Source organism: Myotis yumanensis, unplaced genomic scaffold, assembly GCF_028538775.1.
Source record: "Myotis yumanensis isolate MYYU_CA2020_CCGP unplaced genomic scaffold, mMyoYum1.0.hap1 SCAF_8, whole genome shotgun sequence".
Lineage (NCBI taxonomy): Eukaryota > Metazoa > Chordata > Mammalia > Chiroptera > Vespertilionidae > Myotis > Myotis yumanensis.
Window position 1 is genome coordinate 35,468,120 of NW_027223759.1, and position 70,448 is coordinate 35,538,567.

Sequence of the window (70,448 nt, forward strand, 5' to 3'; positions counted from 1 at the left end):
CAGCCTCACAACCCTGTAAGCCAATTCCTTAGGAACCTAAAACTCTCTCCCATTGGTTCTGTTTCTCTGGGGAATTCCAGATTGATTAATTAGACAGGTACAGCCTGAGCTGCTGCAAGGCTCTGTACCGGGTTCCGGGGGCACAGCAGAGACGGTCCAAACCCTGCCCCAGTGCCACGGAGAGAGGAGAAAGAGAAGTGGGAGGGGATGTGGCTGGGGGTAGGGAATACTGCCGCCCCCTCCAAGGTGCCTGTGTAGAGGGAGGGATGGGTGGACAGGGTCCACCAGCTTGAGCAGCTCCACAAAGCGCAGGGCTCCTGGGTGTGCGCTACGCAGCACCTTGGGCATGCCACCCTGGGGGGCAGATGGGGGCAGGTGGGGACTGCAGGCCAGGGCGGATTCTGCATCAGGGGATCATCTCACGAGCTCTGCCAGGCTGTTCATAAGCCCAACTCCCAGGCTGGGCTGGGCCCTTTGGCAATATCTCGTCCCCCTGAGTGCGTGTTGCACCCACTTTGTGGACAGCCCCTCTGAGACCAGGGCTGGGGGACAATGTCAGCCCCACAGGTGTGGAGTGCCCACACAGATGTCACATTTGCAACAGAAACAGAGAGGAGGTGCAATTACCTGCCAAAGACCAGCAATTACGCCTTGCACCTTCAGTCTGGGTGCACTGGCAGGTGGGTCTAAGTGCCCTATGGGGGCCTGCTCCCTGAGCCTGGCTATTTGCTACCTCCCACAGTAATTCCGTGTTCCGTACGGATGGCTCCTCGCATAAGGACCAGACGCTTACGCAGGGACAAGGAGGTCAAGTTCCATGAAGCGCTGATCACCAGTGTCCAGCAGCTGCTTAGCTGGGCCTGGACCTGGTGGTCTCGCTGGGGCCTGAGCCCAGACACCACAGTCCTGCCCAGTCCACCCGCACAGGTCTGGATCCTGCTCCTCCTGTCAGTGGCAGGACGCAGAGGGTCACACAGGGTCTGGTCTGTCTTCCCCACACCTGGAGGCAGCAGCACTGTCACCCACAAGAGGTCCCAGGTGGCCTTGTACCCACGGCCATTAGTGTGACGGCACACCATGATTAGGGACCTCGGTCAGAGCTGTCTGAACCCCTCCCTTTCCATCTGCAATACAGCGGTACTGCTGATCAGGGCAGATGGGGCATAAAAGTTGAAACACCAGAGCGCAGGTAGTTCAGAAACCTTCACGAGGCCCTACCAGCCACAGAACTTCAAGGGGCAGCCAGCCAGCTCATGTTGCTCTCACAGGGCCATTTCTCTGGGATGCACAGCATGGGGAGCTGTACCCTCACCCATGAAACAGGGGCAGGAGGTCTTGGACCCCAGTGAAAGCACACAGGATTCAGGAAGAGGGAGCAGGTGTCATGTGAGGGTCTGGGTTGGTTCCATCTTACAGAACCCAACACTTAAAATTCAGTGAAAACCACACAACCAGAGCTTTCTGGACACCTGCTCTTTACCACACACCTTGTCCGCATGAGGCTGACAACAGCCAGCAGCAGGTGAGGCTGGGCAAGCCACTGGTTGCCCACCTAGGTGACCCTGCTTTGCTGACGTGGACATAACTAACTGTCCGTAATTCCCTCCAAGAAGCTGAATGTTCTTACACTTCTGGTTACAAAATCAGATGGAACAGAAAGACAATTTAGAAAAAATGAGTGCTTTCTCCTTAATACAAAATTCTCGTGACTGTGAACAAGTGGCTGGAAGACATAAAACTACATGTTACAACAAGCTCAGTTCCTGACCCTCAAAGCACTGAATATTCCAACATGGGATATTCAAAAAGGCAGGTTGCCCTGGCCAGTGTGGCTGTTGGTTGAGCGTCATCCCGTACACCGAAAGGTTGCCAGTTTGATTCCCCGTCAGGGCACATGCCCAGGTTGTGGATTCAGTCCTCGGTCGGAGTATGTGCCAGAGGCAGCCAATCGATGTTTCACTCTCTCCCCCTCTCCCTTCCTAAGAAAATAAAAACTAAAAACATTTTTTAAAATGAAGTTTTATTTCAACCCTGGGTTTCTTTTAAGGGTTGTAAGCATTCCCGGGAACTAAGTCATGTCCTGCTCTGAAGCAAAAAGGTGGGGCCGCCGCCTCAGCTCTCAGGGCTTCCGTTTGGAGACTTGGACACTATTTGCTTTCTCTGCCCAGTGCTCTCAGAAAACACCATGAGATGAAAGAGACGTACTCCCTCAGCACAAATGACAAACTGCCCCCGCCACCAGGGGCGGTGCACCAGGTACAGTTCGAAGATGGTACCTGGACCAGGGTCTGCACAGTGTCTGACAAGCTGACCCACAGCAGACCCCTCACACACTGTGAGGAGCTCTCGGTGCGCAGCAGAGCCTGCTCACCACACGGGACATGAGAGCAGCCCAGATAATTGGATGCTTTTCTCCTTCCTTCCTCCTCTCCCTAATGGCTCTGGGAGGCATTCAGACCAAGACACTCCCTTGGCTGGCCCGGAGCCTAGCTGCTCTCTCAATCACTGAAGCTGCTTGTTCTTAGTGAAATGCAGAACTTTGGCCACTTAGATCTGAACTCCAACTAACACTGCTGGGAAACTTTATTTTCAATTCTTAAAACCCACAGAGAGAGAAAGGGACGGGGGAAGCAGCATGCTCCACGGTGGGGATGCCCGAGGGAACCTTCCTCGTGACGTGCAACACGGAACCGAGGGCCACGTGGCTACCGAGCATCTGAACTGTGGCCAGTGTGAACTGAATCAGCTGCATTTAATTCTAACTCATTAAATGTGATGGTCACACGTGGCTAGGAGCCACATTTAACACAGTGGGACTCCACAGAAAAACTCACTGGATAGAATTCACAATGTACAGCTCAACCCCTGAACTAAGACGCCGAACTCTACAATGAGCTGCAAGGCACGTCACCTAGTTTCCTGTGTTAGAGGTGGGGGAGGAAACGGGATTTTCTCCCGCTCCTCTCTCCCACTGACAACGGGTTCTCAGAGAACGAAGAGCATGCTATTTTGCTTTTGTTTTATCCCACCGACACTGTGAGCTCGGATCTGCCTTCAGAGGAAGGACTCATGAGCCCAGGGGTGCTGCTCATCACACAAGACTCCCAAACATCTGCTCTATAGTCTATGCTAATTCCTTCCATTTTTTGGTATTCCCTCTTTATTTTTTTTACTTTTCTCTAATAGACTGTTAGAATAAACAGAGTAAATGGTTAAATCTTAGTATGTTTCTGAATTAAACCAAACCACATCACAGTAAGTGGTGAGCGGAATGGCAAATGAGCGTGGGCACATTCGCGACGTGCCCGTGGGCGAGCAGAGTCTAACGGAGACAAGTGCCACAGAAGCAGTTTATTTCTCGAGTCTGAAGAAGCCACGTACCAGCCTGCACAACAGGGACACAGGTGGGAGAAGAAACCCTTCTAGTGGAGCCTGGCCCCCCAGCAGACTTCCTTAGCCCTGTGATAATTACGAATCGCTGCCACATAAAGCTGCAGACTCCGATGCTCCTGTCCACCCTGACTACACCGCAGGGACGACTGCCATTGCTTCCACGGTGCGATGTTCAGATTGTTTACTTCCCCCAAATTTTAAAGCTACGAGGAGGCCATGAGAGTGCAGACTGGAAGCTTCTTCTTCACTGCCAATACAGCTCTAGCAGAGGGTGGTCCGTCACTTCAGCCAGATCCACTTGTCGCCCACGTCCGCATTATACCCGGGGCAGTACTTGCGGCCCGGCAGCTGTGGGAGGAAGCAGGCAAGGTCACCATGGGTTTACAAGCAGGTCGGTCCCCCAGCCCACTGCCCTGCGTTCTCCACGCCCTGCTGTGAGTGATGGGCTCCGCAGGCACCGGGCACAGCACAGCTCTGCCCGAAAGAGCTTCCGTCCTGGCAGGGGGCCTATAAATGCAAACTAACCAAGTGTCCCATCCTGTCAGGAGAGTGGCGAGGCCATGGAGGGGACACCTGGGTGAGAACTGGACTGGGAGTGACCCAGCAGACACCAGGGCGACAGCATGTTCCTTCTTAATGCTCTGCTCAGCACCATGTGAAAACCCACTGATGAAGTCCCAGCTGAGTGGTCACTGTCCAGCAGGAAGCACAGTAGGAGCACTGGGCTACAATTAACACGAGGCCTCAGTCAGTGCGGGTGGGTGAAGGAGCCAACAAAGGAGGAGCCACGGTGGGAGCCGTTAGCTGCCCAGGACCCAGAGGTGCCGCTGCAGGAGGGCGGGAGGGGCTATCACGGCAGCAATGATGTTGGAGGACAGATGGCTCAATGCCCGCTCCTCCTGGTGGCAGTTGGGGAGCAGGGGCCCTGTGACACAGTCCAGAGCCTGGCCTCCCAGGACACAAGCAGGTGGGCCTGGAACAGCAGCTACCAGGCATTCCCATGGGCAAAAGAGCCGGCATGAGAGCACAATGACCATGGCTGTGACGGTGGCCAGCTAGGCAGGACCCACTCCTTGTGCAGGGAAGGCTCGTAGCGGGTGCTGGGGCTACAGGACCAGAAGGGGCAGGAAGACATCAGGGAGCCACATTTCAGCTCTCTGCTTCCAACAAGTACTTTGGCTACCACAGGGTGGTCACTGGGCCAGAAGGGCTGCTCCCTGTGGGTCCATGTGACTGACACCTGCATCTGGTTTCCACGGGCTTCAAGGGCTCAGGAAGTCCTGGAGACACAGAGGGGCAGGACCAGTGTGGGAGGAAGGTCAGGTGGTTCCCCAGGGACATAAATAAATAGATGACGCAGCAGGGAGAAGAGAAAGCAGGTCCTCACAGCAGAACGCTAACTAACGACGCAGGACTCACAGAATCAGGAAAAGTGTAATTTGGCAACCATCCTATTCATAATTTAGCCAAGAAAATCAATAAATGGTAGAATGAACACTTGAGGAGGAAATGGACATTGACAGTTTCAGAGTGTGCCCCTCAAATATTTACTAATTACAAAGAGTGAAGACACAATCTTAGTCAAGGGACCAAAGTCAATACAACCCATAACAGGACAGACAGTAACCATGTGCCACCTGACAAGATGCAAGCAGTTCTGTGACAGGCCCACAAAAACAAAACGCAGCCTCAATCTGATCATGGGAAGCAGCGAGCGAACAGTCAGGTGGAGGGACACTAAAAAATACCTGTCCTGTGACCTTCAAAAGTGTGAAGGTCTTAAATGTCACGGAAAGCTTGAGGAACTATCAGATTCAAAGAGACTACAGAGACAAGACAATCAGATGCAATCCATTATCCAGGGTGGGCCCTTTTGTTCTAGAGAACATTACTGGGGTGACTGATCACCCTGGAACCAGGTCTGGGATTAGCAGCAGCAACATATGAACACCAATCCCCTAATTGCAGGAGAAGGTCCTTGACCTTAAGAGTCACACATCATGGCAGGGGACACCTGGCCCACCCAAGAGGACCTGACCCTGGGACCTGAGAGCCGGCTTTCCCAAGGAGTGCCCAGGAGATGCTGTGCAGGAGCCACACCTGAGACCTGGGTGCCCAGGAGGTGCTGTGCAGGAGCCACACCTGAGACCTGGGTGCCCAGGAGGTGCTGTGCAGGAGCCACACCTGAGACCTGGGTGCCCAGGAGGTGCTGTGCAGGAGCCACACCTGAGACCTGGGTGCCCAGGAGATGCTGTGCAGGAGCCACACCTGAGACCTGGGTGCCCAGGAGGTGCTGTGCAGGAGCCACACCTGAGACCTGGGTGCCCAGGAGGTGCTGTGCAGGAGCCACACCTGAGACCTGGGTGCCCAGGAAATGCTGTGCAGGAGCCAAACCTGAGAACCTCAGTTTTAAAGTATTTGAAGCTAATTGGCACCATTTGATCACAAAGGTTCAGACAAGTTATTTTCCTATTTTTGTTATTTTTTAAAATTTGAAACATTCTAAAATAAAACATTGATAGAATGAAGACATGAAGACCACTGAAAACATAGTGTGAGACTCAGCAGGGACCCTCTGGCAAAGGACCGATCCTAAGGGCAAGCCCGAGCCCAGGGAGGGAAGAGCACCAGCCGCATCAAACAGGGGCCACGTCTCCAGGCTTCAAACATACGGAGAATTCGATGTGACAAGAGCTGGGTAAATGGAGTACAAGTCTCCTGAGATCCCAGCACTGTTCTGGAATGAGAGAACTACTAACTAGTGTGAGACTTTGATAAATCAAGGATGACTATTTTAATCACTAGGTTAGCCACTAAAAACCATTTAAAAATAATGTTAACTAGTAAACAAATAGAAGGGGAAATAGGATTAAAAATTTTCATCCAAAAGAAGACAGGAAAAAAAAATACATAAAACATGTAAGAACAATATAAAATATACAGTAAGGTAAGCTACTTATTTATTTTTTTTAAATATTTTTTTATTGATTTTAGAGAGGAAGGGAGAGGGAGAGAGAGATAGAAACATCAATGATGAGAGAGAATCATTGATTGGCTGCCTCCTGCACATCCCCTACGGGGGATCGAGCCCACAACCCAGGCATGTGCCCTTGACCAGAATCGAACCTGGGACCCTGTCCGCAGGCTGACATTCTATCCACTGAGCCAAACCGGCCAGGGCTAAGGTAAGCTATTTAAACATAAATGTATCTGTAATTGCATTAAATGTGAACAGATAAATATTCCCAACTTTCAGACTGAACAGAACTAAAAACATAACTGTTTTCAGGTTACAAGGTGCCCACTGGAAATATGAAGATACAAAAAGGTTGAGATTAAAAGATGCAGAAAAACATCTCTACCATGCAAATACTAAGCAAAAGAAGACTATAGATGCTGCCTAAGCATTGAATGAAGTAAACTTTAAGGTAAGAACCAAAGATAGTGAGAAAAAGTTCAGAACCTATAAAACGGTAACTCCACTGAGAATTTATAGCAATTTAAATCTGTCTTCCTCTAATGACACAGCCTCTAAATCTACACAGAGCAGAACTGGACAGACGGAGAAGGGCACATCCACAAAGAGGCAGATCTCCACATCTCTGACCACAAGGTGACGGGAGAGAAAAGACCAGTGAGAATGAGGACAGTGTGGAGAATGTGGTGAACAGAATTCACCCCGATGAGACCAACTGAACTGCACACAGTGTGGGAAGGAGACCCTCTCCCTGAGGACCAGGGGACGTTACCAAAATTAACCAAATGCAGAGCCGAAGGTCAGCCTCAATCACACCGCAAGGACTGAAATTGTAACAAGTGTGCTCTGACTAGAGTGGAATTAAGCCAGAAAATCAGTAACAGAAAGATAATTAGAAAGATCCCCACTGCTTTTAAGTTATCCAGAATAATTCAAATTAGCATACTGGTCAAAAAGGAAATGAGGTTATAATGAGAAAATACTTTAAATTGAATGATTATGCAACGATGACATTATGAAATCTAGCTAAGCTAAGTTTGGAGGACAATGTGTCCAGCTTCAAATGCATATATCGAATAGTAAGACAAGCCAGAAATCAACGACCCACCTTTTGCCTTAAGAAGTTAGAAAAGTAGTAAATGAAAGAGGAAAAAGAGCAGTGATCAGTGAATTGGATGTACAGCAGATAACACCAAGCAAGAAGCTGGCTCCCTGGGCAACAGGCTCCCTCAAGGGGGAGGGAGAGCAGGGCAGTGGCTATTTGCAGTTGTGACCAAGTTAAAAACATAAAAAAAGACAAACAACTTCATGCCAAGAAATCAGAAAATTTAAACAAAATGGGGGCAAATGCCTTAAAAAATATAACTTGAACATTAAATATTCTGTGTCTATTAAAGAAAATAAATTAACAATTTAAAATATTCCAACAGAGCCCACTAGTGAATCTTTGCAAACATGGCAGGAAGAAGCAACGCCCATCTTACACAACTTTCCAGAGAATAAAAGTGACAGCTTAGTGTCTGACGCCGGCAGGATAATGATAGTAAATCTGACAAGGATACTGTGAGAAAGGAAAATTACCATCCAGCCTCTCAGGAACATAGATGCAAAACCCTACATTAAACGTGTGCATTAGATCCAGCTATACACGAAGACGGAGATGTGCCCACAGGTGGGACCTACCCAGGATTCAAGGTGTGGCCTCACATCGAAAATCAGTCACTATAACTGACCATATTTACAGAAAGAGGAGAAAGATCATCCAGGGCAGACAAGGGGTGGTAAACTCAGTACCAGATCTGAAGAAAGTCTTTGGAAAGTAGTAATAAGATGGAACTGCCTAACCTGAGAAAGAGTATCTAAAACTAACTTACAGCGAACATGACACTGATTGGTGGGCCATGAGATCAGAAACAAGACAGGACGGCACGGTGACAACCTCCACTCAGTATGAACTAGACATCTATTCAGGGTAGTCAGGCAAGGAAAGTGAAAGGGGGAATAAGATTAGAGAGATAAAACTGTTATTTGCTGGCTTGTATTTTTCTTTTGCTTTTTATATCATGGGACTTTTGAATGTCCATGTTCCATACAGAGTTAACATGTGAAACATCCTGTGTTTGCCACAGTTGTCATCTGATGGCCCGGCTGCTGGTTCGCTGGAACTTTCCTGACTATGAGCAGCGCCGTTACAACTATGAGCAGGGTCACCTAGAAATGTCACACATAAAGGGCATCATCTATATAATCGGCTCTTGTTCAGCTCTTCAGTCTGTTGCATCTCTTGGGAGCAGCCCCACACGATTACCACGCCTGACGGAGTCTCCCCTGCTCTGGATACCAGGCCTACTTTCCCAGGGGTAATCAGGCTCACTCTTTCTTGCTAAACAGAGAGAAATAAATACAATCTATACTTTATAAATAGGCACATATTAACAGAAGAAATGAAAACTCCTACAGGCATGAGCTGTTGCCGTTATAATCAATGAAATACACACACTGAAACATAAGCTCTGTGAAGACATGACTAATCTGGTTCGCTGGGTCTCCTCAACTTCTCGACCTTAGGCTTTCCACTCCCCCTGTGCTTACAGAGATCACCGGCACCATGACTTCAAATGTCAACCACATGCTGACGACTTCTAGTTTCATAGTTACAGCCCTCACTTACTGCCAGACTCCAAACCCATTAGACCCGTTACTCAACATCTCCTCATGGGGATACTAAGTGTCTTGAACATACCATGTCCAACAGTGAATTCTTGATTTTTCCCTGAAGCCTGTACCTGTGTTGTCCAGTATCAGCCAATTCCCACCCGAAGAGTTCCAGTTTCTGAGCCCTAATGCAGCAGTCAGCTCACTTCTCTCTCCCACTTTCCAACACCAAATCTCAACAGATCCTGGAGGTTCTACCCACAATTTGACGACTTTTCCAAAGTTGTACGATGACGCTGCCCTCTGACATGTACTCTGCAAACCGCCTCCTGGTGCTCCCCCTGCTTCGCCCACACCCTTGGCCAATCTGCTTCAAGTTAGAGGCAAAATATTCCCAAGACATAGTGTGTCACACACGCCCTCCTTCTTGCCATGTCCTACCCAGGTAAGCCATCTCTCCCTTACTACCTGCCCCCTCCCTCCCTCTGCTCCAGCACAGTCCTCCTTCCTGTGTCTTGATTGTGCAGGAAAAGCCTTCCCTCACATCTGGGGCTCCCCTCTCAGTGCCCCGGCCACTCCCGCCTCCTGCATCTCTGCCCACACTCCTTCTTGTGAGGCCTTCCTGGGCCACAACCAAGATCTTTAAGTTCAGCTCTCCTCGCAGGGGCTCTGTCCTAACCTCTGCTGGGAATTTAATTTTTGTCCACAGCACTGGTCACCACTGTTCAACCAATTGTTTTACTTTTTGTTTTGTTTCCTTCCACTGGGATGTAAGCTCTGTAAGGGCCAAGATCTTGCCCATCTTAGGCACTGCTGTCCCATGTCTAGGACAGTCTGACACTAGCATACACTCACTAAGCATGGAGTGGAACAAGTAACTGAGCTAATGAACAAATGGCACAAATGTGTGACAGAACAAGACGGAGAGCCTGGCCCCACAGAACCTGACATGAGGAGAGTGTGGCTGCTGACATCATCCAAGGTCACCTCCCCACTGGGGCCAAGGTTTCATACCCGTGTGCCACTGCCTTTTTACTTTATTTTAAAAGGATACTTCACATCAGTAATACAAGTAGAAAGCCAGTACCCTCATCATAAATAGAGCATGAAAAAAAATATAAAAATGAAGCCAAGTTACTAATTCCACACACATATCAATGACTACAAAATTCCTGAGCTTGCCTTGTTTCTTTGTATAAAAGTAAGACTATCAGAAGTGAGCCACATGCTAAAGATGTAATCAGAATAATTTTTTTTAATTTAAAGGGCAAAACTTTCTCACTAGTAATTTATGTATGTTTTTAAATCCTCTCTCCACCCAGCACATTAAGTCCCCAGGCCCCACTGGTCTGGACTAACAGACAGCACTGAGCGACCATGGATGCCCTCCGGGCTGTGATGACAGCAGACTCTGCAGGAGCCAGATGAGCACGTTACAGGATCTGAACTCAGTCTGAGTCCGGGAAGGGCTGTGTGGTCAGCTGCCTCTGCATATTATGAAGAGGGGCTATAGGGTCAGGCTTGGCACAGAGGACGCCAGGCAGGAAGCTGCAGGACAAACTGAAGTAAGATCATGGAGGCTGCACAGAGGCGTAGCTGTGACGCCAGAAGAAAATGAAGCCATTTGTAAGATGGACTCCACAGGACCTGGTGAGTCATTAAATGCAGAGTGAGTGGAACATCACCAAGCAGGTTTCCTGGCCTTTGCAAATGGCAGAGGTGGCACAGCTAAGCCTTGCCACAACCAAACTGTGGACCCGCACAGTTCCACTCAAACAGACGCAGACTGCAAGTACTCACACCCAGAGGCCAGCACGAAACATGCAAACATACCCACTGAGGTAACTCAGAGTTTCCTAAAATTTCTACACTGAATAAAATCACTTTCAAAACAACTAGAAGAACTTACTTAAAAGAAAATGCCACGGACCTCAAGTAAGAAAGGAAGCGGTGGGACATACTACAACATCCAATCACTTCAAGCAATTTGCAAGCCTCAAATCCGAGAATTACAGTTGTGCGAAACTATTTAACTTTCAATTTACCCAAATGTTGCCTGCATAGCTTGTCTAATTTAAATACAATCATTTCACACGTTTGCCATTAACAACCCCAACCACAGCTGATGGAGAAAGGGCTCATGTTCCGACTATTCCACTGGCACCAGCATTCCAGAGAAGACTCTCTCTCCATTCACCCATTGGGTTCCAAACCAGAACCGATGCATGTTCTCTAAGTTCATGGAATCTTGCCTGAAATGACTCCACAAACCACTGTGAAAATAATTCACTAAAAAGGTATGGAAATCAGATAAGACCAATAAAGCAGCGGACCCTCCTGACCTTTGCCCTCATTGCTGTCCAACCGGGCCACCCCTCCACTATTTATGGGCCATGAAGAGCAGAAGTTAAAGCTGATAATAATGACATGGAGATAAAGCTAAGGAACCCACAACATTTTTACACCAAGATAACATGCTGATGAGGAATGTCGCTTGCACACACGCTGCCCAGAACATCTTCCTCTTCATGGCCTGGCCGTCTGAGGGCCGTGTCAGCTTTACAGACCAGGATAAAGGGAGAAAAGGAGAATCATTTCAACGAAAAGAAAGCTCTTTCACTGAAAAGAAACAACAACCAGAACCATTTTTCAGAGAAGCGATGTTGTCCCCAGTTGTTTGAGACCCACAGCAGGTCGGCTCTCTGACTTCAAAGGTCTCACCTCTGAGAATTCACGGAAGACTCGGTCACTCTGGTGTGCTCCAATCGTGACTTCTGGGAGATAGATTGGAATGGTTGTGTAATTCAGCACCTTCAACTTATCCTGAACCCTAGGAAATAAGACAAACATGGGTCACGCTAAACCACCAACATAAATAATAAAATAAGCTGTAAGGTTGGTTTTTAAACACATCCATATTAAAAAATTAATACATTCAAATAAATGCCATTCATTCCCAAGCAGTCATCTTGACGCACAACTTTCACCCCAAAGACCATCTGCTCTTTGTGGCGCTGCTATTGGAATGACTTTCACAGCCTGAGTGGAGTCTTTCAAAAGCCTCAGTGGCCGGACGACTACCTTTGGGAATGGATACAAAATGGAAACATAAAAAAAGAGCCACAGTGTGCTTTATTTATTTTTTTAAAAATATTTTTATTTATTTCAGAGAGGAAGGGAGAGGGAGAGAGAGAGATAGAAACATCAATGATGAGAGAGAATCATTGATCGGCTGCCACCTGCACACCCCCTACTAGGGAGCAAGCCCACAACCCAGGCATGTGCCGTTGGCCAGAATCGAACCTGGGACCCTTCAGTCCACAGTGTGCTTTAAATATAGGCACAGCAGGAATAAAAAAGTAACAACAAACACCATATATTTCAATGTCATGTACATAGTGTCCTCATTAAAAACTTGCAAAATGAATGAGTCTTGAGGAAAGAGACTTGAGTCAGGTGGGTCCGCCAGGTTGACAGCACAGCATCGTGCCTGCCACTCTCCCAAAGGCCGACACCATCTGCAGGGTCTGCAGGATCAGGGCTCTGGGACTCAGGGCGTGGGGAGTGGGGGAGTTTCCACACAGGATGGGCTGTTGTGCCAGTGCTTATAACAGGTCTAGCTCTCTGCCTTTCTTGGCACCGATAAATACAAATCATAGGGTCCTCTCCTTGTTTCTCCATTTTGTTTTGCTGGATGCTAAAATATTTATACTTCTGTAATTTGCTTAAATTAAATTTAGTCTGAATATAAACACTATACTTGAAGATGAAAAGCATTTTTGGGGCTTTTAGAAAGAAACATTAAAATAAAGTCTCCTTTCTTAAGGGCTCAAAACAAAGAAAATAATTATTTTAAATGGCCACTTTCCCATTAAGGAGTTATAATGGCAGATGTTTCTACTTGTAATGGCCCAAATGGAAGTTTTTTAAATGTCTCTGGCTCTCAGCCACTTGGTGAGAGCAAGTCCAGACCTACCAGGCAAACCCAAGCCTGTCCCCACCCCATGGGCAGGCCCCACTGCATCGGAATAGCCCGATCCGAATCCAGGGCTCAGTGATCCTCTGTGCCTCTCCCACAGAGGGACACAGAGCACCAGAACTCACTGTCGGTGCGTGGACAGCAGGTAAAGGCACACCCAGGTGTCACAGTAAAAGTCACCTTACTGACTGAATAATCCCCCAACCAGACATCGCTCCAGAAATCCTGCCAGGATAACTGACTGCTGGCCTAGGATCCTGACGTGGACTTCACCTGCCAGGCACGTGGCTGTAGTTCACACAACTCAGACCAGAATTCTTCTCTTCTAACAGTAATTGGTTTTAGAATATATTTCATAAGCATGTATCAATAATGCATAAATACACATCTTTTTATTTTTAACACAAATAGAATTATTTCATTCTTATTATACAAGGACAATTTTTAAAGTGATCTCACAATAAACAGTTTCAAGTAAAAATGAAGTTTGTATGTTTAAATGTTAACAAATATCAAGGTACATAGATCTGGTTTTCTCTACAGCTTGAAAATCCTAAAAAAAATTGTGGAAAATTTGAAAGGACTTACTGGCTTGGCCTGGGAACTTGAGAGGAATACACAGAGCAACAGCGCCATCTATGTTTGACTTGGCAGAACTATATTTTCACATAACCTCCCCAAAAGGATGGATCTGGACAAACATGCTTCAAACTGTTTTTGAAGATTAAAAAATTATCTGTGACTGTTCAGACTTCTTTAAACTGGCTATACTGCTCCTCCAGTGCCTCACTATGAGCCTGAATTGTGACCTCAGAAGAGCCTGTGTACCTATCACCAGTAAAGCCACATCTTTATCTCTAATCATCTAGACAGATTGAAGATAAGGAATGAGGACAACAGGAAGCCATAATTTTATGACCCAGGAAGCAAAAGCAATGAAACAAAACATTCTGTTCACAGAGCACTCAATCTGATTAAGGAGAACTGGCTGAGAGTAATATAGCCTCTTAACATCATGACCCAAAGTACATTTAAATGAGATTAAATGTACTCAAGTTTAGTTTATAATATGAGGTGCTAGACCACATATTTTAAAACAAAATGTGAGGCAGGAAAAGACAAAACAACAACAATAGTAAATTATGTTTTATGACGCAACTGTTCCCCAATTAACAGAATGTCTATAGTTCCTCCTAAAACACGTCCAAAGCATCTTTTTAGTCTTTCCTGAAGTGTAAAGGTCTGTGTGGAGCACTACATTTCTGATCCCACACTCACAACTCAGTTCTACAGCACTGGACATGCACATCAGAAAGACGTCCTCCAGGAGCCACGGAACACAGGACTCAAAGAGGGAGGGCTCTGGGGGAGCAGCAGGAAGACAGAGGCCCGGCTGCTAACCAGTCAGCACAGGAGTGAAGCCGACAGCGCGGGCACCAGTCAGTTACGGATCACAGCTATGAGATCAGAGCGCTCTCAAGGTTGAAAACCAGTTACCACTCAGCATCAGCACACACAAACATAATTACACACTGACACACGTAACTGAGACGGTACAACATTGCTCTTAACCAGTAATTTGGTCAAGTTCTGGATAAAATGAGTATAACTAGTAAATGGCATGTTTACAGTAACTATCTCAGAAAATTGATCATAATTTTCACTTGAGTCCCCCAAATTAAGAAGTAGTACTGGAAAATAAACACCATTACGACTATACACTGTTATGAAATGTCTTTGGGGAAAGGGCAGAGGAGCACAAACTGGGAGAAGGATAGGACAGGAGCGTTTGCAATAAATGAACTGAAACAATTGAATGTTATAATTGTGAGCTTTGCGGGAATTATAGGATCTTTCTCTATGCTCTGATAACCACACAACTAAGTAACTACTAAAATTATGATTTTAAGACAGGAATTTTGGACACAGTCTAGAATGATTCCAGATTGTGTTCAGAAAATGACACTGTATTACCAATGGAAGGACTCAAAAAGTGATTGCACATGGCCCAGTCTCCATAGAATGTCAGGAGAGTCACCTTCTCCTATTTGATATTTCACATATTTTGCCCAACAGAAGCTGATATTAACAAGAATCACATATAAACCCACATACAATGATAGCCTAGAAAAGTTGAGGGGAGGTTTCCAGGAAAAACAAAGGTGACTATAGTCTTAGAAGATCACTCATATTTTCACATATTTTCTGGGCAGGTGGGGGAGAGAGACTTGTGGGGCATTCTGATGGGCAGACCAGAGGGTTAGGACTGTGAACTATCCTAGAAGTGAGTCTTGGCCCCCTGACTAAACACAGCTCTGCCACTGCAGGACCCGGGGTGAGGAGAAAAGTGTCCCTGTGATGAAAACTGACCCGATGGGTGAGTGCACAGGGAATGAGTGGGATGAAGGAGTAACTGACCAGTGGACTGCAGATGGTGAATGAGGGGATGAAACCCCAACAGCAGCAGAAGTAATGAAAGAGGAATGTCAGGGAAAGAAATCACTGGAGACAAACACACAACTTTAGGGTGGGATTTCAGGAAAGGAATGGGACCAGGAGATGAAAGCAGGGTTCAGGAAAGTGACAGCTGAACTAGGAGGCGACATTCAACAAGCCTGAGCTGATGAGAGCCTCGAGGGAGGATAAGATGATCATGCACAAGACCACAGGGAGGAGTCAAGAGCCAGACACCACACCCTCCAGACCAGTGTCACAGGACCATGCCCGTGGGAGCTCTGAGACCTGTTTCCCTACCTGTGAAATGAGGAGAGCCCCCACCTGGCAAGAGTGCTGTGGAAACAAAAGTTCCTGAAACACCTTTCAGATACAATGTTGACATGAAGGGTGATTATGATTAAGGCTGAGACCTCAAGACATCAGACCTAGAGCTGGAACACTATGCAGCAGTTAAAGAAAAGATGTAGATTTTTAAAGCAAGATTAAGAATAATACTGTATAAAATATCTTTTAGGGACATTTACAAAAACATCTAGACAAAACAGTATAATCATCTAGATCAGTGGTCAGCAAACTCATTAGTCAACAGAGCCAAATATCAACAGTACAACAATTGAAATTTCTTTTGAGAGCCAAATTTTTTAAACTTAAACTATATAGGTAGGTACATTGTTACTAACTTAATTAGGGTACTCCTAAACTGGCCTTTGCTAAAAACGTCCTCAATCTGATTGAGGTACGTTCGCTGAGGTCGACCCCTTCCAACTCTCCCATCCACACTCGTCTTGTATACTTGTTTCAGATAGACGAGTGTGGATGGGAGAGTTGGAAGGGGTCGACCTCAGCGAATGTACCTCAAAACAATGTACCTCCCCGGCACTGCATATCCTGCGGCCCGCCTGCGCTGTGTCTCCCATCACCCGACCAACCGACACCCCCACTTCTTCTAACGCCACTTCTTCAAAATAGACTCGCCCAGGCAGAAAACCGACTTCTGCGCATGGGCCACAAAGTTTCAATCGCACTGTACGTGCGCGCCCGCACGTGGTGTTTTGTGGAAGAGCCACACTCAAGGGGCCAAAGAGCCGCATGTGGCTCGCGAGCCGCGGTTTGCCGACCACTGATCTAGACAAAAGAGAAAGCTGACCACAGAGCTTTAGAAAACTAAGAGGATTTCCAGTTTCAGCTGAGAAGTAAAATGCCTGAAAGCCACCATTCTTGCCCTGCATGTCGTCCACAAGAAACCCACTTTAAATACAAAGACTCAGTTGGAAGTGAAGAGATGGAGGAGGACAGACCCTACCTACGCAAATCAGAGGCTGGAATAGTTGTATCAATTTCAGACAAAGCAGACTTCAGAACTAGAAAAATTACCCAGGATAAAGAGGGGCATTATGTAATGATAAGTGAGCTCATTCTCCAAGAAGAAATAACAACCCTAAACACCCATGCACCTAACAACATGGTATCAAAATGTATGAGGCAAAAATGAACAAAACTCAAAAGAGAAAAAGACAAGCCCGATATGCTAGCTGAAGATTTAAATGCTTCTCCCTGTGTCTGACAGACCCAGCAGACAGGAGCAGTGCGGAAACAGGGGACCTGAACACCCATCCATCAGTCCACCTCAAATTTACAAAACATTCCATTCAATAACAGCAGAATCCACCTTCTCATGTTCAACTGGAACATCAATCAAGATAAAAAAAACTCTCCTGATCACACAGAACATCTCACCCAATACAACAGAATAGAAATCATACAAAGCAAGTTCTCAGATCACAATGGAATTAAACTAGAGAAATTTATAGCACTAAAGGCATATATCAGAAAAAGACTTGAAATCAATCTTCTAAGCTTCTACCTTAGGAAACTAAAGCGAGAAGGGCAACTGAAGCCTAAAGGAAGCAGATTAAAGAAAAAGAAGTAATAAAAACTCTAGAGTAGGTATCAATGACATTGAAAACAGAAAAATAATCAAGAACATCAACAAAACAAAAAGCTGATTCTTTATAAAGATCAATAAATATGACAAAATTTATAAAGGACTAATAAATTGCCAATAAAAATATAAATTATTTGAAGTTCAGGGTTTGTAAAATGCAAAATAAAGCAAGTAATTTTCTCTGGTATCAAAATCACAAGATTTTGTTTGCTTTTTATTTTTACTACTAGAATCCCAGTGCATGAATTCACACACAGGTGGGGTCCAGCCAGCCCAGCCCTGACTGGGGTGGATTGGGGCTGGGCCTGTTGGGAGGAGGAGATGGCAGAAGGTTGGCAGGCCTGCCCCAATCGGGGCCCAATCAGGGCCAGGCCAGCTGGGGGGAGGGGCTGCGGGCAATTGGCCAGTGGGCCCCGCCTCTGATTGGGGTGGGGGTGGGGGCCAATCGGGCTGGGGTTGATGGGGGGCAGAGCTGGCTGGGGGGAGGGGCCGCCAGCCGACTGGAGTGGTGGGGGCTGATTGTGGGTGTGGCCGGCTGGGGGGAGGGGCCACAGGCAGTTGGCCAGTGGCCCCGCTCCCTAATGGGGTAAAGGGGGGCAATCGGGGGTGGGGTCGGCCAGGGGGAGGGGCTGTGGGCTGATCAGGGTGGTGGGGGCCCATCGGGACGGGGCTGGCCGGGGGTCGGGGCCATGGGAGGTTGGCTGGCGGGCCCCACCCTCATCTGCCAGTTTGCTGGCCGCAGTGGGCATCATAGCAACCAGTGGGAGTCATAGCGACTAGTAGTTCGTCATTACAGCATTCAGGTCCTGGCTTTTTATATATATATAGAAGATACTGTCTTCATAGGGACTTTCAGAAGACAGGTACAAGCTTGCAAACTGGTACACATTTTCTGGAGAATAATTTTAGAATATATCAGGAGTTGTAAAATGCATTCATACAATCTGGCCAGTAACTACACTTTTATACCTTAAGCGAGTAACTTGTACAATATGCTCATTACTGTACTATGGATATGAAGAAATTGAAATGACTGGAAAGATCAATATTTAAGAGGTGGTGTATCTCAGGGCTGACAAACTTTCTCAGTAAAGGGCCAGACAGTAAGTATTTTAGGCTTTGAGGCCTATATATGGTTGTTGTCATGTATACCTTTCTCCTTACAATCCTTTAAAAATGTGAGGACCACTCTGTGCAGCTGAGTGTTGGATTTGGCCCCCAAGCTGTGGTTTGCCACCCCTGATTTCTATCTCAACCAATAGATTCAACAGCAGACATGAAGGGCCATTAAAAATCAAAATTCTAAATATTTAATAAACTAGGGACATGCTCATGATACTAAAAATAGACTACAAAGATATATGCAAGATAATTTTTATTTAGAAATATATAAACACACACATTAAAAAAAAAAGACTGCAAGAACCAGCATTAAACTGTTAGCACTGGCTTCTGTGGTGGCAGAATCATAGGCGATTTCATTGTAATATGGGCTTTAGTTTCCCAGCTTTCCATTATGAGTGGATATGACTTTGACCTCTGATTCCTTGATCTGCCATCTTTTCAGTGTCCCTCACCCTCACCAGGTTAAACCACTCACTCCTTCACTCTCCTCTGCTCCAGCCACACTGGCTGGGCTGCTGGGCACACTCTCCCACCAAGCTCCTGCCCAGGCCCTGTCCGTGACCTGGCCTCCCTGTCCCATGCTCACCCCCAAATACCACAGGCCCACTCCCTGCGTCACTCGGGCCTCTTCAGAAAACAGGCCTTTCTCGCACCTTCCCCAACAGCGTTTTCAGTCACTTGCTGTCCCGTTACCCAGGGTTGCCTTCTTTCAGCCTTTAGCACCGACACAGTTCTATTGATGTGGGTACTCTATCTCCCCAACAAAACATACATTTGATGGGATGAGGTGTTTTACTTGATACTAAATCCTTTACATCTGAAACAGTGCCTGGCACGTGGTGAAGGTAAAGTGGCTGCTGAATTAATAACACAATCAATTCAATATAAGACCACCATTTGGAAAGAAAGAGGAAATCTGCCTCAGTACAGGTTGGCCTGTTAACACCTAACTTGAAACATAGTTTCTTCACAAATCCGTGTCTGCAGCAGGCAACATATCCAACTCAAACACCAGCCCTCCCTGTTCCGGCCGTTCTCAATGTCCCCATACTCACAGCATCCGCAGATGGTAGAAGGAACTGTCACTCTGGTCGAGCCACGGCCCCTTGTCAAACTTGAGGTATTCGATGTCCTCTACTACCTGGACAGCGGGAATTCCAATTTTAATGGAAAGTCTCATTTTAAATGACACGACATTTTAATACACCATAAACTACAAATATCTGGCAGGAAGAATCACACCATAAAAGTTAAAAAGGAAGGAAGTCCAAACAGATGGCCTTCAGTGAAGAGGCGAACTGAGTGATGACCCTTCAATGTGGGCGTCTTGCCCACCTGACACAGGAGACATTACCTGACAGTCTGGGAGAAAAGGGGCAGGTAAGAAAGAGTCAGACTAGGGAGGAGACCTGAGTTTGTGACAGACTACTCATTTCCTCCAAGCAACTTCATTCCAGGAACAACAGAATAATAATAAAGTAAATGCGTTCCTTTGGGAAGTTCCATGACCCATGTTCTCAGCCTAAAGCCTGCGGCCAGGACAGCCTGGCCTCCCAGAGGAGCACCTTTAGGATGCACTCTCTCCCGAAACACACCCAACTGGGAGAAGTCATCTAAGTTTCAAGAATTTGGATGTATTCAATAAGAACTCAAATAATGACAGTCTTAGAGCTAAAATGCATCACTCTTCTCAAACACATGCCATCTATTCTCTCAAAGATTTCACAATAACCTAAAACAAGTCAGCACTACAAACACAGAAGGCTGGGAAGGAATGAAATGTGGCTGAATCAGTGGAAGAGCAAAATAAATCAAACCTAAAAGGAACTCTGAAGCCGGCCCAGAGCCAGCTGAACGCAGGCCTCCCATAGGAGAGCCCTGCTCTCTCTCCTCCAAGCCAGGAGGCAGCTCAGGGTGTTTCATAGGGAAGCAGGCAGCTCTGTGATCCTTCTGCTATGTCACCACCTGCAGCTCAACCCCAGATCACAAAATGTTTTTTCTTCTAAAATTCTTATTTTTTAAAGTAATTTATGCCCTTTTTTTATGTTCTTATTAATTTTTTTAGAGAGAGAGGAAGGGAGAGGGTTAGAGACAGAAACATTAATGATGAGAGAGAAACATCATCAATCGGCTGCCTCCTGCACACCCCTACCGGGGATCAAGCCCACAACCCAGGCATGTGCCCTGACCAGAAATTGAACTGGTGACTTCTTGGTTCCTGAGCCACACTGGCTGGGCTGTGCTTAATATATAAGATGTGAGATAGTACTTTTCTTTTTTAGCAAATGAATGGTCAACTGCCTCAATACCTTTCAAGAAATAAGCTGTTTTCCTCTACTTTCTTATTAGCCTTTAAAATACTGTCTTTACCAAATCAAGTCTCACACATGTGCAGGTACACACACACACAAGCACACACACACATGTGAGCACGCACGTGCACCTGTTCCTGGACTCTGTGCTGTTCCATTCATCTATTCATTTATTCTAGTATTACCACCACAGTGCTATCATTGCCATAATTTTGTAATATGCTTTTGTATTTGGGAGGGCAAATGTTCTTATATTACTTTTTTTCAAAATTTTTTGGCTATTACTCATTAATTATACCGAGATTCACTTGAATTTTTACAAAATGCACCTACTAATTTGGGGGAAGCTGGTATCTTGACATACTAAATCTTTCTTGTTAACTAAGTCAAGTTTCAGTGTTACCTTCTATATCATAAATTCTGAAACAGGTAACTCGCAGTTCTTTGTATCCACCACTACATCATTTTAAGATCTCAGAAGCAGAATTATTTATAAGAAAATAATGTGCAGAGAGTGTGATGGGTGTGGAACTTTCCTTTGATTGTAAAACACAGCTGTTTCCCAGACCATTGGGAACTGAACTGATAATCTGATTTGCAAGAAGCTTATACATGAATTGGATTTAATAATCACAAACTTTTCAGTCATTTTCTTACCTTTTCTGCATCTTGAGCTTCCTTTACACTATACTGTAAAACTTCACATTTTTCACTGTAGATAAAGATGAAAGTCAGTGTAAATTTTCCAAGCTTACATTACTGTACAAACGAGCACTTAACCTTGAAGTTGCCACTACAAACAGGCACAGGTCACATTCTTGAACTGGGCGCTGGGCTGGGCCTGCACTGGCTACCACGGCCTGACTAGGTCAGGAGGACAAGTTACAAGTAGGAATGTGCCCATGACTGGACAGTGACAACAGCAGGTCTGCTCCTGCCTTCCCTGCTGCTTCCACCCCACAAGCGTGAGAAACCAGAGCCACCTGTGTCTACAGAAGGCAGGGCACATAAGTCACCTGCACTGCTATGCAGACTGTCTCCAGAGGCTGCACTCATTTAAAAAAAAAAGTACAAAGGAGGCCAGGGCCTCAGTGAGACATATGCACTGACAGCAGCCCAGTGGTCATGGCGGACACACACATAGATTACCTGAGCTGCTAGAATCTAGAATTTCAGAGGCAAATGAACCATCAAAATAAGCTCTTTCAATCAAACTATGCAACAGGACAGCAACTCCCTTCCTTTTGTCCTGAAAAACCATGGTTGGATCCCAGAGAAAAGGGGCCAACAGAGTACCATTTACTCTGCCACCTCCTCTCCACATGGCCGTTAGAGACCTGCTCACCCAGCAGGAGATGACTGAAAGCTGCAGGCTGGTAAGACTATACCTTACCAGTGAAGGAGGCTGCTTCCATCTCCAGACCAACTAGACGGAAACCCTAGGCCACACCTGGCCAGAGGCCAGCAAGGCCACCCATTAGAGCCCACTCCTGAAGGGGACAGCAGAATGCCGAAGATGAACTATGCTTCCCACAGATTGTCCACACAGCAGACACAGGGACATTTTCTCATTTAGGTATCCCTACACCAGCGCATCATCCTATTCATGGGATGTAACCTATAGAATAAATACCTTAAGAATTCACAAGCTGAAATCCACATGAGACCCACTACTATGGTGCCAAACATCACCACCTCTGCAGACCATGGTCAACAGGCTGCTGTTTCATTCACAGTTTTACTTCTGTGGTGTAAGAACTAGCTGTAGGCATGTGTATGTGTGTGTGTGTGTGTGTGTGTGTGTGATCTAACTTTTCCAGATGAACACCACACTATACCAGATTTTACAATGTCGCTCATGCTCCCTTCTGTCCACACTTGCCTCCTGCATGCATTTCTCACTCCTGACCCTGTGGTTTGAACAGACAGTCTGCACATGGATGAAGTTGATTCCACCCAGCAGCTCGTGGTATATGGATTTACAGGAGCCACTTAACCCAAACACTGATTGAGATTCCATTTAAAGTATCCACAGACACAGCCTATCTTCACACCCGTCTGTACTGGTTCCCTGAGCACCACCAAGCAACCCTTCTAGGTCAGTGTGAATGTGTAGTTGCCACCTAAAGTAAAAATATGTGAGTTTTCTCATGCTGAAACCCATGATGAAATAGAGCTTCAGTATACTTAAAGCATAAAAAAATTTTACAACTGTAAGACAAGAAATGTTTTGACAAAATAAGCAAACCAAAAAACCAACCAACCAACCAAAAACCCTGCCAAATCACACAGAAAAGTATGCTGTCATTCTTGCTTAACAGCAGATTAAACACTCAGACAACATCCCTGCACACACAGAGAGCTCCCCGGGCGGCGGGGCGTCAGGACCTGTGTGTGAAAGACTGTGCTCTCATAGATAGTCATGCCCTTGGCTCACCTCATTTCAGGAAGGAAGGTCTTCTTATAGGCGTTCTCGATGTCCTGAAGATAGGCAGAGGTGATCTTCATCTCATGTGGCTAAACAAACAGAAGTACAGGTGTGAAGGCTCAGCCTTCTCTGCCTTTACCTGTGCATGTATGAACTGTGGACACAATCAGTGGACAGTGTTTTCTTAGAACTCGTGCTGGGCGCTGTAGGGACTCTAGGTGATAGGAAGCGGCCTTGGGACAACTTAGGATTACTCTCATCTTCATCTCAGTGTCAAAAAGAAGGTCCTGCCCTGGCTAGTTTGGCTCAGTGGATAGAGCATCGGCCTGCAGACTGAAGGGTCCCGAGTTTGGTTCCAGTCAAGGGCATATGCCCGGGTTGTGGGCTCGATCCCCAGTAGGAGGTGTGCAGGAGGCAGCCAATCAATGATTCTCTCTCATCATTGATGTTTCTATCTCTCTCTCCCTCTCCCTTCCTCTCTGAAATCAATAAAAATACTTTTTTTTTTTTTCTAAATGTCCTTCTTCCCCAGGAAAATGTTCCCTGTGGGAGTGACATTTCCAAACAGGAAGCAGTCCCAGGGCGAGTGGTCCTTATCAGTTACCCTTGTCCCCTTCATGCTGCAGAGCCAGCGCCACTAACCCAGTCCCAACCAAGCCCACAGAGAGTAAACGGATATGTGTGAGATGACCGTTCTACTCTTCAGTAAGCAGGAAAAGAGTTAAACAGACAGTAGTGGGATTCAGAAATCAGTTTTGATTCATAGGAAAAAAGAGGCATGAAATCCCCATTAGAGAGCAAAAGGTACATGGCCAAGGGAAGTCCTATTAGCACACCTGTCTTACAGAATGGTTTAGAACAGTGGTTGCCAACCTTTCGGACCTCACGGACCACCAGTGGTCCACGGACCACCAGTTGGTGACAGCTGGTTTAGAAGACGCAGGCAAAGGGGACAACAGTGGGCTGGCACTAGGGACTGGAGGGCGCTGGTGGAGAGCAGCGACTGGTCAGGGGCCCTTCAGTCCTTGTGAAAGTGCCTGCTCCCTTGGGGCCATGTGTGCCCCACCCTGTGAGCCTCAGCAGTCATTTCTGCCTCCTGCAGATGTCCCTGTGAGAGACAAGGAGGGTGCAGAAGAGAGATAGGCCTCAATGAAAAGCTGACTTACATCTCCCTTCTTCTGAATCTGAGCTTGGACCTCTGGAACGGGCATGTCGATGTAGATCACCACGTGAGGAGGCAGGTACTCGCAGATGGTCACTTTCTTCACCTCGTTGTAGTGGTCCACACCTGGCACACACAAGAGAGGCGCCATCTGTCATCTAATAGTCCAACGTAGGTGTTTCTAAAACATACTCTTCTTCAAATTCAAGGACAAAGGCATATGCACCTCTCAGAGCCAGTCAGCTGTCAGTGCAGCTGCACACCAGCCGTGGGATGGCTCTGCAGGTGCCAGGGGGCTAGCACAGCAACCCTGCAGTTCCACAGTCCTAGAGTACCAGGCCCAGAGAGATCATGCTGGGATGCAAACCCTGACTTTAACAGCCTTAGGATTTTTAAATGCATCTTGGACACACTTAACACATTGTGGACAGATCACGAGAATGCTTGCTTCATATTACACAGTGTTTTACAAAGTATCATATCTTAAAAAGATATTAGCTTATAAGAACATGTAATAAATAACTTCAAAATGCAAGGGGTATTTAATTTTAAAGCGTGCCTTTAACATTTATGTAAAACGTTTTTTGTACTAGTTCAATAGAAACTTACCTGGCCATTGGGTAAAGCTAGCACTAAAACTACTTACTTCCTAGGCAACAGGAATGGGTCATATACACCTCTTATATATGTGTATTTATTTCTTCATCATAACAGATCTTCTCTAAGGAGTAAAAGACACCACCCTTGCCCACACAGGAACACTGTCAAGAAAGCATGGTCTGCACATTGTCACGTGGTGGAAACTTCCAGAAGTGACAAACTTTGTGATCACACTAAGATGCATGGAAAGAAAACTATCTTGCTCTAAAGCAAACACTCAGGTGACCACTCCTGGCAGCTCTGGTTTTCAAGGCAATTCAGGACAGGCCGCTGGTCCAAGGCAGCTGGGAAACACGAGAAACCAGTGAGGAGGTGGAATCAGAGTGAATGGCCAAGGCTCACTGTGGATGCTGCTCCCCTGACCATAACCACCTAACATCTGTCCATGCAGAGAACACACGGCCTTGAGTTTGCTTCCCATCCATTCACCCTGGAACCAGGCCCATCCCTCCCACATCAGGTTAGAGCTCCCTTCAGCTGCTTCCTCTATATTCCTATTCATGTTCCCATTTCTTAGGCAATCTCACCTCCTTGTACGCCACCCACACGCAAGTGATCTCTTTCCCCCAACCCAGCACTGCAATGACTCTTGCTGTGGCACTGATGACTGTCCCCACTACCCTACTGGCCCTGTGTGTATTCCTGACCATTCAGGCGCAATTCTGCACTGGCCTTCCTTCCTGGAACCTGGAAGCCCCCAAGGATTCCAGTCTCAGGCCTCACCTCTCACTCTGTGGGCTCTGCAGTGCTGACCCTCCACACTCATCTCCAGCCCAGACCACTGCTCAGGACTTTAGCTCAGACACGCAGCTGCCTTAAGGACATCACCACAGCTCTCTCACAGGAATCTGACTCGGCATGCCCAGCTGCTGCCCTTGAGGATCCTCCTCCCTTGGTGGCCCCGTCAGCCCAGGCAGGTCCACTTTTACTCTCCCCATGTTCCTCCCGCAGAGCTGACCCCAAGCTTGCCATGTGCGCCTGCTCTGCCTCAGATCCACCCACCTCAGCAGGCTGCCCCACTGCCCCGTGTGGCCCTCACCCTATGATACACTCGTCCTCCAATTTCCTCTCACCAGACATCCCTCCAGACACATGAACTCAAATATCACCACATCCCTCACATGCCTAAAACACTACAGGGGTTCCTCAGTCCTTTCAGGAAAAGTCCTAGCGACCAAGCTGAGGGGCAGCCCCTCCTCGTGCACTGTCCTCACTCACCCTGCTGCACGGCGCATGGCTCGCCAGGGTTCACTCTCTAAGGTCACCACACACCATGTCCCAGCTGGTTAGACGTCCTGTATGCTTCCACAGCACCCCGACAATACCAAGGACCCACACGCATTTTACTGCAACTAGCCACCTGTGCTGCTTTAACACTGCCTCCCCACTGCAGGACAGGGGAGCCTCTGATACATCTTCATCTCCCTGGCACCTGAGACAGAGCCTGCACACAGCCTGCCCTCCAGAAGGCTGCTGACCGACTCTAACTGGCCCTCAGTATGTCCAGCAGGGGTTAGTACCGTGGTCAGAGGCCAGGGCTCTGGCTGCTCCTTGTACAGGCATGCAGTGGACACCCTCAACAGCAGGGCAGATAGGCACACAGGAGCAGACAGCCTGGCCTCACTCATCACTGGTGTGCCTCCGCCCCCCCACTCACTAACCAAGAATGCTTACTCTGCCCTCCAGAGATGAGCCACCCCCACCTCCCCTCCAGCAGGCAGAGCACACAGACAAAGGTCCATGGGCAGACTGACATGGCCTTTCCCCAGCCCCACCCCTCCCTGCCCCACCCCGCCCAGCACACTCCTGGGTACAATAACCTGGCCCGGCAGGGCAGGCTTCTATCACCTCTTGTGGTCAGATGACCTTTACCCAGGTCTTTATTCCTGTCCACATGCCACTTGTCAGACTCTGAACAATGTCCCTAAAAGCCTCAGTGCAGCACCCTGTTGGAGAGAAAGGGTGGTGATAATACCAGCTGTCACCAGGTATAGGCATGAGAGATGAAAGACACCTAATTACATAATTCACTAGAAAGTGCACAGTTCAGGGAAATTAACTCTATTGACCAAAGAAAAATAGCTTAGGTAGCAGCTAGACAGAGCAGAGAGCCGGGGGGTTTCTTGGGGAAGGCCGTGTGGGAGCTGGGGGTTCAGCTGTGTGCTCACGGCCCAGGACACCACTCCGCTTTCACAGCAGATATAGCCCTAGGGGAGAGAGGGTGGAGGAGCCACTTGTTTCCTGTGGAGTTACTAAATAATGGCAGACGTTCCCAGAATGCACACCAGCTAAAGGTGGTGTATCACAGCCCTGACGACCCAGGAGCTGGCTGGAGAAGGGACTCACACTGCCTCCGGATGAAGCCCTGCTTGTACATCGCATCCAGGAACACAAAGTCGCTGTAGATGGAGCGCTCCAACACGACACCCTGCCCTGTTTCAAGGAGGGAAACAGACACCAAAAATCAGACATGATGACTACAGCACTGGAAACATGTAATTTCATTTTAGAAAGGGGGGAAAAGGTTATTTACAAGTCCAAATATTTTCAAAAGAACATAGATACACTTCTAAGTGAGAACTAATTTTCAAACAATATTTTTTTGGTTTGGGCAAGAGACCATACTGCTTCATGTGTCAGCTGCAACAAAAGCATCTGATTACTAGAAAGTGTTTCCCCGCCCACCATGCCCATCACAATCCTGCACCTGCCCCAACCTTGGTGAGACCAGGCTCCTCCTCAGGTCCCCTCCCGCCAACACCCCACTCACAGCTAACCGCCAGCTTTCTCCCCAAGGCATTCCTATCAAACTACTTAGCATCACTCCTGCAGCGACCCTCCCAGTGCAAGCCTCCTCACCTCTGACCGGGCCAGTCTCCAGCTCAGTTCCGCCCACCTGCCCCCCAGCCTCAGGCTGCTCTCACTCACCCACAGAGGCATTTCCAAACTGCAGCCAGATCCTGTCACCCCTCCACTCAAACTCTCAATGGCTTCCTCTCCTTCAGGGGAAAAACCAACAACTGACCATCTCGCCCAGGCTACTTCTCTGGCCTCCTCCCCCTCAACTCCCAGCCTCGTTCACTGCGCTCTCACATGATGGCCTCCTGAATGTCACTACAGCACACAGAGGCTCTCCATGCTCAGAGTGCTGGTCCCCAGGGGCTCCCGGCCCATTTCCCTGCACTCAGTTCTGCAGTGCTGGGCAGAGGCCTCCCCTGACCTTCCCATCTGGAAGAGTAGCCTCCAGCCCTGCTCCAAACCCCTTCCTCTCTGCACCTACCACTCACTACCTGGCATGGCATCAATTTTTGCCTTTTACTCCGTGTCTCACCTACTAAAATGTAAGCCCCAGGGGTGGGGACTGACTTCCTGTGGTAGCCCCTAGTACCTAGAACACAGCTGGCACTCACTAAATATTTAATGAATAAATTAGTATAGCACAAAAGGAAACAAGTTTTCATTTAAAAGGTTTCTTTTTAAGAAATGGGGAGTCCTGAGGCAGGGCTGAAGTATGCTTCAGGAAGAACCTGGAGTGAATGGAGAGTCACTAATGCCTGCAGGCTCCACGTGGCTCCTATGAGCTGGTCCTGGCACAGAGCATCAAGGCCACATTTTTTTATCAGGAGCAGAGTTGAACAAAATCAGGGCTTATGTTCATAGAAGAAAAAGTATCACTAATAACATGTTAGAAAAGTAAGATAATAACTAGGCCCTCTGATAGCGTTTAAAGAGCATTATCCTGCATCTCGTTGTGCAATCTGTGTATGTGGGACCTGCCAGAACATAGACAGGGTCTCTCAAATGCAGGCTTCTGAACCAGCATCATCAGTTACCTGTGCTCACGCTCAGACACCATGAAGCAGAACCTTTAGGTCAGCGGTTCTCAACCTGTGGGTTGCGACCCCTTTGGCGGTCAAACGACCCTTTCACAGGGGTCGCCTAAGACCATCCTGCATATCAGATATTTACATGACGATTCATAACAGTAGCAACATTACAGTTATGAAGAAGCAACGAAAATAATGTTATGGTTGGGTCACAACATGAGGAACTGTATTTAAAGGGCCAGAAGGTTGACAACCACTGCTCTAGGTGGCAGCTGGGCTCTTCGTAAATAAGCTCACCAGATAACTGATAGTCGATTGGTGTGGCAACCATGTACTAGTACAGTGGCTGGTACAAACCACCATCTCGCACGTAGCATCTGTTTCTGTGCAAGAACACAGGACTGCTTGGGCTTGTGACTGTGGCCGCGTACCAGTGCTGCATCCATTTTCTGAGTCTCAGAGTGTTCTGGGGACCAAGTCTCACCCATGTGCAAGTTACCAGGAGGATGAAGCAGCCCGGCCTGAATTCCAACCTTATTCTGCATTCCCAACAACTGTGGTCTTGCCCCATTTGTTCCGAGTCCCTCCATCTCCTGTGTCCTTATCCCTGGTGCTTGCCCCCAATACTCTGGACCTTGCCTGCCCCAGTGCATAGCCCTTGTCCACTTCATGCCTGCTTCATGTAACTTCCAGGGGCACCCCCCTTGCTGTGTATGCCATCTCCTCCACCACTGCCATCATCCAGATGGTTAACTTCCACCCTCTGGAGTGATGGTGAATTCCAGCCCATCTCTGAGCTTCAGTGACAACCCTATTTTGTTGCAACCCTACCTCTGCCTGGCACATGGCCCCATTCCCACGACTGTGACTCCACTTCCTCCCAGGCATTTGGAGGTTCTTTTTTCCCCTCCTTTGTTTTGACACATGTGCCAGACAAATTCCATATAATCCATAAATCTCACTCCAGTACACAAAAGTTAAAAATAATATTAAGTGAATTTATTCTAAAACGACGATCACATGGGTCTTGGGAAATTTATAATCTTATGGAAAGAGAAAAGTTGCTTCACCAGATGCCCTTAAGGAAAAACTCACTAGTGGCGATCTAAAGTGGCTGAATTCCAGAACAGGGTTCAAGTGCAGAACACGCTCACCAGCTACCTGGCCATGGATACTGCACCTGTGCTCAGCAAGTGTTCCAAGGCGTCTGCGTACTGCAGGAGGCGACTGGCATACAGCCAGGACTGCAGACGGTAACTGTTGCCGTCATTACTTTTGGGATCATCGTAAAACTTCTCCAAACTGCAGTTGCCACTATACTGTACGTCCAGGGGTTTTCCATCCCCCGTGGTGCTGTCTGCATAGTGTATTCCTGCTTCAGGAAAGTGCTTCAAGCCTGAGGAGAGACAGACCACGTGAAAAGAGAGGTGGATGCTTCACGCCCTATCAGCAAGCAGCATGCACTAACAGGAACCACGCCCATCTGGACACCAGCACTGAGGCTCACTGGTGAGGACCTGGGGACAGTAACCTGCACACCAAAGACACAGGTGTGCTCAAGGGAGCACTAAAGACACTGAAGACATGTCTGAAACAGGCGTGAGAGAAGCATGTCGGCTCAGAGGTTTCACTGCAACAAGTCCCCCTGTACCCGCACCCCATATGAACTCAACCCACAACTAGGGGAGTCCCGTGTGCAAGCGGACAGGTGCTCGTTAAGGATCACAGGAAGGTATGGAGGACAAACACCCGCCCCGGGAGTAGGAAAGGGGGCTGGCACCTGGCTTTGCTCTAAAGAGCTGTGTGCCATCAGCTTCATACTGAGTTTACCCATCTGTGATGACTGCCTTTATATGCCCCGTTTCAGAGGCTGTTATAAAGCTCAAGTAAGACAGCTCGTGTCAAAGTGCTCCATTTCCATCAAACTGAGAATGGCAAGGATTTTTTAATTTCCCAAATATGAAAGTTAAAAACAGCTTTTTTATAAATATTTTTAAATGCAAAATCTTACCTTAGCCCAATTCTACCTGGCCAATATTAAAGTAAAATCAACCTCAGAGAAGCAACCATACATCGGAGAAAATATTGTCATTCTGCATGACACAAATTCATACCTAGTTTCTCTGCTATTGCTTTTGCAAGCTTGCTTTTTCCAGAACATATATTGCCATCGACGGTTATCACTTTGCTGAATTTTGTCAGTTTTTTTGATGTTTTGTCGCCAAATATGAATGCCAAAGGGCCAAACTGTCTCTGGCCCTGTACACTCGTATGGATTCCTCCCTGAAAAACACAACAACACATGTGGGCATGCTGGCTGCTGCAGGCACGAGCAGCTATTAGGTAAAAGGCCAAGAAGGCCGTTGGTTATAAAAATGCCAATATCTACAGCTTTACTACCTATTTGTTTAATTACAGGTCTCCCCGTCCCACCCCCAAGGTAAATTCTTAAGGACAGGGGGTTATGTTTAATAAAAATTGGATAGATGAAAGTAAGGCAGAGTGTGGGGGGGGGGGGGGAAGGTAGGAAGGACATAAAGAACATTTCTCCAGTCTAGTCTTCTGTCCTGATTGCCTCACTGTCTTCAAACAGCTCCACTAGGTGTCCTGATAATTCCTGAAAGATAACAGACCTAAAACTGAGATGTGGCATCCACACCCTGCACCCAACTCTGCTCCCTCACAAGCTCTCTTTCCACTACCAACCGAGGGAAACAGCGCAGGCATGGAGTCATCTTTCACATGCTCCTCCTCCCTCCAACTCCACAATCACTCACAAAATCCTACTGATCCTGCGTCTTAAACCTCTCTGGAGCGCGTCACCTTCCTATCCCACGGATCCACAGATGTCCTCACCTCTCTCACCCACAATGCAAACACCTGCCTCATCTCCTGTCTCCACTATCCCCAATCTATTTTTTGCACTAAAACCATAACAATCCCTCCAACGCGCGCGGGCACACACATACACACAGAGAAATACAATCGAAGGGCAAAGTGACTAGCAAGCCACAGCCACCCAGCGATGTATACCCAAGTTTCCAGCCACAGTTGTGCTTCTCCGGACCCTCCGCGTGCAATGCCACCTGCTGGCGACCACAGGGGTCCCCTCGTCCTCCCAAAGCCAACCCAAACGCCTTCTGCTCTGCGTCAGGCCCCGCCCGGGCTGCTGTCAGAGCCGCTACGCGACACAGTGCAGCAGGGAGCGCGCGCCGGCTCCTTCGCGCTCACCGCACCTGCTCGTGCGTCCGCGCACCGCACACCTGCCCGGGGTACGGGGCCTGCAGACCGGCCTCCCACACCAGGGCAGCGGGCGGCCGGTTCGCCTCGGGCCCCTGGGATAAAGAGGCCGAGGAAGTTCGCGGCCCCTGAGGTCTGTCCGCGACTCTGGACGGTGGGCAGGGGGTACGGGGCAGTGGAGCAGGGGCAGGGGCGTCCACCCAGACAGAGACACTGAGAGCCGCCGCCCAGAGGCCCGGGGACAGGGGAAGGGGTGGCACCGGGAGGACAGGCCGGACCCCCCGCCCGCCGCCGCCTCACCGAGCGCTGGGCCACCGCCGCGAGGCCCCGCGCGGACGCGGACACGGGAGCCAGTCTCAACAGGGTCAAGGCCATAGCTCCGCCGTCAGCACCAGCTCAAGGACCTGAGGGGACGCGGTCGCGCGGGGTCTTCTTTCGGGGCCGGCGCGCCGCCGTGACGTCACGACAAGGTGCCCTCGCGCTGCCTGTTGGGAACATCACGGAGGGCGCAGGCGCGGAGAGCGTGCCCGGGGCGTGGCGCCGCCCTCTGCCCCCGCGACCGGATACCCTTAGTCTCGGCCTCGTCCCGCCCTCGCAGGCCCCTCCGAGCCGGCGTCCGCATCTCCTCTTTGAAAGTGTCTGCAGCTCGGAGACAACCGAGGCTGGGCAGGCGGCCGGGGGCTGGCCGGGGAGGGAGCCAGGGCGCCTGAGCCGCCGGAACCAGGGGCGGTGGACGGGCCTTCCCGCCCAGTCACCGCACGTGCAAACGGAGGTGCTATGGGTGGATGTTTCTCTGATGTGAGAATTCCCGCTTGTCTCAAATAGGGTTACAGCCCGGCAAATGTCAGAAATGCACTTAGTACACCCAACCCCCTGAACATTATAGCTTCGCCTAAATCACCTTAAAGGTGCTCAGAACACAGCACAGTCCAGTGTTCGTTGTTGACCCTCCCGATCGCATGGCTGACGAAGCTGCCTCTGCCCGCATCACAAACACTGGGCCGTCTATCACCAGCTGGGGAAAGACCCAAACTCCAACTACGGCTTCTGCTGGATGCGCAGCGCTTCCACACTTGGGCAGTCAGGGCCCCGGGACAGATTCCCAGTTCCCAATGCCAGAGAGTCATCGTGGTATTGGAACTGTTCGGTATCTTGGTGGTGATGGACTTACACGTCCTAAGTGAATAGAGGGATATATGCCTTGTCCTCAGAAATGAAAAGACAACAAAGAAGATCTATAGATTCAGCACCATCTCAGTAAAAATCCAACTAATTTTCCTTTCGTTTAAATGGACAAGCTGATTCTAAAATGCATGCCCCCACCTTTACTTAGGAAGTGCTAAAATAATCAAGCCCGATGGTGAAGAAAAAGAACAATGACAGAGGATTACTACCAGATATCAAGATATATGAAAAGCTATAGTAATTGTGACAGCATAGCATTGCTGCAGTAATAGACAGACAAATGGACAGAATAAGGAGTCCAAAAGAGATGAGGATGGATGGATGGGTAGGCATTTGGTTATGAAGAGTGACATTTCAGAGAGATTTCCGTAGGGCCATGCCCCATCCCGGCATCCCTTTAAGAGTCCAGTTTCTCATTGCCCACCTCCCTGGTCACAGAGCCGGGTTATCGGCGGAGTGAGTGAACACTCCCACACAGGACGCCCGCTGTTGTTTAATTCTTCCATCACGGCAAGGAAACCAGCATGCAATTCAGCCCCACTGAGCTAGCTGGTTTCTACCTTCTCAATCAGGGGTCTCCATCAGTTGGTCATAGGGTAGCTGAACTTCCAAACATGCTGTCCTTCCACCTCGAACCCTCATCTCGTTGGTCAATCGAGAGCTGATCATAGGACACTGCCCATGTGGCAGCAGAACCTGGCAGCCCCTCAAGTGGTTCTGAAGTCAGCTGGAGAGAACCCCCTCACATGCCTCCTGGGCACTGCTCTCCTTATCATAGTGTCTCTAACATCACCCAAGACATGATGGTTATTTTGAGTTTCAAGATTACTTTCTGTCCTCAGTCCTAGGGACACTTTCAGACAATGCCTAACAGCAAACTAGTAATTGTCTCTCAAATAGTGATCACCGTATCCCTGCACCTGGAAATGTTTTGGTCCAAAATCCCAGTGGTTGCCACTGGGTGGCACTCATGGGCTTTAGCTCTGAGCAAGTCTGCAGGAGTGTGAGTTGCTGGTTCCTCCAGATCACATCTGTTGGGGATCATCAGGGCCAAGGGCATCCATAGAGATATTTGGACAACCTACTGTTCAGGCCACCACTCGCATTTGGCCTTCTCTTGGGGAGGGGTAGGTGCTGGCAACATTCCCAGATGTGAAACATGCAATCTCCAAAATCAAGACAACCCAGCCACACACTGTTTCTTCCTTATTCCAGGAAGAAGCAATGGATGAAGTTATTTTCCGTTGCCTGTGGGATGTTGAGGGTGGCTTCTGCTTGTGTTATTTCTAAGAATTTCGGCAAGTGGGAGGGCCCTTGGATCTTTGCTGGTTTATCAAGCAGACTCTGTTAGTCACCTGTATCAGCATTAACTTAATTTGCATACTAGGCTCCAAGTGGTGGAGCAAAGCCAAATGTACCCGAAGCCTGCCGAGCAGCGAGGCCTCACGGCCCCGGCCCGGGATCCGCGGAGTAGTGAAGCCTGACGGCTGCGGGGGCGGGGGGGGGGGGGTGGGGGGGCGGCTCTGGCCGGAGCCGAGCCAGAGCGAAGGCCTGGGTCCCGGGTGCCAGAGGAAAACTGGTGCCAGCCAAGGGAAGGGAAGGCCTATTGCACGAATCTCTTCATGCAACAGGCCTCTAGTTTATTTATAAATGTAAAGTTTTATGAGCTTTGTCAAATGAATACAGTTGGGCAGTATGACCACAACCAAGATCAAACATTCAATCATCCATTCAGATTTCTTATTGGCCATCCGTGTTTCACCAAACCCAAAGATCCTGCTGCAGGTGAAAGCAATGCCGTCTTGATTATGAGCTAGAAAGTATGTATTACGTGGGAAAGGCAGATTCAGCTCTAAGTGGGATACCTGGAAGCTCCTCGGAGAAGTCACTTCTGGTGGAGATACCCTTGTGGTGGCTTGGTCATTTGTTGGACGTGTTGTGGGCTCAGGCTGATCTCTCCCTCCAGATGGTCTTTGTCTATACAGCAGAGAAAGCTGCCAACACCGTCCATACTTCACATCTCCCAGTTCACCTCTTCCAGGGGTTGTGAGTTGCTCTTCTGGTCAGCTTTCAAAAATCCCACCTTCTGTGGGGTGCCTTCTCCCAACTAGACAAGGATGGCCACGATTCTGACTGAGCAAGAGGATGGCAGCATCCACGTTTTGGGTTTTTTTTGTAGAAGGTATAGTTTACCATTACCAGTTTATTTTTTAAATCCTCACCTGAGGATATTTTTTAAATTGATTTTTCAGGGATAGACAGAGAGAAAAATATTGATTAGTTGCCTTCAGCACACTCTCTGAACAGGGATCAAAACCACCACCTTTTGTTGTACAGGTTGACACTCCAACCAACTGAGCCACCTGGCCAGGGCCAGATGGAGAGGTTTCTTACTACAAAAGAGAGAACACCTGGGTTTGGAGTGATGGAAATGCCCTGTGTCTTCCACGTGCCGGAAGTTAGATGGATGCCAACATTTGCCAAAACACTGCCTGACACTTAAAATGGGTGCATTTTACTGCATGTAAACTGCATCTCAATAAAGTTAGTGATAAGGAAATAACCTCTTTTTAAATACATATATATTTATTGATTTCAGAGAGCCAGGGAGAGGAAGAGAGAGATAAAAACATAGAAATATCAAGATGAAAGATAATCATTGATTGTCTCCTGCATGCCCCTCCCTCCTCCTCCACCCCCCCCCCCCCCCCCACTCCCCCACCCCAAACCCCGGGCATGTGTCCTGACCCGGAATCAAACTGTAATCTTCTGGTTCATAGGTCGATGCTCAACTACTGAGCCATGCCAATTGGGCAGGAAATAACCTCTTGAAATTCTTGTTTTCTGCCTTGTGAACAAAGCAGGAGTAGTGTCTTTTCTCCTTTAGGTTCTGACTATGGACACCTACCTAGAGCAGGGCAAAATTATAAACCTATTTGTTTTATTTTTCCTAAAATCCCCAACTTTCTCCATGAAATCAATAAAAATAGATTTAATTAATTAAAAAAATAAAAGTCTTTTTGTTATGGAATCATGTTCCCCCCAAATTCATATGTTGAAACCCCAACCCCCAATTGGACTGTGTTTCAGAGAAGGGGCCTTTAAGAGGGAATTACAGCTAAATGATGTCATTCAGGTAGGCTTCTCATCCAATGGGGCTGGTGACCTTATAAGAGGAAGAGAGACCAGAAGCCCACCTGCACAGAGAAAAGGCTATGAGAGGACACAGGACAAAGGTGGCCGTCCGTAAGCCAAGGAGAAAGTTCTTACCAGAAACCAACCCTGCCAGGACCTTGATCTTGGACTTTCAGCCCCCAGAACATTGAAGAGATAAATTTCCATTGTTTAGGCTGCCCTGTCTGTGGCATTTAATGATGGCAGCCAGAGCTGACTGATACACTTTTCTTTTAAAAAAATTATTGATGTACAATGTGCACTTATGCAAATGCCCAGATCTCAAGCATTTGTCTTGATGAGTGTTGACAGTTAAATACAACCATGTAATCCCCCCACATTTCCAGTGAATTCCTCCCCTGCCACCTCCACTAATTCAAGGCCACCACTCTCTGACCTGCATCCCCAGGGTAAGCTTTGTCTGCACTGGGACGTCATACAAGTGGGAGAGGACCTGGACTCGTCGGGCTACTCTCCCTCAGTACACAGGGCAAGATGCACCCATGGGTACTGTCCTTCTCCTCAGTCTGCGGCTGGACGACTCCTCCACAGTAGCTTTTTATTTATTTATTTAATCCTCACCAAGGATACTTTTCCATGGATCTTTAGAGAGAGTGGAAGGGAGGAAGAAAGGAGAGGGGAGAGGAAGAGAAACATCTATTCAAGGGAGACACATTGACTAGTTGCCTCCCACAAGCACCCCACTGGGCCGGGGATTGAGTCTGCAACTGAGGTACATGCCCTTGATCCAGAATTGACCTCACAACCCTTCAGTCCATGGGCCGATCTAACTACTGAGCCAAATTGGCCAGGACTCCATAACAATTTTTGCTGACCAGAAATTTTTATTTTCTTGAGCTAAGTGTAACCTTCATTTGTGTAGATAGAAAACAGAGGCAGGGAAGTTATGTAACTTCCTTCAGGTCTCACGTCTTGGAGGGTGGAACCATGGCCTGGGCCTGAGTGTCCTGCTCTGCCTGGTCCTCGGTGAGGTCGTTGGTTCATCTGCAAACTGAGTACACTATCCACCCACCCCCACCCCCGGAACGTGCTGAGGACACAGTGCTGGACTCAAAGTTGGCCTTCAGTGAGCGGATCTTTGGGGATTATTACAGTCGTCAGCAAGATGTTAAGGAAAAAATACAGCTCACTCTCTAAATGTTGTTATCATGGCAGGCTCAGTGGTTCTCCTGTTTCAGCAAAAGTTCCAGCAGGTTATTTCAACACTGATTTAATTGCACTGGGCACAGTTGGGGATCGAGTGAGCTTTCCAAGTGACAGGATAAATTAAGTCTCAGCAAAATAATGTTTAAAGTTGATTCAAAAGGAAAAAGAGAACAAACAAACAAAACAAAACCAACTTCACCATCCAAGGATAGTGGTGGGAACAAATCACCCTGGGTCCCCACACAGATCCCTTCCTGTAGGGCGCTTCCATCTATCGACTCACAGATGACTCTCAAATTGTGCAAATCCATCTCTAGTGCCACAGTGCAGGTGAATTCTAGCTGCACAGAAATCACTGCCCTGCGGGGCTGATTCCAGCTGAAGAGAGGCACCATCTCTGGAAGAGCCCAGCTCACTTTCTTCAGGGAAACCAGCACCCCAATCTGTGGGTCTGCCAGACCCTGGCTGACAATCTCTCCAAGCTCGGAGACTCAGCTGTGCAACCAGTCCCTGCTTTGGAGCTCTGTGAGTTAGTGGCCCTTGACCTTGGAAGGTAGGCCTTTCTTCTCTGCTTCAGCTGCAAACTTGGGCAGACCCAGAAGACAGGAAGAAAGGCCATCCCTCCACCCCAGCACCCCTCACCACTGCTGGGGACCCCCTCACCCACTCTCACGGCCACCCCACTGGCCACCTGCCCCTGCTCTGGAACATTGCACAGAGTTGGGCTTCTCTCTCTCCTAATTCTCCCTCTCCTCCTCCTGCCATCTGGAGCTCACCTCCAAGGGCATCCTCTGGGTGTGGCCTGTCCCTGCCCCCTGCTCACAACTTTCACACTGCGATTGCACAGGCTATTCATTTACTATCCTGCCCATGGGACTATGAGCCCGAACTTCTGTGAAACAATTGACACACGTGATCACATACACACATGTATCATCACAGTCCGTGGGCTAAGGTGGGATCTAGGAGAAGGCGAGTGGAATGGTACAAATACGTGCACATGCCATATGTAAGGATTGGGCAAAGTAGGTCTACAGTTGTTCACGTGGAAATAAATAATAACATAAGAATAAACTCTGTTTTTTGTACTCACAAGTGTAAACCTACACCCCACACTGTAGTTACTGGCCTTTGGGGTTGGTTCTCTGTAAACTGTCTTTTCAGTGTCCTGTGCCATTCATTTCTCACATGTCACTTGGTTCATGCCATTCTAAGTTCTTCACATTGGTAACTATGAACACCCCAGCCCTTTGTCTGTGAGCCAGGTGTCCTGTGTTCCTTCCAAGTCTGCCATTTGTCTCCTGGCACTATGATCTCCAGGGACAGGGAATGCAGCTTTTCACCAAGGACCAGGGTCTGGCACCTCTGTCCGCGATCAGGCAGCACATCAAGGACCCGTCAGGCTCCCTGTCCCTGGGGTGGTGGCAGGCGTCACGTGTGTGTGTGGCAGCCCCAGCAGAGGGGCATATTTGCACAATGCTGTGATCCCAGGCAGACTGTAGGAGGTCAAGTGGGGCTGATGTGAGAATGATGAGCGCTCAGAGTCTGGGATAGGAAACACAGGGCCTTGATCACTCCTTCCTGCTGTAGACCAGAGACCCGGGAACTAGAAGGGACCTCCCGGACCAAGAGCTTCACTTACCAATGAGGAAACTGAGGCCCAAGCAGGAAGGGAGTTGATCCCCAGGACCCCACAGGGACAAATGGGGGGCCACTGGCAGGTCTGAGCTGTATCCACAGTGCAGTGCAAGACCCTCAGACTCTTGTGAATTCCCCAACGATGACCATAGAGCAGCAATTTTCAACCGGTGTGCCGCAAAAATTTTTACAACATGCAATACCCGACTGTTTAGTCAGGGCACTGACCTCTTTTACTTTCCAAGTTAAAAAAAAAAAAAGACAACAGTGAACACAACAATCAATAGCCATCCAGTGTGAATGAATCAAAACTATACCTATTTTTTTGTCAGATCAGCAAAGAACATTTTTGATGTGCAACAGAGTTTGTCATTAGTTTATGTGCCATGAGATGAAAAAGGTGGAAAATTGCTGCCATAGGGTAATCATTGGTCACTAAAGAATTTACCCGAATACCTACTTGCTCTCCTACCGAATCTCCTAGGCCTGTTTTGGGAGCCGTTAGGAAACTGTAAAACTGCTCATGAAGTAACCTCAAGAACACGGCTGAGAATCGCCGCTCTCTGAAACCAGGCTGCACACTAGCCTGAGGTCTGAACGGTGAGACCCAACACAGAGCAGCAGTCTCCATTGCGACCCAGGGCAAAGTGAGCTTCAGGTGAAGGGTTTTCAGACACAACAGTCCGCACTTCTCTAGGGACACTGGACAACTATTCTCGGGGCTTGGGGCTGCTACGCCCTCTCAGGACAGGTGCACTGTCACAGTGACAGACTGAAGCCCACTCGGCACTCACAACCGAGGCTGAGGTAACACTTTCCTGTGCAAAACCTCCCCTGGTCTCCAGTGAGAATGTCTCTCATCAAGAGGCCATCAGGGCAATGCCGCCAGCAAGTTCTCATGGAAGAGGTTGGTGTATCTGGCTCACATACTAAGTGGCTCTGCTTAACTCTCGGGACTACTAAGTCCTGTGGCAGGGGCATTTCCTAGCGAAGAAATGTCTTTACTTTGAGATTGACTTGAAATAGTAATCTTAATTTTTACAGTCATTATGAATTGCTGAGCTGGACCAATAAGAAACTTTAAAAAACTTAATCCCCTTAGATGTTACATTCTCCTTAGTAATGGACCAATGCACACATTTCTCATGTAGAAAGTGTCTCTTTCTGTCATTAGCTAGTTGTCCTGATTTTTCAGACCTCAGGTTTGGGGACAGCAGCTGCTCTAATGTGAAGGTGGGAAAACACGAAGTCCGGCGCCAGTGGGGGACTGTGCAGCAGGGAGGGGGTCAGAGCCTGTCCCCACAGTGCACCTAGGACCCCTGCATGCCCTAAACTGCTGACGGGTCTCACACCAACTCCCCCTTCGTGAACCATCCAAATTACTCAGCACTGCACACAGGAAGCAGTGCACTGATTTCTGTGCCACCACCGCGTTCCTCTCAGCACGCCAACACACACGTATATGCACATGCACAAAGGGAGCTTTAGGGACTGCAACATTCACTCAGAAATGCGAGAATGAAAATCACCATGTAGTGACGACATCGCTTTTTTAATTGAAGGACAACAGTTGGTCACATTCAGAGATGGAATGACCTCACCCAGATGGCTGAAACCGTCCTTTCTCAGTTAACCATCTGCTCATTTCAGGTGTTCCCACCCGTTCTGCAGAACCATGGGACTGTCCTGAGGGCTCCAACACATGCTCACGCAGCAAAGGCTTGACCACACGCAGCATGGGACAGCGCCTCACTGGATGTCATCATCATCAAAGAGATCTTCAAAATCTACATAGACGAACAGAATCACGCATCAGTTGGGCACACAGGGTAAACGACTGAAAGGTGACTTCACAATGAGTTATGTGGTCATTATATAAAGGGCTTCTTCTCCTAGGACAGACTCGATTTTACCCACCAGGCTCAGATGCAGCCCAAGGGCAGTGCTGTCTAGAACGCAACCTGTCGCGTTTCTACTCAGATGACAAGCTGAAGAAATGCATCAGGGCGTGTTCCCGACCACACGGTGACATCTCCCAGCCATGACTGAGCACCAGGACATGTCAGGACCCATTTGTGAGCACCTTGGCCAAGGCCCCACCCTGGTGGCATGGAGGTAAGGCCAGGCAACTGAAGGGCACAAGCCCCTTACCGCTCTCCATGAGAAGGAAAATGGGGTGGGGGGGAGAGGTGGTGGAAGGCCTGAGCCATGTGAGAATGACTCTCTTTAAAGGAGTCAGACCAACAGACAAGCTCGAGAAACAGAGTCTAAGCCCCGTTCCTACAGGCAGAAACGCCACCCTTTCACAGCACTCTACTCACTGCGATGGGTGGACAAAGTCACGATCGTTTTCCCCTTTCATTTACTTTTATATATTTTCTTCTAAATTCCCTAACACAGACATGTATCCTTTTGCAACGGGAAAAATTTGTACAAAGCCCATTCATGTGGCCTATGCACTGAGAAGATGCAGTGGTGACGAGCTAGAGAGGGTGGGCGGGGGTGCCAGGAGGCAGCAGCCTGGCTGGCATCCCCTCACCCTGCGTTCATGCCTCTCCAGCCACAAAGACAGTCAGTCCCACCAACGCCTGCATTCTCTCACTGCCTGGCCTGGCCATCGGTCCTGTAGCTGTGAGCACTCGCGTTCTCAACCCTACCTAACCCTCACACCCTCCAAACCTCTGCTCAGGTGTCAGCTCCCAGAAACAATGCTGTCCACCTTTGTCAGGGCTCTTGCCATGGAACTGTCCCTACCTGCGCCCTGTCTGGTGCTGCTCTGTTTTGTGAAACAGTGAGTGAAGAGGATGAGCCTCGGCCATGGTTAGAACCCTACTGCCTGTGGGACACAGGCCATAGGAACCCCAGTCAATGAGCAGAAAGGACTCGGAGACCCCATCTAAAGCCCGCATGGCCCTCTTACAGTGATGGCTTCTGAACACGGGTGCTCACAAGCTGACAGGCAGTGTGCACCTGTGAACAGTCGGTGGGCCTCTGACGTGGGCACCAGCTCTTCTGTGTTCTTCTCTGGCCTGACTCAAGGAGGTAAGGGCCCTAAATCGCTGTTGATAAATGCTCGCTGGGCCCCTCTCACAGATGCTTTCTCATAGGAGCTATGTTTGGAAATCACATGAACATTGGAACATCACTGTGTTTAAAGCTATGGGCTGGTGGAGGATGTGTCAGGCTTTGAAGGAGGTCATCAGAATATGTGGTGTTAGGAGTTAGAGGTTACACTTCTGCGGGGCCAGGGTCAGGGGCCTCCGAAGCCGTGCTATGTGAGCTGGCATTTTTGCACAGGCTGCTCAGGAAAGGCCTCGCCCCTTTCACAATTTGTTTCCCACACCCCCTTGCTTAGAGAATTGAGACAAATGCTATTCTGTTCTCAAGGTTTGGCTCAAGTGTCACTTCCCCCAGTTCTGACAGGAGTTGGTGGCAGCCAGGACGTTGCTTCAGGGGAACAGCCAGGCTCCCTGGGAAGTCTGTACCTACCTAGGCAGACTAGTTCTCCTTTTAGGCAACGACTGGCTGAAAAGGAGCCAAAAAAATCGCCTGGACTCAGGCTTTCGAGGGTCTTTGATACGCTGAAAACCAATGTGACGGACAAGATAACATCGTAGCTGCCACTAACGAGTGACAAAAGTTCTTTGTAGTGGCAGGCACCTTGGGATAAAGGATGACAAAGGGAGAAAACACCATTCAACCCCCCTAAGGAAACTATCTGTTTCTACTGATGACTTGAACCCTCAGTAAGAGTTAGCATAACCTTAGGAACAAGGTCTTAGGAACACTTGGTGAGACCAAGAAAAACAGCTCCTCTAACGTGCATGAAGATCTCATATAAAGTCTTCACTGTGTTTTGTTAAAACTGCACACATGTTCGTGTACTTGGCAACGAAGGTCTAAATACCAATGCCTCTGTTCTTGGGGGTGGGGTGGGTGAGGCTGGAGAGTGGCTGCTTCTCTGTGAAGGCAGCGCAGGGATGGGACCAGTGGCAAACAGAAAGGAGAGAAAACCAGCCACCCAGAGACAGTGGGATGAGGAGCCAGACAGGTCCTCGTGCCTTGCAACTCAGGTCACTACCCAAACCCAGATGCCGTCGCGTGTCCAAAAGCATGTCTACGGCTCAAACTCAATGCCTGGAATGTAAGGCTGGGAGCAATTTTATGCTATTTTTTTCTTCTTCTGAGAAACAGGGCTGGCTGCCAGTGGTAACAGCCACACTGTTATTTTATATAAACTGTGCTGTGTTATGAGAATGGCACAGGATCTGGGTTTTACTGTTCCATGATCTAAATCACTTGTGTCACCAAGTCGCTCCACTGCACAGCTTGCAGAAGAAACGTCCTGATTCAAACTGGCACCCAACCCTGCACCTTACCATTAAAGAAGTCTGAGTGAACCGCCTTTTCATTGGCTGCCAAGTCCATCAGAAGCCCGGTGCTGCCTCCGGCCTGCAGAAGGGAGAGGTCAGGTGTGCCAGCAGCATTTCCAGAGAGAACAGCCTCACAGGGCCCGCGCCACTCCACGCAGGAGGAAGGCGAGGGACAGAGAAGTGCCCAGATCCGAGTCCAAATTTCGTTCCAGGTGAAGGAGTAGATGTGGATGGAGGTGTGAATGTTTTTGGTCTTCTCGGGTCCTACATTCCTAAAGCCCTCCTTGCCCTTCAGAGAGCCCTGCCATTGCCCTGAGCACCACTTCTCCCGAAACCTCCAGCAGGGATTCTGAAATCTTACTGGGCATTGCCACAGAGGCCACAAACCCACAACACTGAGTGTGAGCCCTCCTCTGCTCTGGACTGCTCCCTGCCTTCGGAGAACTAAACCATCTTCCCCGGGAACCGACCTGCTAACCGGGGTTCAGAGCCTCGCGTGCCAGAACTCTGGTGGCAGTAAAACCAAGCCACAACCAGAGCTGGGCAACCTGATGAGCGTAGGATCAGCAGTCTCCTTCAGCTTCGCAGGGTGAGGGCTGGAGAGAGCTCCGAGGCAGCATTCTGTACCTCGGCCCCCAGTCCCTGCTGCGCCTGGATTCCCAACATTCCCAGGGCTTCTGCTGCACCTTTCCTGGCTCCCAGAAGGCAAAGCATCTCATGTATCCCCGCACCCTGCTCTCAGTAGCAGGGAGACATTTCCAGGATTCTCCACCTCCTCCCTTCCCCATCACCACAAGCCATGTGAACTCTCCCCCTTATGTACTGTGTGGGGCTTGTCCCTACCTCCATCTTTCGGTATTACCTTCATTCAGACCCCCTTCAAGCCTCCTGTTCCCTAAACTCTGGGGATGGGAGCCTATCAATACCCCCGTGGTTCCAGGCTGCCCGAGGCAGTGACTTGAACACAGGCCTGAGCAGCCCACGCTGGTGGAAGTGCCCTGAGTGGGTGCAGGGAACCCACCCAGCAGGGCTACCCGCGCCTCATGACCAGCCAGGCTCCTACCCCAGCTCCCTTCCCACCCGGCTCTCTCAGGCACCCGAAGGTGCTAAACTACACTCGGACCCTTCCGGACCCCTCCAGCCAGGCCTCCTTTCTGAACCCTCCTCCACTCGGCGGACGCCAGCGCGGGCCAGTGTTTGGCTGCGGTCGGCTCTCCTAAGCCCTCACTGGGCCGCCCAGAGGGCAGAGGGCGCTGCGGTCGGGGTACCTCCAACTTTCCACCCCACCAGTCTCTGCAACCGGCGCTCTACTACCACGACCTGCGGGCGCGCGTCCCCCTGCACTTTCAGAACACGCGGCTCTGACCTCGGGCGGCGGGCCGGGCCCGGGAGCTGCGAGGGGCAGCAGACTGGATCCCCGCCATGGGGTGACGCGCGCGCAAGGCCGCTTCGCACCCCCGGATACTAGTAATCGCAGGAGAGGCTCACGCCGCAGACCGTCCCATCAAAGTGCAGTCACTGAACGCCAAACGGCCCTCCCCCAGCTCCCGTGCGGTACCGGCCTCGCTCCGGTTTCCCGTCCCGCAGACGAGACGTTACCGTCCTCCGTTACCCCGACGCCCCTCGCGTGCCCCGCGGCCCCGGGCGTGCGGCCTCCGAAGTCACTTAGGGCGATCCGACATCAGGCCGCAGGCACCGGCGGTCCTCGGCATGGAGGAGGGCACTGTCGGGTCCGAGGACGCCGGCCCCCACACACGCACGGTCCTCACCTCTCACTGGACCGTCGCCTTCTCTCGCCCCGCTCCGCCCTACCCGCAGCCACCCGCCTCACCTCATCCAGGTCCACGTAGGGCCCGGCGCCCTCGGGGAACATCTCGTCCACCGCCGGCTTCATCTCCCCCAAGGCGTTCCGGGTGTCCCTGGCCCACTTCCGGCCATCTGCCCGCCTCTTCCGGTACGCATCCAGCCGCGGCACGTCTAGACGCCGTTAGGATCGCCGACTCTATGGTATTCCCCTTCCCTTTCTCTCCTCTTTATCTGGTGTTTCTAGACGTCGGAGGACCCCCGACTCTATGTTTCCCTATGGACCCACAGGACTGGCCCCGAGTCCCGGCTGAAGTGGGTGGGCTTTCCCGCCTGCCTGTCAGGGCCACAAGGGGAGCAGCTCAGTGGCATCCAGGTGGTCAGCCCAAAGGGTCTGGCACAGAGAGTGCCCAAGAAATACTCATTAAAGAATGTGGATGGTCAATAGAGTCAAAAGGGAGCCCAGAATGGGAGAAAAGATTTGCCAATCATATACCTGATATTAGAATTAATATCCAGATGTACAGAGGACTGAAATTCAACAACAACAAATAACCCCCTTCGACAACGGGTAAAGGACCTGAATAGACCTTTCTCCAACGAAGGTAGAGAATGGCCAAAAGCCCGTGAAAAGATGCTCAACAGCACTGATCACCAGGAATGCAAATCAAACCACAGTGATACCTCCTCAGCCATCAGGATGGCTGCTATCAAAACCCCAGAAAATAATAGAGTCAGGAGGATGTGGGGAAACTGGAGCTCTGAGCACTGTTGGTGGGAACCTACATGGTGCAGCAGAGGTGGAAAACAGTATGGCGGTTCTCCTCCGAAATTAAACTCAGAGTTACCATGAGATCCAGCAATTCCGCTTCTGGGTATAGACTCAAAAGTATTGAAAGCAGAGTTCTGAGATAATTTGCACACCCATATTCACAGCAGCATCAGTCACAATAGCTTAACCATAGAAGCAGCTCAGGTAACCATCACCATGGATTGTGGTCCCCATGGCCATCAGGTACCAGTGATGATGGCAGTGGCTAATGCTTCTTGTGTGTGTTGAGGGGTGAAGGGGGCTGAGGACATGGAGCAGGAGTTGGATCTGACTGAAAGGGGAAACTGAGAGAGGGTTGCATGGAAGGGAACTGAGCCTGTTATGTGAACTAGGGTGAGGGAGAGTCAGCCAAACCTGAGTCCTAAACACCAGAGTGAGGTATCCCAGGGGGCTGTGAGGTAGGCAGCCTGCTATTTATGGGCTGGGGTGGGGATGGGGGGAGGTAGGGATCTGCTGAGGGTGACCTGGGGGTAGAGGTTTCTTCCTCTGCGAAAAGAAGGAAGGTCTGCTAGGCTTTTCACGTCCCATAAATGCAGCCCAGCTGTGTGTTCCTGGGCAACTGGGACGCTGCTGACACCCCAGAGGGGACATAGTTCTGGCCAGGGAGCCATGGAGCCTGCCTAGAAAGGCACCGGGTCTTTAGGGCAACCTATGGAGAGGCAGCTGGGGACTCCATTCCATAACGCTTGTCCTAACTGGGGATACAAGAATTTGGGTGGAATGTAAGTGTTCACACACACACACACACACACACACACACAGACACACGAATTGACAGGCAAGTCATTGGTATGGAGATACTCCTGTCAGGGTGTCTTTTTTCTGATATGTTTGGTTGAGGCCCAGTTGTCCCCAGTAGGAATTTAAGACCAATCCTCATGTCCAGCTATTGTAGGAATCAGGACTTAAAAAAAAAAATTGCAGTGAATTTACAGAAACCAAATTCAAACTAGCTAAAGGGAGAAAAAGAGAGACAAAGAATGTATTAGCTTTGCCCAACAGGATCAGCTCGGCCAACAGAGTCTTCCTCTTGAAAATTTAACCTGGGCCATGGGGAGAGAAGCCACAGGTGAAGGTGAGAGGGCAGGAAGCCTCGTGGAGGTATGGAGCCAGTAGGGTGGCCACAGGAGGCACCAGGCCTGCACTCTGGGCCCCAATGCCACCTCCCCCTTTCCAGGTCCCTCACCGCATATGCCTGGGTCCTGGGAGAGTCCCTTCCCACCCCCGCCCTTTGTGGCTGTGAGAACCAGCACAATAATCTCCCTGCTTCTTGAGATAACTTGGGTGAGGCTCCCAGCAGCAGCTGCAGCAGTGATCTTAAAGGACCACCTGCCACGCCTCTTGGAGCATGAAATCACGTTCCATCCCCCATCCCACCCAAACGTAACACATAACACACACGTTTCACAAAGCCCTGCGTTTCTGATCAGGTGTAACAATTTCTGTGGTTAGATGCTGGTCCAAATACTAGTATCTACAGTTCAATAGGTAGTCCTTTCTATTATTTTATTTCAATGGAAAAGCTAGTTGCAGCTTGTTAGATCGGTTTCTGATGGGGTGAGAAGGCAAATGGGTCCCGAGTGCAGCTGTGTCTTGAAAAAAAGCCACAGCATGTGTTGTGCATTTTAAGTCAGGAGTTTATTGATGAGGCCAGGGCTGGGGACCCCTCAGTCCTCCTGATAGGGGACGTGGAAGCCCAGGGTGGTTCCCAGGGGGAAGTGAGCGAAGAAGGTGCGGGCCATGTCCTCGATCTGGGGGTAGGCCCCCAGCGTCTGGAAGAACTGCACGTAGTTCCAGAAGTCAGAGGTGGAGAAGGGCCAGTAGGGCATGGCCGGCAGCTCGGCATATGGGTCTGAAAGACACATGACAGCCTGGTTCAGGGGCTGTGCCCCTGGTCCTGCCCAGGTTGCCCTCCCGGGGGGCCTCATGCAGGTGGAGGTGCCCAGCAGGGCCAGTGCAGTGAAGGGACCCTCCCAGCTGGGAGCACAGCCTGGGTCAGCCCAGGGCCTCCTGGAAGCTCCCTGGAGCCTGGTCATCCAAGGAGCGGTGGGGGATGAGCTAGCCCTGCCCTGACTCCTGGTGAGGGGGACAGAGGAGGGTAGGGGAAGGGGGGAAGTCTAGCCCCTGTCCTGGACATACTGAACAGGGAGGGGTCACTGTGGTGGGGTCGTGGGGGACTCCTGGTGGGATATCAAAGGAGACCACACCCACCTCCCCACCCCCACCCCCACCCCCAGAGTCTGTATGCTACTGTACTGAGGGTGAAATGTGCGTTCTCCGGGGCTTGGAGGGTTGAACACCATGCAGAGTCTGGCTCCCTCCTGCCTGGTGTGTCCCCAGAGGTCTGGAGGGCACAGTCTGGGGAAGGGGCTCCAGTCCCTCTGGGGACAGGGCTTTACCTCCAGCTGACTCAGGGCTCCCCTTCATCTTCTCGGAATAAGAAGCAGTGCCCACCCAACCCTTCTTCTGCCCCCGCCCCCACCAACAGGAGAAAAGAAGCCAGAGGCAGATGCAATACCTTCCTCATCCTGCACAGGCTTGGCCCCTGCAAAGAAGGAGGAGAGCGGTCAGCCAGGAGAGCCTCAGAGCAGGGCCCTGCCGAGCACCAGCTGCCCCGAGGGGCACGAAGAGGAACAAAGCAGCCACTCACCCACCAGAGGCACCAGCAAGAGGCAGAGGGCCACCCCGGGCAGCAGGCAGGTCTTCATCTTCCCCAGGCACATCCCCCTGCGACCGAAGGACTGGGTCAGGTCCACCTGCAGCAGGAAGAACCAGAAAGGTGGGGCCACCCACCCCCGGGGGCCCCAGCTCTTCCCGCCACTCCCAAAGTGGCAGCTCCTGGGAGAAGCTCCAGTGGAAAGACAAGTTCCCAGTGTTTTCACAGCAATTTCAGTTTCCGTGGCTTCCAGCCATTATTCCGAGGCTAACCATGTTTCATTGGCCTTAATTTTAACAATTTAAGATACTGCACCCCTCCCTCCCCCCAATCAGCTGCCTGTCCGAGGTTACCTGACCGCTCCTGTGCCTCAGCCTCAGTCCACAGCCCGTTGGGCATCAGCCACCAGCACACAGGCTCCTCTTTATAAAAGGCCGGACAAGGACGGAGACGTCACCTACGGGAACCGTCAAACTGAATGTATTTCATCTCCTGCCAGAGGACTGAGGGCACTGGTGGCCCTGCTGGCAGTGGAATCCCATGGGGGCACTTTTGCAATCTCATCCAAAGATGAAATTGGGAGAAAAACATGCTTGGACAGGCCCCTTTGGAGGGTTTTAGAATGAATTCAACACTGGCACTCCCTCTGCGCCAAGAGAGAAAGATGTTCTGAGTTTGACATTGGGGCTGACATCCCCCCTCACAGGAGCAGGGTAATCACAGAGCTGCCCTGGGGACCGGGAGGCAGGACGGGACCCCCAGAGAGCCCTGGATCAGGGGCCCCCACCGCAGAACAGGCTGAGCAAAGTCGCAGGCAGGAAGTGGGGGTGTCCAGCCCAACTTTGCATCTGCAGACCAGTGCCTCCTGCTTATGTAAGCACAGTGATTGAATCTGTGTCGGGAAGGGAGCTGTCCCAGGGTCTCTGTGGGTCAGGCTGCCCTGATTAAACCCACGATGGTAGCCACACCTCCTGGCCCTGCCCGAGGGGTCCCATCGCCTACTGAGTCCAGGAGCATGTCCAGGGCAGCAGTCCCCAGCACCAGTGCGAGTCACCACAGAGGGCTTCCTCGCTCACGTGTTCCTCACAGCCACAGAGCAGGGCATGTCGCTGGGGGAGGTGGGGAAGGGTGGCAAGCAGGTCCTAGGTGATAGATCCGTCCAGCACACACCTGGGCTCCCCCAGCCTTTGGGCACCTGCCCTTTCCAGGGACAAACAGTCTGGCCTCTCAGCCTCCTTCTGCATCGGCCCCCTTGTCAACGAGCCACTCCCCGTCGCCAGGGAATCCAGAATCTCTGCCGAGTGGACCCAAGCCAGGCCTCGGGTCAATGCAGTCTTATATCACCTCCATCCCGGCCCCCATATCTGTTCCCTGGGTTTCTGTTGACATAAATGGTCACATGTGGTGACTCCTGGGTCCCTCATCTTCTAGGTCACATCTAACCCTCAGGATCTGGTCTTAGATCTACAAGCAGAGACACGGTGGGCTTGGCCCGAGGGGAACCAGCAGCCCCTTGCAAGACAAGTACTTCAGGGGAGACTATGCAGGTTCTTTAGGTGAGGGGGGACTGACCCCCAGATGGGTAGGACGGATGGCTTCTCCGGACAAAGGAGGTTCAGCAGAATTTAGAGGTTCAGGTCCCCAGCTTCATCAGAGTCTGCCCACCGGTCCCCATTCAAGTGAAAAATGAAAATAAAATTACATGTACTGCATCTTTATAACTATTCAGTGGAAAACTATACCTAGAAAAATGAGCAATGATGGTGTGTGGGAGGGTAGAGCTGGGGGTATACCTGTTGTTTCCTCTTTCTGGGTATATATATTATCCTTAACTTATTACTTTTATGTAGGGAAAAACACTTCTACAAAACCACCACCAACAGCTCCCTTAGCATTCTGACCTTCCATCCTGGGGTGACCTCCTAGGTCTTCCATAGCCACTGCCAACTCATGCCCGCCCCACGCCTTTTCTCTCTTCCTGAGCCCATCAAGCCACTCTCCCTTATTGGCCTGACTGCAGACCTTCCCTTGCCCCACCTGCAGAACTGGCCTGGAGGGTCTTACCTGGAGGGCCCCCCCTGGAGAACCTCATCTGGAGGACCCACCTGGAGGCCTGCTTTTCCGCCCGCCCAGGGAGGACAACTCCTTTGCCCCCTCACTCAGCAGCCACTCCCCAACGTCCCCTGCTGGGCTCACACACCAGCCTTGTATTGTTCTTGTTCAATGGGGAACTTAGAGCCACAGATTGCCCAGGGGTCCTGTTAAAATGCCGGTTCTGATTCAGCAAGTTGGACTCTGCATTCCTAACAAGATCCCAGCCCAGGAGATGCCTCTGCTGCTGGCCCCAGAGCAGCCAGGATGACGAGGCCTGGGCAGGTTCTCAACCTGGGCAGGGTCAGAATCGCGTAGGGAACACCTTAGAATGCAGAGCGCTGGGCCCCCATCTCTCAGAGCCCTGATTCAAGAGCTCAGTGGTGGGCCTGGGACTCTGCATTTCTATCTGGTTACCAGGGTGCTGAGCAGGTCCAGGACCGGGCTTTCGAAGCAGAGGTTCTCAACCCGGGCTACCCATTCGGGACCACCTGCCAATCTTTTAGACAGTAGGGTTTCTAGCCCCCAGTCTCCTAAGGTGGGATTTGACTGTAACTGTCTGGGCCGGGCCCAGGTTAGTGTTTATAAAATCTCCAGGTGACTCTGCTCTGAAGCCTGGGTGACTACCACGGCCTGGGGAGGGGGGCGGGGGGGGGGGGGGGTCAGTTCCCCTGCTCCCCCAGCCCCTGCCCCCACCTGCACAGGATGCACCAGAGGCCTCCAAAGGCCCCACCTGCCTGGATGAGAAGAAGCTCTGGTCTTGGTGGACGGAGAGGACGAAGGCCACCCTGTCTGCTTCCCTCCCAAGTTCACTGGGCCGACCGACAGAAGGGCCAGCTGCAGAGCCCAGCAGCGGTGCAGGACGGGATCCAGCCAGGGCAACTGCCTGGGGACCCTTCCCTTCTCTGCTGCTTCACCTACACCAGGGAGGCCTGGGGCCTGTCCTCCTCAGTCAGCGCTGCAATGCTCCCATTAGGTCAGCGGTTCTCAACCTGTGGGCCTCGACCCCTTTGGCGGTCGAACGACCCTTTCACAGGGGTCGCCTAAGACCATCCTGCATATCAGATATTTACATGACGATTCATAACAGTAGCAACATGACAGTTATGAAGTAGCAACGAAAATAATTTTATGGTTGGGTCACAACATGAGGAACTGTATTTAAAGGGCCAGAAGGTTGAGAACCACTGCATTAGGTGGTCTGTGGCGCCCCCTGCTGCCTGGTTCAGGAGCACCCAGCACGGCCTCTTGTTGAGGTCACTGAGAACCAGATGGACTGAACCTAAGGGTCAGGTCAGGGCTTCACCGGATTCAGCCACCCACGCAGCTGTCCCCGGGCCTCCAGGCAGGGGCCTCTGCTCCCTCCACACAGCCTGGGACCCACCCAGGTCTGCCCCTGTGCTCCCACCAGGCGAGGGGACGCCTCTCACAGTCGCCTATTTTTTTTTTCCCAAAGCCACAACTTCCGACAGTACTTGTCACTTTAAGATAAGGACTTAATTAAATGTCATGAAATCTAATGAACTTGAAGAGTTTTTGGATGAAAACCACTTTGCCTTGGAGAGGCCCACTCAGGGTGAGCGTTGCTAGGAACCACTGCCGCATCAGATGCAGGTATGACACTTCTGAAGGGCTGGGACCCAAGCCATAGGAATCTGGACCTCAGATCCTTCGGATCCAGGCTTTGAAACCCAAACCTGAAAGCAGGGACTGTGCATCCCAGGAGTGGGCTCCAGGGGGCGCCATTCCCCCAGAATCCCTGAAGCTGGACTCCAAAGTGGAGTGTGGGAAGAATAGATGGTCCAAGCCCAGGCAGTGAAGGTACAGTACAGTACAGGTTTCACAGCCAACGTGTCTGCAGCCCATATGATGCTTCTTAAAAATCTCCCCTTTCTTCATCTGACTTGTGGGCATTTCTGATCAGGTCCCGGTTCAGCTGAGATGGACTGCAGCCGAAAAAGGACAGCAGCTACTGGACAGTTACTCAAGTTTAATCTGTCCAACCATGGGTTCCAGGCCACAGAGGAGGCAGCCTGCGTCAGGCCCTCCTCACCCCGGAGGAGAGGGGCCAGCAAGGTCCTGGGTCAGATGGGAAGCGCTCTCCTCCTGCCCAGCCAGATGCCCCTGCTCAGCTCCGATGCCCCTGCCCAGCTCCAATGCCCCTGCCCAGCCAGATGCCCCTGCCCAGCTCCGATGCCCCTGCCCAGCTCCCGGTATCTCTCTCTCCAGGCAGCAAAGCCAGAGCAGAGGCTCACCGGCAGCCCTCAGGGTGGGTCCATGTGGGATGTTTAGTCCTCAAAGGCATGTGTTTTCATTGCATTTGGAAGCTCTGTGTGGGCAAGCTTCTCCACAGGCCCCTCTGTGCTGCCATCCTGCTCTCCCAGGCTCCCAGTGTGGGTGGCCTGCCTGGTCTCTGAGCGGCCCTGCTGGACCCCTCTCTTCTGCAGCAGTGGCTGGGGCATGGGGTCTGGTCTCTGCAAGGCTGGAGGGAAAAGGTCTTTCCTGGGAATTCAGTCTCGGGGCTGACTTGGAGCAGATACACTGAAGGATGGCCAGGAGAGGGGGTTGGCAGGGTGGGTGGGGAAGACGGTGGTCTGAGGCAGGCTTGGGAGACTGTGTGTGAAGGTGGGGAAAAGTGGGGAGGGGGGCGGTGGATAGGGCAGGATGGCCCCAGGGGCCACTTCAGAGGCTGCTCATCACAAAGTGTGTATTAGTCAAGGTTCTCCAGAGAAACAGAACCAATGGGATGTGTGTGTACAGAGAGGGGGTGGGGGGGGGAGGGAGGATTTTAAGGAATTGGTTCATGGGATTGGGGGGGGGGGGGGGTGGCAAGTCCAAAATCTACAGAGCAGGTTGATGTCAACCTAGGGTAGAGCTGATGGTACCATCTTGAGTCCAAAGACAGCCTGGAGGCAGAATTCTTTCTTCTTTGGGAAACCTCAGTCTTTTCTCTTAAAGACTTCAACTGATTAGACAAGGCCTACCCACATAATGCTAGGCCATCTATATTCATCTAAAAAAATACCTTCACAGTGACATCTAGACTGGTGTTTCACCAACTGGTTATCATGGCCTGGCCAAGGTGACACATACAATTAACCATCACAGAGTATAAACCTATTCTTTGGAAACGTGTAGGAGCAGACCAGCTGTAGAAGTGAGAGCAGCTGCTTGGGGGGTGAGGCTGGGAGCTGGGGATTAGGCTGGCAGCATTTCTCTCCATGGGTGCTTGGTGCAAATAAACCAGTGAGGCCCTGAGCTGAGTGAGGGCAGTGGGTGCTTAAGTCCCTCTGCCGTCCTCACCTGGGGGAGGGCTGGGGCCACGGTGATGACAGTCTGGAGAACATGAACTTTACAGGGACACTTATCTGGGGGAGGGTATCTGTGCCCTTTGGACCATGGTGTGTGTTGCAGGGCGTGCTGCCCAGGAGAAGTGGCTGACTGGCTCCACCTGCAGCCAGAACACTGTGTCCACTCAGGGGTGTGGGAGGGCTGAGGGCCACAGCAGAGTGAGGCAGTGGTGGTGGCTGGTGGAGCAGATGCAGCTTGTGAGACGTCTGCAGGGTGGGCTCCAGCAGGGAGGAGAGTTTGTGAAGAGGCTGGCGCCGTGTGGGAGGGGTCAGTGGAGGGGTTCCCATCCTGGGGAAAGTTGGGAGATACCACCCAAGGCCAAGGGCCAATCCATGCCCACCACAATGGGATGAAGGGGCCAGCAGGCAGCTGGCCCCACCAAAGCACTTCCTCCTGTGGTTGGGGAGGAGGCCGGGCCACCACAGACCCCCGGTGACCAGGACTGTCCTCGCTGACTCCTAAGCAGGCGTCTGTCTGCATGAGGCTTACAGGCCCCAAGACCACCGGACCCACCCTGTTGAGGCTCCTACGGTGGGAGGGAGACCCAGGCGGGGCCTGCTCTCTGCGGCCTGAGACAGATCCATTGTTCAGCTCATTCATCGCCGCATAAAAGCCGGATTTATGGGAACCAGGGCTCAGCGTGTTTCTCAGCCTGGCCGAGCATCCAGGCTACAGGGCCTGTCCCGCCACCCTGGGGGCTCCTGTGCTCTCCTGCCTGAGGTCCCTGCTGGGAGTCGGGCACCACCACCTGCTTCCCGGGTGGCCACCCGCCTCCTCCCTCTGACTTTCTGGTTCTTCCTTCCCTGATGTTGATCAAGAGCGAGTTGCCTGTCCCACTTCCAGCTGGTTGTCCTAGATTTGTGATTCATCCAAGAGCAGGTATTGTGAGCCCAGAAAGGAACTGGGGAGCCGGGGGGCTGGCACCCGGCAGGGGCCGGGCGGCCGAGAATGGCATCTCGGAATTAAAGGCTGGAAATGCCTTTTGAAACACGCGCTAAATCTGTCTCCTTGGATGTCTAGAGGCAGCCGCCGCCTTCAGAGCAGAAGCTCAGCTCCGGCTCCTCCCAGGGAGACGCCAGCCTCTCTCCCCATGAGCAGGCCAAATAGTGGGCACGCGTCGCAAGTAAAGAAAGATGTTTAAAGTAAAAAGAAGAAAGAAGATGACACCCCTGCCTGCCGCTCTGTCTCCTTCTCTGAGGGAGTCCTCAACGTCAGTGCCGGTGTGGACAGCCCTCGCAGGTTCCTGCCGTGCCAGCACGGAAGGGTTGAGGGGGTGAGGGGGTGGGGGTGGAGGGGTGGGGGGGTGGAGGGGTGGAGGGGTGGAGGGGGGTGCAGTGACTGTTACACGTGCTACAGAGACAGGCCCAGACCCCACATGTTCACCCACAACTGCAGCTTCTCATCGGATGCTGCCTTTCAGACATCTGCCAGGTCTATGTTAGAGTCACTGTTCTTTCCAACAGCTGGCAAGACTGCAGCTTGGAGTGTTTCAACCTCGGCACTGCAGACATGGGGTGAGGAGTTCATGGTGGGGCCGCCCAGGCATGGCGGGAAGGTCAGCAGCAGTCCTGGCCTCCACCCTCTAGATGCCAGTAGCACCCCAACTTAAGACAACCCCAAATGACTCCAATGTCACATGCCCCTGGGGACATGTTCGTTTGTGTGCACGAGGCCACACCTGCTTGGCACTCGCGGCTGGTGAGCACCGGTTGTTTCCAGGACCTTGTCTCTCTGAGCAGCGGTGCAGCTCGCATTCTGAGCTGTCTCCTAGACTCATGGTCAGACTCCACTGGATCGGCTCCCCAGACAGGTGTCCCCCGAAAGGCAAGCAACACACATCCAGCACGTGTGAGAACCTGCTCCTAAGCCCCGGAAAGCCCAGGGCTGTGTTCCTACAGTCACAGAGCTTTGCAGTATTTGCCAAAAACAAAAACGGAACCCGGCTATGTTACTGGCACCAGCTGAGCCCCTTGTCTTTGCTCTGCTGCCCGTGTCCAGCGCCATGGGCATCTGCGGTCTCTTGGGACAAATTTATGAGGTCAGCAGTCAGTTCTGGGAGGAGCTCAGTTGTCATCAGCAGCCCTGGGAACAAGGATGAGCTTGAAGCAGTGGGCCTGCCAGCCCCGTGCTGTGTTCCTGGGAAAGGGGCGGGGACAGAGGCCACACCACCTCACGAAGGTGCCCTCCAGCGCCTGGCACCTGAACTAAGTGTGGGTAGACGAGGAAGGCAAGGCTTGACATGCACACAGCCAGAAGTTCACTCAGAAGATCGTTTGAAGTGGAGGGCTCAGTTCTCAGCGAGGCATCGGCAAGTCTTCTCCTGCCACAGGCCGGGCTAACTTACCTGTCAGCCTGACTGGGCTGACGGAAGCCCAGGAGCTGGCAGAAGACTGTTTCAGGGTGTCTGTGAGGGTGCGTCCCGAAGAGGGTGGCATTGGAACAGGAGTCTGCGTGAAGAAGACGGCCCTCGCCCTGCCCGGCAGCAGGCCCAGGGGAACCTGTGGCCGAGGCAGCAGGGCCCGCATGTCAGGGGGTGGGCACAGACCACATCAGTCCCAGGCTTATGGCCCACTTGTTCTCTGACCATTCTGGGATCGATTTCTGAGACGCCGCTGATCCGGTTCCTCCGTAGGCCCCTCCGCTGTACCTGCTGTCTCCCAGCTCTGGGCACCGGGACCGGCAGGAGCACGTCTGCACGCACCGTCTCTGGTCCTGGGCCGCTGCCTTAGCTGCCCTCTCTCTGTATCATGGATCCTCCAGTGCCCTCTGATCAGCAGGGCCTCAGCCTCAAAAACAGGGGAGACGCTACTTATACACTCAAGACAATGCAGGGGGCCGTTTCTTCCTCTTTTGCAGGAAAGATGAGCTCCTAGCAGCCACACTGATGGAGACCAGCACCTGGATGGGCCCTGGAGGATGAGAGGAGGACCACACACTAATTACCAACCTGTGTCCTCAGATGATGGAATCTTCCGGAGCAGGGCTCCTGTGGCAGGAAGAGGAAGGGTCCTCACTGGACGTTTCTGCTGCAGGAGGTCAGCCTGCCCCCCCCCCCCCCCCCCCGCAAGTGGCCTTGCCTGGAGTGTTCCTGTGCACATGCACACACTCTCTCTCTCTCTCTCACACACACACACACACACACACACACACACACACATGCACATGCACACACACACACACACACACACACAATACACATACACACTCCCCCATCCAGTCCCTCAAGAAGAGCTGAACAGCCCTAGCTGGTGTTTCCCAGTGGTTAGAGCGTTGGCCCGGGCACCGAAGGGTCTCAGGTTTAATTCCTGGTCAAGGGCATGTGCCTGGGTTGCAGGTTTGATACCCAACTCAGGTTGGGGGACGTGCAGGAGGCAGCCAGTTGATGTGTTTCTCCCACATCAGTATTTCTCTCTCTTTCCCTCCCTATCTCCCTTCCACATTCTCTAAAAAAAAAATCAATGGAAAAAATATATCTTTGGGAGAGGATTAACAACAACAACAACAACAAAAGAAGAGCTGAACATTTTCCTGCACCTATTGATTTATTGCTCTTTTTTTAAAAAAAATTAAATGTATTAGAGTAACATTGGTTAATAAGATTATACAAGTTTTGGGTGTACAAATCTATAACACATCATCTGAATATTGTATTGCATGCTCACCACCCATAGTCTAGTCTCCTTCCATCACCATGTATCTGACCCCTTTACCCTCTTCATCCCCCCACCCCCTCTGGTGAGTACCACACTGCTATCTGAGTCTATGAGTTGGTTTAGTTTGGTTCGTTTGTTGCTTTCTGATATCCCACATATGAGTGAAACTATATTGTTTTTGTCCTTTCCCATCTGACTTATTTCACTTAGCATGATACGTTCAAGATTCATCCATGTTGCCACAAATGGCAATATTTCATCCTTTCTATGGCTGAGCAGTATTTCAACGCACCACATCTTCTTTACCTATCATTGGTCAATGGACATTTAGGATATTCCCATCTCTTGGCCACTATGAATAATGCTGCAATGAATATAGGGGTTCATATATCTTTACAAAAAAGCGTTTTCACATTTTTAAAACATATTTTTATTGATTTCAGAGAGGAAGGGAGAGGGAGAGAAAGAGAGAAACAGCAATGATGACAGAGAACGTTTGATTGGCTGCCTCCTGCATGCCCCACACTGGGGATCAAGCCCGAAACCCGGGCATGTGCCCTGACCTGGAATTGAACTGTGACCTCCTGTTTCATAGGTCGACACTCAACCACTGAGCCACACTGGCCAGGCTGTTTTGACATTTTTTGAGTAGATACTCAGAAGAGGGATTACTGAATCATACGGTAGCTCAATTCTTAACTTTTTACCTATAATAATTAGGGGCTAATATCCAAAATGTATCAAGTACTCATTTAACTCAACAACAACAGCAAAAAACAAACAACTCAATTAACAAATGAGCAAAGGACCTGAATAGACACTTCTTCCAAGAAGACAAACAAATGGCCAACAGATACATGAAAAGATATTCAACTTTACTAGTGATTAGGGAAATGCAAATCAAAACCACAATGAGATACCACCTCACACCTTTTAGAATGGCTACCATCAACAAGACAGGTAATAACAAGTGTAGGAGAAGGTGTAGAGAAAAAGGAGCCCTCATTCACTGCTGGTGGGAATGCAGACTGGTGCAGCCACTACGGAAACAGAGTGGCGGGTCCCCTTCATTGCCTTTCCCAGCTCCAGGAAGACTGCATTCCTCCGCCGTGGCCCACCCCTTCCTCCAGCTTCAAAGGCCACGGCGTTGGGTCCAGAACTTCCCACAGGGCCTCCCTCTGACCTGCCTGCCCCATCACTGCCCCTTCCCTGACTCGACTCCAGCCCGGCCCTATACGTTTCAGGACCCTGCGAGGACACTGCACGGCCTGGACAGCCCAGGTTACCTCCACCCTCAGGGTCTTAATGTAATGAGCGGTAGCTACGAAGTCCCCTGTCCCGTGTGACATACGAAGACGTCTCAGGCTCCGGAACTGGCCATGGGCATCTTTGGGGCTGTTATTCTTCCCACACAGGCTCCTCTCTGCCTGGTGGCTGCCAGCCCAAGCGATCGGATTTAGTCTGGAAAACGGCCTGCTTGTGAATGGAGGCCCTGAGGTCTCAACACTGAAGGAGGCTGCCCCAAGATGTCAAGGATTTCGGACAGGGCCCTGCCTGGGGTGCCCAGATGGCACTGGCTCTCACTGCAGGGCCTAAGGGTAAAGTGGGACTGCCAGGCCCCCCAGGGGCTAGGCTGCAGGTGGGGCCTGTTCCAGGATCACAGAATCCTCCCGTGCCCACCACGGTGCTCAGGGCCTGCTGGACAGCCCTTTGCACCCTCGGCAGCTCTTCCAAAAGTCGGCTCCCAACCATCTCGAGGCTCTGTGCTTCCCTCACTGCCAGGCCTGCCAAGTGCAAGCCCACCCGCCGCACACAGAGGCCCCATCTCCTGCAGGCTTGTGAGGCTCTCATCTCTCTGACACGTGCCCCTCCCGTGGGAGGCTTGGTGGCTCTCGGCAATCGATCACTCACTTGGCCATCAGCAAATTGGCTTTCAGGGAATTGATTTCTGGCAAATCTGCCTAGAGTGGCCAGGTGGCATGGTGACAGATAGCCTCATTTCTTGATGAAACTGGAGCCTGGCCTTTCTCCGAGTGATCAGGCAGGACTGGAGAAGGGAGCCTAGAGGTGGGGTGTCCATGGATGGATGTGCACTGTCCCGCTGCCACCAGCACCCCAGTCCAGCCCTCCTGGGATTCTGTGCTGCTGTCCTGACCTGAGTCACAGACCGTCAACTTTGGAATCCAGGTGGGGGGATGGAGCCAAAGGCGTCTGCTGGGGGCCAGGGCTGGGTGAGGAGCCGCAGAGTGGGAGGGAGGGCTGGAGGTGGGGGGAGGAAGGGGGTTTGCAGAGAGGGCCACTGGGGTTGAAGGCATTGGAGACAGAACCTCTGGGCACGGCTGTGAGGAGGGGCAGCAGAGGGAAGGGTCTGGGAGGAGTCTCAGGATTTGTAAGGCAGAAGGCCAGCCTAGGAGGGAGAGGGGCCAGGCAGATTCTGGTGGAAGACAGGGGTGCAAAAGGGGACCTGCCTGACCCTGTTGGGTAACTGCTCCCAGAGGCCCTGAGATCCCAGGTAACAACCCAACAGCTCCCAGTGGGGGGTGGATTCAGTGGAGAAAGAAGCCTGGGGCACAGAGCACAGCCTTAGAGATGGCAGCAGTCCTGGTGATGGGCCCGCTGTTACAAGAGAGACCCTTTCAAAAGAGCGTAGGCACAAAGGGTAAATGCCGGAGGAAGCCCAGGTCTGAGGGGTCCCATGATGGATCCTGCAGCAGGACTCTCAGGGGACCCGTGGGAACCAGGGAGTCACCAGGCAGCTGCCCCTCCCTCCCCTTCCCTTTCTCAGGATGGCTGGTCTCCTCCCTCTGCCGCTCCCCCGCCCCCGCCCCCATGACTGCTGCCCCTGCCCCAACCCCACCGTGTCTCTGCTCTCCGGCCACTGGGTTTGGATGTGGAGGTGACCAGCCCTCGTGGAGGTGACTCTGTATGACTCCCAGCTCCAGGTGCAAACACAGCTGATCCGCTGGGTCACTGCATGTCCTGGAGAGACTTTGATGCTTCCCTCCGTCAGGAGCCCACCCAGCTTCAGCGGGCGGTGGCCACAGGCTGTTATTCAGTCTGTGGGGAGGGCCACCTGTGCCCTCCAGGGGCCTTGGGCACCCTCATCAGGTGCCTGTGTGTCCTGGGGTTCTCACCTGTGAACAGGAGGTGGGCACAGTGACCTGGAAATACGGAGCTCTGTCCTGCTGGCACAGTAGCACCAGGGCTGAGCCCTGGGCCCGGGGAGTCCTGTGGATGCCGAGCGCTGACCATCAGGGGCCTCCTTGAACACCCTGCTCCTCCGTCCCTCTGCCCCGGCCCTGAGACAGTCCCTGCCAGGTGCTGGACGATCACACAACTGGGACAGGGGGTCAGGGGACAGGAACCAGCCAGAGAGGGCAGGTGGACATGGACCTCCCAGGTGGCTTGAGAAGGGTGACCGGACATTCTGGCCTCTCGGAGGCAGCCTGTGCGTGTCAATCGTCCTGGCAGGATTGTGAATGGTTCCCCTTTCACTTTCAAAAGTGCCCCGGCCGGTGAGGAACTACGCGTTGTCCCAAGGCCCTGGGCACCTGGGATGTGGAATGTCAACTTGGTGACCAGGTGGGAACCTGTTGTGAGAGGCCAGGAGAGTCAGCACAGCCACCTCCCCTTCGCGCACACCCCGCCCTCTGCCCTCATCCCAGGATTCGAGACCTGCTGTCCTCGGAACCCGGCTCTGACCTCTCAGAGGCGCTGGGCTGGGCACCCAATGTGTCGGCCCAGAGGCCTCGTGTCTTTCTGCTCTGAGCAGAAATGCCGGGAGATTACGGAGCTTTTCTGAAGAGACAGAATGCTTAGTTTTCTTTAGCCTCAAGTGGCATGCGGTTACAAATGTGATTACAGGGTTGTTTATTAAATTGAGACTTATTTTGCTACTTTATTCAGTCAACATTATTGAGTCAGTCCAGCATTTGATTTTCAGGGCTGATGTAGAAGAAGCTTGGTAATGTAACTAAGTTTACCGTGAGAAAGGTGAATCAGTTATTCACATATCTTCATTCACTTGGTTCTGGTTAAAAGATTAATAATTCAACTATGATCACATTATGTTTTGGTTGCTGTGTTAGTTTTTGGTAGTAGTTCCTTTAATCATTTCATGTTAAATCAAATACTGGGGCTTCATTTGGGTTATTAAGAGAAAATTGTGCCCTGACTGGTTTGGCTCAGTGGATAGAGCGTTGCCCTGCGGACTGAAGGGTTCCGGGTTCGATTCCAGTCAAGGGTGTGTACCTTGGTTGCGGGTACATCTCCAGTAGGGGGTGTACAGGAGGCAGCTGATTGATGCTTCTCTCTCAATGATGTTTCTAACTCTCTCTCCCTCTCCCTTCCTCTCTGTAAAAAAACAATAAAATATATTTTTTTAAAAAAGAGAAAATTGTGCTATCAGTTGTGCGTGAAATGGTAAATTCTTTTTTATTAAGCAGAGGGCGACTGCTGCAGGGCCTGTCCTGTGCAAACCAAGTTGGCTTTGTGGAGACTCAGGTGGGATTCAGGGGTCTGACTGCCGGAGAATCAGGTATGAGGCCTCTTTCAGGTGGAAAGCTTTCATAAAAGGGCACTCAGGGCCAGTCTCCAGTTGCAGGCACTAACCATCTTTTTGCATCTTAAATACAGAAATTGTGTCCCTTCCTATGGAACACCCGCCTGTAAGGGAGTCTGTTTCATACAGTCCACCAGCTGATCAAAGTTGCTGAGGTTACCTGTGCGCCATGCACTGGAGACATTGATGGGTGGGGAGAGTGTGTGCTCATCTGGGTTATTGAGAAAATTGTGCTATTAATTGTGAATGAAATAATAAGTTAGTTCTTCTAGGGCAGCTTGCACACTAACAGCCTGATGAGTGGATGGCAGTAGGAATTAGTTTTCTATGCTGTGTAACAAGTTACCACCAGCACAGCAGCTTGAACAGCCCCATTTATTATCCCACAGTTTCTGTAGGTCCAAAGTCCAGGCCCAGCTCAGCTGGGTTCTCCACTCAGGGTCTCACCAGGTTGCAACTGAGGTGTTGGTGGAGCTGAGGTCTCATCTGGAGGCTTGACTGGGGAAGGGTTTCTTCCAACACATGCAGGTTGTTGCAGAGCTGGTTTCCGTGGGACAGAAGGATTCACAGTAGCTGCTTCTTCAAGGCCAGGAGGAGTCTCCACTCCAGGCTGCAAAGATCACAGTTACAGGAGTGACAATCTCACCACTTTTGCTCCAATGCATTGGCTAGAAGCAAGTCATAGCATCAGCCACACTCAAGGGGGCAGATCATGCAAGTGTGTGACCCACTGGGGGTCAAGTTAGGTTCTGTGACACACAATAAAGGAGGCAGGTTGAGTAAAGGGGTAGTTCCAGCCAGGAGGGCCAGGTTTGAGGGCAGAGGTCTGGGAGGGTGGGGGGCAATGGTAAGTAAGGCTGAGAACTTGAGTGTGCTGGGCTGAGAAACTTTACTTTATGAACAGTGGGAGCCAATCATGGTTTTGAAACTTTTTGTTGAACATTAACATAAATTTAGGTAGACAATAGGGTTGGGCCAGAAACCAGACTTTGCTCAGGTTATGGAACCTTGAGTGGATGAGCCCACCCCACCCCACCTCCACTCACACCCCTGGAGTCCAGCTGCCGAGTGCTGATGAGCTCCCACCAGTGTCCTGAACCAGCCTCTTGCAGCAGCCGTGCTGGGGCAGTGCCCGTGGCTTCCAGTGACTTCCCGGGCCATTCAGACCTCGGAGCAATGAGTGAACCAGACTCTGGCAGCTGGGCATTCTACCCTTTAGGGTAGTTTCTGGTGTTTACCTGAGTGAAGCCTCCAGGTAGACTCTGAGCATCCCGCCGTGGAAGTGTCGGTTCACGGGGGACACGTGTCACACCGTGGCCCTCTGCCTGTGCGCTCTGCTCGCCAGGGACAGGCTTGGCTGACCAGGACAGTGTCCGCTAAGCAGCACATTCCTGCAGCAGGGAGGGGCCCTGCGAGGAGGGCTCTGCCTGTGCCCTCTTTTCTCCAGGGCTCCCACGCTTATCTTTGACAGACATGTGTCCCCTGGCCAGCTAAGTGCAAACGAGCATTTGCCAAGAGGAAAAGAATGTGTACCAAATGAGACATTTCGGGGAACCGAGATGAATTCAGTACTGATTTTTCAAGCATTCTTGAAATAACAAAGAGGTTTTAGGGGCAAAAATAAGAGTCTTCTTATTTTTAGTTGATTGTATAAACTGCCTATTTGGAATATTTAGAAGGTCCAGAAAAGTTGCAAACTTTTTGTTTATTTTCCCACCAAAATGGAAACACTGTTATTATTCTGAGATGACAAATATAATGCAAGCTTAACAAAGAGTTTAAACTTTATAGAACTGTGTAACGTAACAAAGTGCAAGTCCCCCACAATGCCACCCTCATCTAGTTAACTGCAACCAACAATCATTGACATATTTTTTGTGTACACAAAGTTCATTATGTAACGGAAATCCTCTCTGTGTTTGTTCTGTATTTTCTTTCTAGTTTTTGGATGCCTTTCCATGTACGGAGACAGCATGTTAACCCAATGTGGACTTGAAATAAAAATTAGGGAAGTGGATTTTTATCTAATTATAGAATTTTGTTTTTTTTTGTTTTGTTAATTCTCACCCGAGGATATTTTTCCATTGATTTTTAGAGAAAGGGGAAGGGAGGGGGAGTGACACAGAGAGAGAAACATTGACGTGAGAGAGACACACCAATTGGTTGCTCGCGCCCTGACCAGGGCTGGGATCGAGCCTGAAACCGAGGAATCAAACCCAGGACCCCTCAGTCTGTGGGTCGATGCTCTATCCACTGAGGCAAACTGGCTAGGGCTAATTGTGGGAATTTTTTATTTAGGTTTTTTCCTTCTTGCTAATGTTCAGAGTTAGAGAGAGACTATAGTTTGATTCAAACTGCATCACAAGTAAACCAGAACAATTTCCTGATTTGTTAAACTTTTCTGCTTAAATTTTTAAAAAATCAGTTGAGCCAGAAATAATGCTAAGTTGGCCCCTTCTCACTCTGGACGCCCCTCCCCTGTTTCTGATCTAACAGCTCTGGGAGAGTGGAAGGCAAGATGGGATGACGGTGGGTGTGAGGGTGCGTCTGCTTCGGGTCCAGTGCTGAGGAGGTGTCAGGGCTCAGGGCCCCGGCACAGACCTGGCTGCTGCAGGTGGAGGCTGTCAGCTGTTGGCAGGAGGGCCTGTGACTGCGCCCTGAGGCTTTCTTGGGACGGGATCACTGGGAATCTGTGCAGCGGAGCCCGGAGAAGCTCTTCAAATAAAGGCTCCCATGAGCCCATTCCTGAGGAGGGGAAGGTCAATATAAGTAAACCCATTTTGTCTTTTCTTTTTTAAATAGTTGTGTGATATCCCACTACGTAAAACTGTATCTCTGGGAATCCTGGCTGAGGGGCACTGAGTTGGTTAATTTGTTCGCTTGTGTAGCCCCTGTGTGCTGAGTGTCTGAAAGTGACCAGCCCTGTTCTGAGATTTTCTAACGCAGCAGGAAGCAGAAGGGACAAAACGTGCCTGCCCTTGTGAAACTAATACATGAGCATGTGTGTGTGGGGGGGGGGGGGGGGGGGGGAGGGGGGGGGGAGGGGGAGAATGCAGGGGAGTAACAGCAAAGGAACAAATATAACATTTAGGATGTTAGTGGGTGATACAGGTAAGATTAAATCAGCAAAGTGCATGAGGAGTGTGTGTGTGTGTGTGTGTGTGTGTGTGTGTGTGTGTGTGTTGGGGGAGGTGGAGAGTGTTGATTGTAAATAAGCCTCTGACAGGTCACATTAGAGACAAGGACTAAGGAAGTTATGGTGATGAGAGAGAGAGAGAGAGAGAGAGAGAGAGAGAGAGATGAGCCCTAGGAGAAAGGCATCCCAGGCATTGAGAATAGCATGTGCAAAGGCCCTGAGGTGAGGGCATGGCCAAAACCCAGCAGAGTCCTCTGTGGTCAGTGTGGACTGAGCAAGGGACAGAGTCATAGGAGTTTAGGTCAGAGGGTAAATGGAGGACAGATCACATAGAGTTTTTTTGTTTGTTTTTAATTTTTTTATATATTTTATTGATATTTTACAGTGAGAAAGGGAGAGGATAGAGAGTTAGAAACATCGATGAGAGAGAAACATGGATCAGTTGCCTCCTGCACACCCCCTATTGGGGATGTGCCTGCAACCAAGTTACATGCCCTTGACCGGAATCAAACCTGGGACCCTTCAGTCTGCAGGCCGACGCTCTATCCACTGAGCCAAACCGGTTAGGGCTCACATAGAGTTTTAAAGGCAACTTCTAACATATGATAAACTGCACCTAGTTAGAGAGTACACTGGTCATTTTTGACACTTGTAAAATCATCACCACAATCCTGATAATGGACAGAACTTCACCAATGGAAGTCTCCTGAGCCCTGAGCAACCCTGGCCCCACCCTCCTGCCTGGTGTGGTTTCCTTTTTTCAGATGGACACCCAGTTGTTCCAGGATTGGTTCTGAACCCCTCCTTTCACCACTGAACTGTACTTGCCCCTTTGTCACCGGCAAGTTGTCCATACATTTGGGCCTATCTCTGGACACTCTGTTCTATTTCCTCCGTCTATCTATCCTTATGCCAATACCACGCTGCCTTGCTTACTGCAGCTTTATAAGTCTGGAAACCAATAGTCTTAGTCCTTGGACTTCTTTCCTCTTTTTAAAGTTGTTTGGCTATTCTAGGTCCTTTACATTTCCATACAAATTTTAGAATTGGCTCGTTATTTTCTTCAAAGGACCCTGCTGGGATTTCTGAGAGGGATTGTGTTGACAGTATACATCAAAACAAGGAGTGTTATGTATCTGGACCACATTGAATATTCCTGTCCATGAACACGGAATACTACTCCATTTCCAGTTCTTCAATTTCCCTCAGCAATATTTTATGATTTTCAGAGAACAGTTTTGTCAGTTTGCCCCTAAATATTTCATACTAGAGGCCCGGTGCACAAAATCGTGTGCAGGTGTGGTCCCTAGGCCTAGCCTGAGATCAGGGCCGTCTTGCTGCCACCCACCCCGGTTCCCCGTTCACCATCCAGCAATGGGAGCCTGACGGCCGGGGGATGGACCGAGAGGTTGGCTATTGCTGCCTGCTTGCCAGCCCCACCCCTGCTGCAGGTTGTCCTCTGTGTGTGGGGCGACCAGTGGGGCAGGGGTCTTGGCCTGGCACTGCCCGCATCCCCCACCACCCACCCCAGTTCCTGTTTGCCATCGCCATCGGTGATCAGAGCCTGTGGGCCGGGGGGAGGGACCAAGAGGTCTGCAATTCTGCCCGCTCACCAGTCCCGCCCCCTGCCGCCACCCACCCCAGTTCCCCATTTACCATTGGCAATCGGAGCCTGCGGGCAGGGAAAAGGGACCAAGAGGTGGTCAGTGCATCTCATAGTGACTGGTCGAGCAGTCGTTCTGGTTGTTCTGCTGTTATGGTCGCTGGGCTTTTATTATATAGGATTGTTGATGCTATTGTAAATGTTCTTTACATTTTAAATTCCAATTGTTTGTTTCCAGGATATGGAAAACAATTTTAAATATATACATATTTTTATTGATTTTTGGGGATTAAGCCTGCAACCCAGGCATGTGCCCTGACTGGGAATGGAACCATAACCTCCTGGTTCATAGGTTAAGGCTCAACCACTGGGCCACACCAGCTGGGCAGGATATAGAATTTTGATGTTTATTTTAATGTGTTGATCTTGTACCCTGCAACTTTGCTCCACTCAATTGTTAGTTCTCATAACTTTTGTGTAAATCCCGGTGGGTTTTTCTCCATAGGTGATCAGGTTATCTAAAGACAGTTCAACTTCTTTTCCAGTGGGAACCCTTTAATTTCTCTTTTGTAATTTACTACACTGACTAGCCCTTTCACATCATGTTGAAGAGGGGGTGAGAGCAGGCACCCGCCTTGTTTCTGATCCTGGAGAGAAAGTATCCAGTTTCCATGGAGAATGACGTTAGCAGCGATGTTCATAGACGCCTTTGTTAGGTTGGTGATGCTGTGTTTTATTACAAGTTTGCGCAGTATTTCACAGAAATGGAGGCTGGGTTTTGTCAAATGCATTTTGATTGTCTACGGAGATGATTTTTAATTTCCCAACAGGCTTAGGATAGCGGACCTAATTGGCTAACATTTAGTTACGGATAGGAATATCTCTATTCATGAGATACTCATCTGCTGTTTTCTTATAAAGTCGCTGTCTGGTTCGGGTAGCAAAGGAATGTTGGTTCATAGAATGAGCTGGGGCATGTGTCCTTGTCTCCAATTTTCTGGAAGAGTTTGTGGAGACACTATTATTCTTGTTTGGTCAAAGGCATCAGTGAGTCCTCCTGGGCCTGGAGTTTTGTTGGAGGAAGGGCTTTTAACTACAAATTCAATTTGTTTGATAGATACAAGGTTATGAATTCAGATGCGTGTTTCTACTCCAGCAAGCTTTGCTGATTTCAAGGAATTTGAATCATTTCATTTAAGCTGTCAGCTTAGCATAAAGTTGTTCTTAATATTCCCTTATTATTCTTTCACTATCTATAGAATCTGTCACCTCCTCATTCCTGATATTGGTTATTTGTCTTCTCCCCTTTATTTCTGGCCGGTCCAACCAGAGGTTTACCGCTTTTATTGATCTGCTCTAAGAACTGGCCTTGGTTACATGGATTTCCTCTATTTACTTTTCTTCTATGCCATTGATTTTCACTGCAATCTTGATTCTTCCCCATCTATTTACACTGGGTGATCTCACTCTTCTTTTCCTGGTTTTTAAGGAGGAAGCGGAGGCCATCATGTGAGGCCCTGCTGCTTTTCTAAGACAAGCACGTAGGGCTATGTAAGCACTGCTTTCGTGGCATCCTATCCAGTTTCGACAAGCTTCACTTTCATTGTCATTTAGTTCAACATTTTTCCTTACTTCCTTTTTTTATTTCTTCTTTGAACCATGGGGTGTTTAGAAGTGTGTTATTTAGTTCCCAAATATATGTGAATTTTCTAGTATCCTTCTGCTATTGATTTCTATTTTAACTCCTCTTTTGTTAGGCAACATGCTTTTGTATTCCCTGAATCTTTAAAAATGTATTGAGCTCATTTCACAGTCCAGAGTGAGGGCTGTCTTGATTCAAACGTGCTCGTGAGGAGAATGCCTATTCCGGTGTTTTTGCGTGGATGTTCTCTGAATGTTAGTTAAGTCAACTAACATTGTTGCTTACAGTGGTGTTCAAGCCTGCTGGGTCCTTGCTGATTCTCTGCTTACGTGTTTTCTTTCCCCCTTATTGAGAGAGGAAAGTATGAGATGCCTGTTAGACATTCCCATTTTCTCAGTATTATAAATGACACTGCATTGGATATCTTCACACAGTTGTCTGTGCCCTGGTGTCTGTCTGTTCCCCCAGGTGCACTGCTGGCGGCCTTTCCGTTTTGTGATGGAGGTGTCTCTCAGAAAGCATGTCATCATGTTTCTGCCAACACCTGTGAGCATGCCGGTCCCCCAGGCTCTCTTGACTCTCAGGTCCCATGGGGAAGGCTCCTGTTCCCAGACTGCGAGGTCCCTGAACACAACCTCTGGGTTGGAGTTGCCAAAACACTGGGCTGAGCACCCTGGTCTTGGCATCTTTGGGGATTGCCTCACCTAGAGAGAGGGTCTCTCTGGCCTAGTGACCCACCGCACCCCCCTAAGTCTGCCTCTGAAGCTCGGCCTCATCCTGCCCCTGGGGCAGAGCTGCTACTGGGCATTGTGGCCGGCCTTCTGTTATCTCGCTCCTGCCTGGCTCACGGTTCTTACCCTCACTCTGCCCTTTCCTCCTGCCTCACGTCCCCCTGTGGTGGCAAAGGGTCCTCCTCATCCTTCACTGAGTCGTGTACTCAAGGCACTTCTCCAGTGTCTGCCTGTGTCTGGGACACTCTGTGGAGAAGCCACTAGAAAGGACCCCATGGGGACTTGGAGCCCATCTCCGCTTCCATGCCTGAGCGGATGGGACCTGTCCACCAGCACGTCCACTCAGAATGGTGAAATCTGCGTCCAGGAGCAGGGAGAATGCACTTTCACAACACTTTCTGCTGGACAGTCACGGTCAGTCACTCAGGAGCGCAGATCTAATTACAGTGGGCTTGCTCCCTAGAAACCAAGTCACTGTTCAGTGTTCTGCCTCCGGAAACTGAACATTGCAGTTAGAATTTAGGGGATTTGAAGTGACGTTTTTGTGGGCTAGACTTTCACGTGCCTATTACTTTGATACATATGGGGAGTTATTCACATCCCCTCCGATTGTCTGTTTTAAAAATTTCTGATGGAGGAGGGACCTCCCACTGCACTGTGCTGTTGACAGATTAGTGGCCGAGAGCCTGGAG

At 50.3% G+C, this 70,448-nt stretch overlaps 3 protein-coding genes across 3 annotated transcripts; all 3 read right to left on the reverse strand.

The window, feature by feature from the left end:
* Nucleotides 1-3,336: 3,336 nt before the first annotated feature.
* On the reverse strand, nt 3,337-32,604 carry NDUFA10 (NADH:ubiquinone oxidoreductase subunit A10). The gene is made up of 10 exons (XM_070422532.1): nt 32,461-32,604; nt 31,035-31,203; nt 30,101-30,316; nt 27,440-27,526; nt 24,438-24,559; nt 23,281-23,360; nt 21,501-21,555; nt 19,587-19,672; nt 11,747-11,855; nt 3,337-3,741 (listed from the first exon to the last, which is right to left on the reverse strand). Exons 1-10 carry the CDS (start codon nt 32,533-32,535, stop codon nt 3,673-3,675), a joined length of 1,068 nt encoding a protein of 355 aa, XP_070278633.1. The 5' UTR covers nt 32,536-32,604; the 3' UTR covers nt 3,337-3,672.
* An 8,253-nt stretch (nt 32,605-40,857) lies between these two features.
* COPS9 (COP9 signalosome subunit 9) lies at nt 40,858-45,636 on the reverse strand. The gene is made up of 3 exons (XM_070422533.1): nt 45,529-45,636; nt 43,704-43,776; nt 40,858-41,111 (listed from the first exon to the last, which is right to left on the reverse strand). The coding sequence occupies exons 1-3, from the start codon at nt 45,589-45,591 to the stop codon at nt 41,074-41,076; spliced, it is 174 nt and encodes a 57-aa protein (XP_070278634.1). The 5' UTR covers nt 45,592-45,636; the 3' UTR covers nt 40,858-41,073.
* A 2,363-nt stretch (nt 45,637-47,999) lies between these two features.
* OTOS (otospiralin) lies at nt 48,000-49,040 on the reverse strand. Its single transcript, XM_070423379.1, has 3 exons — nt 48,983-49,040; nt 48,851-48,877; nt 48,000-48,184 (listed from the first exon to the last, which is right to left on the reverse strand). Exons 1-3 carry the CDS (start codon nt 49,038-49,040, stop codon nt 48,000-48,002), a joined length of 270 nt encoding a protein of 89 aa, XP_070279480.1.
* Nucleotides 49,041-70,448: the final 21,408 nt, after the last annotated feature.

What these genes read in the sequence shown, in the direction of transcription:
- NDUFA10 (XM_070422532.1), bottom strand. Translation starts at nt 32,535, where the DNA reads ATGGCCTTGACCCTGTTGAGACTGGCTCCCGTGTCCGCGTCCGCGCGG. An exon ending in GGAACACTTGCTGAGCACAG is followed by an intron (nt 27,527 to 30,100) that starts GTGCAGTATCCA and finishes TCCTTGAAACAG; the next exon opens with GGCAGGGTGTCGTGTTGGAG. An exon ending in ACCTTCCTTCCTGAAATGAG is followed by an intron (nt 21,556 to 23,280) that starts GTGAGCCAAGGG and finishes CTTTATCTACAG; the next exon opens with TGAAAAATGTGAAGTTTTAC.
- COPS9 (XM_070422533.1), bottom strand. Translation starts at nt 45,591, where the DNA reads ATGAAGCCGGCGGTGGACGAGATGTTCCCCGAGGGCGCCGGGCCCTAC. An exon ending in CCTACGTGGACCTGGATGAG is followed by an intron (nt 43,777 to 45,528) that starts GTGAGGCGGGTG and finishes TCCCTTCTGCAG; the next exon opens with GCCGGAGGCAGCACCGGGCT. An exon ending in TCACTCAGACTTCTTTAATG is followed by an intron (nt 41,112 to 43,703) that starts GTAAGGTGCAGG and finishes TCGTCTATGTAG; the next exon opens with ATTTTGAAGATCTCTTTGAT.
- OTOS (XM_070423379.1), bottom strand. Translation starts at nt 49,040, where the DNA reads ATGAAGACCTGCCTGCTGCCCGGGGTGGCCCTCTGCCTCTTGCTGGTG. An exon ending in CTTGCTGGTGCCTCTGGTGG is followed by an intron (nt 48,878 to 48,982) that starts GTGAGTGGCTGC and finishes CCTTCTTTGCAG; the next exon opens with GGGCCAAGCCTGTGCAGGAT. An exon ending in GCCTGTGCAGGATGAGGAAG is followed by an intron (nt 48,185 to 48,850) that starts GTATTGCATCTG and finishes TGTGTCTTTCAG; the next exon opens with ACCCATATGCCGAGCTGCCG.